The 64,522-nt window shown below is 38.9% G+C and overlaps 6 protein-coding genes across 6 annotated transcripts; all 6 read right to left on the bottom strand.

Annotated features, from left to right (window-relative positions):
- Positions 1-17,418: 17,418 nt before the first annotated feature.
- Positions 17,419-23,833, bottom strand: LOC110220824 (protocadherin alpha-13-like). Its single transcript, XM_021005010.2, has 2 exons — positions 21,309-23,833; positions 17,419-17,481 (listed from the first exon to the last, which is right to left on the bottom strand). The coding sequence occupies exons 1-2, from the start codon at positions 23,700-23,702 to the stop codon at positions 17,419-17,421; spliced, it is 2,457 nt and encodes an 818-aa protein (XP_020860669.1). The 5' UTR covers positions 23,703-23,833.
- Positions 23,834-28,972: 5,139 nt separating this feature from the next.
- LOC110220825 (protocadherin alpha-12-like) lies at positions 28,973-31,849 on the bottom strand. Its single transcript, XM_021005011.2, has one exon. It carries the CDS (start codon positions 31,726-31,728, stop codon positions 29,284-29,286), a length of 2,445 nt encoding a protein of 814 aa, XP_020860670.2. The 5' UTR covers positions 31,729-31,849; the 3' UTR covers positions 28,973-29,283.
- Positions 31,850-34,686: 2,837 nt separating this feature from the next.
- LOC110220826 (protocadherin alpha-11-like) lies at positions 34,687-37,577 on the bottom strand. The gene has a single exon (XM_021005012.2). The coding sequence runs from the start codon at positions 37,207-37,209 to the stop codon at positions 34,687-34,689; it is 2,523 nt and encodes an 840-aa protein (XP_020860671.2). The 5' UTR covers positions 37,210-37,577.
- Positions 37,578-39,748: 2,171 nt separating this feature from the next.
- On the bottom strand, positions 39,749-42,456 carry LOC110220811 (protocadherin alpha-3-like). The gene is made up of 2 exons (XM_078149195.1): positions 39,877-42,456; positions 39,749-39,769 (listed from the first exon to the last, which is right to left on the bottom strand). The coding sequence occupies exons 1-2, from the start codon at positions 42,301-42,303 to the stop codon at positions 39,749-39,751; spliced, it is 2,448 nt and encodes an 815-aa protein (XP_078005321.1). The 5' UTR covers positions 42,304-42,456.
- Positions 42,457-48,470: 6,014 nt separating this feature from the next.
- On the bottom strand, positions 48,471-51,044 carry LOC110220827 (protocadherin alpha-5-like). Its single transcript, XM_021005014.2, has one exon. The coding sequence runs from the start codon at positions 50,901-50,903 to the stop codon at positions 48,471-48,473; it is 2,433 nt and encodes an 810-aa protein (XP_020860673.2). The 5' UTR covers positions 50,904-51,044.
- A 7,781-nt stretch (positions 51,045-58,825) lies between these two features.
- On the bottom strand, positions 58,826-61,425 carry LOC144455712 (protocadherin alpha-3-like). Its single transcript, XM_078149194.1, has one exon. The coding sequence runs from the start codon at positions 61,229-61,231 to the stop codon at positions 58,826-58,828; it is 2,406 nt and encodes an 801-aa protein (XP_078005320.1). The 5' UTR covers positions 61,232-61,425.
- Positions 61,426-64,522: the final 3,097 nt, after the last annotated feature.

The following is a 64,522-nucleotide window of genomic DNA, read 5'->3' as shown; positions in this document are numbered from 1 at the left end:
AGGGAAATGGCAGGCAGGATCCCACACCCTGAAATTCTTTGGGGGAAGTCAAATTAGAATAACTGAGAAGAATTTTATACATCAAATTGCAGTGGCACAAAGAAAATAATTTCTACAATAAAGAAATGCAATAAGTAGATTTGAGAATTTATTCAGTCTGATCTCTCTCCTGACCTCCAGCCTCATATCTCCAACTGCATATTAAAAATTCCATACTGTAGATATCTTAGACTCAATATGTCTGGAACTAAACTCATTATCTTTTCACCCACACCATTCCCCCTTCCAAACTTCCTTATTATTGTCAAAGGCACCACCATCCTCCCAGGCCCTCAGGCTTGAGAAATAGACTTCTCACATCCTTGAATCCTCACTTTCTCTCACCACCAACCCCTATATCCAATCTGTTGCCAAGAGCTGTAGATTTTATATTCTTAACACCTCTCAAATATGACCCTTTCTCTCCTCTGATACTGCCTCCACCTTGGTGCAGGCACTTTATTGCATTGTTGATAGAGCTGTGCACCACTCCAATCATTCTGGAAAGCATGTTAGAACTATGCCCAAAAAGCTATTAAACCGTGCATAGCTATCCTTTGACCCAGCAGTATCACTAATAGGTCTACATCCCAAAGAAATCAAAGAGGAAAAGGACCCATAAGTACAAAAATATTTATAGCAACTCTCTTTAGGTGGCAAAGATTGGAAACTGAGCAAATGCCCAAAAACTGAAGAATGGCTGATGAACTGAGTGCACACTGAAACATATTTTCTTTCTTTTTTTTCTTTGAACATGGCTAATGTGGAGATTTGTTTTGCATGACTACACATAGTTGTAATGGCTTTTGTTTTTCTTGACTTTTCAATGATTAAAGAAGAGGAAGGAGGAAGGGAGAGAATTAAGGACTGAAAACAAAATAAAATTGAATTTTAAGAAATATTACAAAACTTTAGCAAAAGAGTGAACATCCCCCAAATAATGGCAAACACAAGATGCAGAAATCCAATTATACAACAGGAATTATTAGAGTAAAATCAATAAAGCAAAATCAGAAGAGAAGATGAGTTCACTCCATTCAAACAATTAATCTGGAAGACAGGGTTTGAAGATGGAAGGAAGGAAGGAATGAACGAACAAATGAATGAACGAAGGAACGAAGGAAGGAAAGGAGGGAGGGAGGGAGGAAAGAAGGAAGGAAGGAATTTATTAACTGTCAACTGTGGGCAAGGCACTGTGCTAGGCACACTACAAATATTATCTCCTTTGATCCTCACAACTCCCCTTGGAAGTAGATTCTATTGTTATCCCCATTTTACACTTGAGGAAACTGAAGCAGCAAGAAAGAATTGCTTAAGGTCACATAGTAAAGATTTGAGGTCAGATCTGAATTCAAACCCAGTTGATAGCAGGCCAAGCACTCTTTTCACTGTTCTATAAGAAAAACATGGTGGAACAAAAAGCTTAGACATCATGTTTCAGAAAAATCATAAAAGAAAATTGCCTGAGACTATTAGAATAAGAGGAGAAAGTATAAAATTATTGACTCCAAAGGATTCCACAACAAAGGAACCCAAGAAATATAGCATCTAAGCTATAGAATTCTAAAGTAAAAAGAAAAAGAAAATATTACACATGGCTTACAGAGACAGATCACATACCAAATAACTCCTGGTAGAATCACAGTGTCACTCATCAACAATAAATAAGAAAGGAAAAATTGAAATACTAAATACATATCCCAAAGCAAAGTGCCTTATACTCAAAGACAGCATCTTGCAAACCTGAGAATAATTCTACAGGAGGGAAAAATACCTTAGGTAGAACTGATTTTTCAATTTATTCCTTTTGCAAGAAAAAAAACAGCTGAGTATTCTTTGAAATTCAAAAACAGCAGACAAAAGAAACTTAAGAAAGGCAAACAAGCATGAATAATTTGAAGAAGCTGGATAATGATCTAATGCTTGCCCACAGAGAAGGGATCACAAAACTATTGGTTTTTGGAGTCTCACATAGTTTAAGGGTCATTGAAGATACAAAAAGAGAAAAGTTTTGGGCTTCAGTATTTGTTTAAAAAAATTATCCTGGATGGAAAAAAATGAAAAGATATTACATTTCTTAACTTTTGGGTGCCATAAGTGAAGTGTATTTCAAACAAAGAACTGGAGTAGGGAGAAGAGGAAATCTAACTAAGCAAACTCTGATTTAGGCCAGGCAAGAAAAGGTAAAAAAAATAAAATTTAAAAAAAAAATATATATATATATAGTAGTAGTCTAATAAAGTAAAGTGAGCAGGGGCTAGACCGGGATAGGGAGAATGAAGAGGTGAGGGAGCCAGAAGATAGGATGAAGAAGTTGATAGCCTCAAACAATTATTTAAGATCTGATTTTTAAAAGGAGGAGGAGGAGGAAGAGAAAAGAGGCAAAATTCAGTGACATCTGAGCTGGGTTGGGAAAGGAGGAGGAATAGAGGAGATTTAGGATCAAAGTATTTAAAACAATACAAATTGCAGGAGCCTGGTGTTGATTTCTTTCAAGAAGAAGAAGAGGACCAGAATGTAAATAAATGCATGGTAAAAAAAAAAAGCAAACTTAACAATCACAACTGTGAATGTTAAAAAAAAAAACCATGCCCATAAAATAGGAGTTGTCAAAATGGGTTAAAAATAACTAACAATTTGTTGTACACAAGAAATACACATAAGATAAAAATTATATACAAAGATTAAAAGATGGGTTAGAATGGAATAGAATAGAATGCCTTGGTTAAATCCAAAATATCAGAAATGGCAACTGTGATCTTAAACCAGGCAACCTCAAAAATAGGAAGTATCACCAGAGCTCTACAGGAAAATCTCATGCTTAAGGACATCATAAATAACAAATATTAACTATGTGTACCAAATTACAAAATATTTATGTACTTGCAAAAGAAACTAATGGGGGGTGGGCAAGGCAATTGGAGTTAAGTGACTTGCCCAGGGTCACACAGCTAGTAAGTGTCAAGTGTCTACTCTAAGACCAGATTTGAACTCAGGTCCTCCTGACTGCAGAGCCAGTGCTCTATCCACTGTGCCACCTAGCTGCCCTGAAACTAATTTTTAAAAGTAGATCATAAGGTAACTTATTTATTACATTATTGTTATAGGTGACTTGACTGCTTCTTTCAGACAAACAAATCTAATAGAAATACTATATGATCACAGATTTACAGTTGAAAGCTACCTTTGAGGGGCTAGTTTAACCCTCTGATTTTAGTTATGACAATACCAAAACACAAATAAGCTAAATGATCTATGCAAATTCACACAGGTAGTAAGTAGAAACATTGGAATTGGAAGCTGAGTACTCTGAATTCAAAGCCAACATCCTTCTACTCTACTAGCATGAATAAATAAGAAACAAATTAAAAATATGAATATAATATTAGAAAAATGAGATATGATTGGTTTTGGATGGTCACTGAATAGAAATCTTAAGGAGTATACCTATTTTTTGTGTCACATAGCACCTTTAGAAAAATTGTATACAAACAAGTAAATAAAGAACTGGATAAATACAAAATGACAGAAATACTAAATATATGTTTTACAGACCATATGACAATACAAATTGAAATCAATAAAGAAAATGTGAACAGAACACACAGACTTAAATGGAGATTAAATGATATCCTAAATTATGACTGGGTCAAAGAAAAACATATAGAAAAATAAATAATTATGTAGAAGAAAATTGTAATAGATCATATGACATTTATTAAATGCTATTAAAACAATTTTAAAGGAAAATATTTTTGAATACATATTAATGAAAAAAGAATGCCAATGAATCGAGCATATAATTTTTAAAATCTAAAAGAAAATAAGTGAATAGGGGGCAGCTAGGTGGCACAATGGATAGAGCACCAGCCCAGGAGGACCTGAGATCAAATCTGGCCTCAGACACATGATACTCACTAGCCGTGTGACCCTGGGCAAGTCACTTAACCCCTTTGCCTCACCAAAAAAAAATTTTTTTAAATAAATGAATAGTCTCCCAATAAGTACAGGAAGTGTTGCATGGTAGATATAGAACTGACCTTGGAACTAGGAAGATCTGAATTTAAGCTGCCTCTTACACACACTATCTGTGCAACATTTGGCAAGTCATTTAATCTATCAGTGCTCAAACTAACTCTCTAAGAGTACTGGTTGCAGAGAAGGTGTCAATCCAAATAGGGGGAGTTTTTTATGCTAATGAACTCATAAGTCCAGTCCCTATCACTAGTCTATCCTAAACAAGCATAAGTATAAATTTTGAAATAAAAAGATTTTCAAAATTGAAAAGGAAGAAGACTATTTAGCAAACAAAACCCGTGTTATCTTGTATAGTCACTTAATTTGTTTGGACTTCAATTTCCTCATATATAAAACTATAGGGTTAAACTAGATGACCTCAAAGAATCCTTCCAACCCTAAATCTATGATGCTCTATGTTTCTACTTGAGTTGTTTAAATCTGAAAAAGGCAATCTGAAAATTTTTTAAAACCCACTAAAATGTATAAACTCTTAGCTAATTGGATGAAAGAAAACGTTTAAAGAAAACTAAAATGTCAGCTTAAAAATGAGGATGAATTCAAAACAAAAAGGAGGAAAAAAGAAATAAAGAACATTATCAGAACCTGCTATACCTATTTAGACATAAGCAAAACTGAAAACAAATGAACTGCATAAATATTTACAAAAATTATGAAATATTAAAGTTGACAAAACAGGTAGCAAAGAACTTATATACCCCAATCACAGAGAAAGAAATCAAGAAAAATAAATAAATAAAATCCCAAATTGAAAAACCCTTAATAATGTGAATTTACAAGGAAGTTCTATCAAATGTTTAAGTGACAAATAACTGCTCTCTTCTACAAGCTGTTGTCAAAAACAGAGAAAGAAGAAAACTTATAGAATTCCTGATGTTAAACCAAAGTAGTCCACATATACAAACCAGTTAATAATGAAGCAGAGGAAGAAAAGGATAAATAAATATCATTAATTGATATTAATTCAAAATCTGATTCAAAATGTTGATTCAAGAATTAATTAAATTTTTTTTCTTGAATTAGCAAAAAGAATACAGTAACACATATTCAAAAATTACTCACTATTGTTAGGTAAAATTTATACTAGGAATTTATTGTTGATTGAACATCATGAAAACTGAAAACATAATCATTAATGACCAAATTATTAAAATTAATGGTTAAACAATATTCATCATTCCTTTATATTAAAAACTAAAAAGTATCAGAATAATACATTCTTGCTTGATATATAAAAAAATCTATCTTTGTCCAACCTGTGGCATTATCTTTAAAGGAAAAACATTGTAAACTTTCCTACTGAGAACTGGGTAAAGAAAAGATGCTTATTGTTTCCATTATTCAATGAATTAATGATAGAAATGCTAGATCAAGTAGATAACATGATGGCATGCTTAGCAAAATCCTCAATCAGTGAAGAATCTAATTGATAGCTATAGTAAAGCTGCTAAATACAAAATAAATCCACAAAGAAAATAGAAATAATTTCTATATAGTTCTAACAAAAAACTACAAATAAGAGAAATTCCATCCAACATAACTACAAAATTAATAAAAATACATGAGAATTAACCTTCAAAATATGTATGAAATTTATTGACTAGAACTACAAAACATTCAACAGAAATGAGGGGAAAATTTAAACAACTGGAGAGAGATTCACTATTCATAATTAGGCTGTGTCAATATAAGAAAAACAATAATGTCATCTAAATTAATTTACAGATTTAGTGCAATGCCAGCCATATTACTACAGGATGCTTTTTGGCACTAGTCAAAATAATAATAAAAATAATTTGGTGAATCAAAAAGTTGAGAATCTCAAAGGAAATAATGAAAAAATGTATGAATGGTGGACCATAACTTTACCAAACTTCAAATTTTATTATATAGGATCATTCATCAAAACTATTTTGTACTGAATAAAAAACATGAAAGTGGAAGAAAGTGGGAAGGCTGAATAAGGAAAAAATAGAAGCAAGTGAAAATAGTAATATGTTTGATAAACCCAAGAACAAATGTTACTAGGAGTCCCTTATGGGCAAAACAGCTGGAAAAACTGGAAAGCTGCTTGGTAGAAGTTAGAATTGGATAAAACATGGTATACCATATGCCATAATAGCCTCAAAATGGGTACATGATCTCAATATTAACAGATTATATAATAAAGAATTTAGACAACAACAACAACATAATGTATTTTTCACAAATATGGCTTTGAGATAGAATTGACCAAACAAAAGATAGAATCATAAAATAGAAAACAGATAATTTTAACTACATGAAATTTAAAAGATTTTGTATAATTGAATGACAAATAGCTGGATGCAGAAAATTTTTACATCAAATATCTTTGATAATATCTAACATTCAAAATATATAAAAATTAACACAAATAATTAACTTTGAGTAAATTTCCTGAAGAGATAAGTGGTCAAATAACATGGAAAATTGGTTTCAAAACAAGATTTTCAAATTATAAATAATTCCAGGGAAATATCACATTATTAGTAGTAAGAGAAATGTGTATTTACCAACTCTGAGATTTCATTTCACTCAAAAAAAATTGTCAGAGACGGGAACGGTTAGTGTTAGAGGGGTTGTGGGAAGACACTATTAGTGATACACTGTTGGCAGCACTGTGGAGGAATCCAACAATTCTGAATTTCCATTTAGAATTATTTTAGAAGGGACAAAACTATCCATGTGTAGCATTTGACCAAGTAACCCTTTTGCTAGCTCATATAACCCAAGGAATTCAAAGACAAGAACAAAGGTCCACAATATATCAAAATATTCACAGTATCAACATTTGCGACAGCACAGATACAACATTTTTTGCAGCCCTTTGAGGCAGCTAGGTGGAACAAGGCTCTATCGAGCACTAGGCCAGGGGTCAGGAAGACCTGAGTTCAATCAAACCTCAAATATGTTTACTAGCTGTGTATGTCAATTAATTTCTGCATGCTTCAATTTATTTAAGTTTAAAATAAGGGTAATAATAGCACCTACCTCTCAGGGTTGTGAATCTTAGATGAGATAATATTTGTATAGCACTTAGCACAGGCACACATAGTAAGTTTTTTTGTTTTTTTGTTTTTGTTTTTTTTGCACATAATAAGTTTTTAACAAATGTTTATTCTCTTCTTCCTCCCACCCCAGGAAACTAATACCAAAAATGGGTGACCATCAACTAGGGAATGGTTGAAAAAATTATGGTATATTAATGTAATAGAATATTATGGTGTAGTAGAAAGTGGAGATTACAAAGATTTCAGATTTGTATTAACTTGCATGGAGAAAAATAAGCAGAACCAAGGGAGCAATATGGAACATATCCTTTGACAAAGATACTTCACTATGGAACTACAGGGAGACATTATGGTGTTGTGAAAGAAGACTGACTCTGAAGCCAGAAGACTTGGGCTCAAATCCGGCCTCTAATGATTCCCATGTGACACCAGACAAGCCACTAAACCTTCCTGGGCTTTAATATCCTCATCTGTAAAATGATGGGACTGAACTAAATAACTGAAGTACCTTCCAAATGTAGTTCCATACTCTGATGCTAAGAACTATATTCCAAGATATTATTGGAAACAAAAAAGCATATGTGAGTACGAAAATGTTCATGGCAGCATTATCTGGAGACATAATGTATACCCAACAGTTAGGGAATGGTTAAATAAATTGCAATATATTAATATAATACAATATTATTTCATTGGAAGGTACTGTGAATATGAAGAATTCCAGAGAATCATATGGAACAATGCTCCAAATCACTATTAATAACATAAATGCAAATTAAACCAACTAAAGTTTTACTTCACACTCATTAAATTATCAAAGATAACAAAAGGGGAAAAAATGGTAAATATTGAAAGGGAAGACAAGTACACTAATGAACTATTGGTGGGGCTGTGAATTCAACCATTCCTGAAAACAATGTGAAATTAACCAGAAAAGTTACTAACCCGAACTCATTATTTGACCCAGAAATATCACTTTTAGGTATGTAGTGAGTGGTTGATGATTGGACTCCTGATTAATTAAGTCCTTCCATGTGCTTTTTTAAACTATTCAGCGTTGATCTTTATCAAAAATAGGCCTGTCTGATGGAGCCACATATGTACTCTGGCTCTTACCTGAAGGCCATGCAATACCTGATTGGTCCCTATGTGTGTCCATGACTAGAAGGTAGTTGCAGAGATGACGGGTGACAGACATTAAGAAATTCCTTTCTTGGTATTCTATAACAGAGATGGAAATTAGTCTACCTACTCTCTTTGGACCAGGCCTCTTTGGGCTACACCCAGTGCTTTCTCGACTCTAAACTTTTCCCTTACACTAACATCAATGATAGTTACAATCACATGGTAGTGGATTGCACACCTAGGGAAACCTGAATTCCTGTCAACCTTATCCTTTATGTTTTCTTCTCTGAGCACAAGTCAGCAACTAGTGATACAGAAATAGGCATTTCCAGGCTGGAAATGAGTCCAAGAGGTTAAGAGTTTCTGAGTCAGATATTAACTGTCCAGGTGGAAGTAATTTTAGTATCAGCATTACTTCTCAGAAGAGAAGATGACCACTTACAGAATCATCCAAAATTTGAAATACTAAAGAACCATGCCTGGTTCTCCCTCTGGCTAGGAGAGCCAGATTTTGTGATGATACAAAGCTGAAATGAATGGGAAAAAAAAGTGTGTATGTTTGTGTAATCTATTTAGTAGCCCCACAATAATTGTCTTTATCTCCTGGGAGAGTATAATAAATGTGATGGGTTATTGTTTTATCTCTCCATATTTGTGGATACATTTCAATGAGTGTTGTCCTGTACCTGATAACCTATTTTGTTCAGAGTACCTTTTCTAGAAGAGACTCAGTTATCAATATTCTGAGATGACTCTAGACATGAGTTATACTTAAGCATTGTTTTGGGGATTTTCTCTGATGTTCTACTCCTGGGTGAGTCTAATTGGCCAGAGAGAAACAAAAATTCTGAACCCTATGGCCCCCTAAGAATAAAACCAGCCTCTATGAATCCAGAGTAGGCCCCCTTTCTGGAAAGTGGCCCTCTGTACCATAGATAGGAAATACACTCCAAAGAGGTCAAATATACAGAGAAAGAAACCCTACATACATATACACAAATATATATAACAGCACTTTTTGAAGAAGCAAAGGGCTGGAAATAAAGTGGGTCCTCATCAATTTGGAAATGCCTGAATAAGTTGGAATACATGAATGAAATGGAATTTTACTGACCATAAAAATGATGAATAGAAAGAATTCAGAGAATTTGGAAGAGATGTAAACTAATGCAGAACAAAGTAGACAAAACTATGAGAAAAATTTGTTCTATGACTTCAGTGATGTAAATGAAGGACTGATGGTGAATTAATCAACAAGATTGTACTCAGCATCTACTACGTGTCAAGCACTGTGCTAGGTACTGAAAATACAAAAACAAAGAATGAAACAATCCATACATATTCTGAAGGAGCTTCTATTCTAAAGGGAAATAGAGCATGTCTCCTGCCTCAATCCAGAGAAATGTTAGAATATAAATGTAGAATGAGACAAGTATTATCAAGCTATGATGATTTGTTTTGTTTAACTGCACCTCTACATTACAAGGGATATTTCTACTGGGTGGTAGGGAATCATTGTGAAATGGCAATGATGCAAAAAGAGAATCAACAAAACTTTTAAAAGAATTCAAAGAAGCTACATACCAGTGAAGAAAACAGAATCAAATGAAAAATGTGCACAATCAATATAACAGTGTAAATAACACCAACATTGAGGAGCACTGAAACTCTAGTCAAGGACAATGATCAATGTTAGTGTCATACTATTGTAACTTGAGAATACATCCCTACTTTCAGATAACAATAAGCTGTTTTCAAAGAAGGTAATTTATAAACAGAAGGTTATTTGGGTATTTGTTGGTAGGTATCAATTGCGTCAAAATACATTGTATCTATCATTTCATTTAAGAAGAAAAAAAGGTGGAGAAAATTAAAGATCAGGTGACAAAAAATTAAAATTGGTATTATCCAATAAAAATAGTGCCAGAAGATATAATACTCAGAATAAGCTGACTTTGGCAAAGAATGACTGCAGGAAGGGTGAGGGGAATGACTTTTTCTATGTGGGGAAAAATAGAAAGATCGAAGTATGAATAGGACCACTTCTTGGGTTCTATTGGATTATAATAATGGATTATAGAAAGAAGACAAGGCTACTCAAATTTAATTTTGCTTCTGCTTTCACTTCCAAGGAGAATAATCTTTATACTTCAAAGGACAGTGAAAAAAGTGCTAACATGAATAAGAAAACCAAATAAATAGTGTACCTAGCTGCTTTTAATGAGTTCATATCACCAGGCCCAGAAGAACTGTATCCTGAGGTACTGAAAGAGCTAGTGCATGGGACTGTTAAGCCACAAAAAATGATCTTTGGGTTTTTTTCATTTAGCAAACACCTCCTTCCCCTAAAAAAGAGGCATTTCCACATACAAAGTATAGCATAAAATAAGATTGTATGTGAAACTGGACATTCCTATTGCATTGGGATTTTTAAAAAAGTAATAAATTCAACACATTACTTTCAGAGCTGTCCTACTTGTCTGTACTTCCTTACTGACTTCCTTCTCTTCTGTGTACTTTTTAAAAAATGTTTCATTGACTTTTTTTCTCTTCTTTTTTGGCATTACTACTTCTGGACTTTCTCCCTCTACCATCAAGTTTCCCTCTCCCAATTACAAAAAGAAAAAAAGAAATGTCTTATAAAAAAAAACAAGCATAGTTACACACACACACACACACACACATACACACACACACACACACTGAATGGCCATGTCAGAAAATGCATGTCTCTTTATACACCTTGAGTCCATCATCTTTGTGTGAACAAATAGGTACTATGCTTCATCATTGCCCTCTAAAACCATAGTTGGTTATTGCTAGAATTAGAATTTTTAAGTCTCTCAAGTTATTTTTCTTTAACTATGTTGCTGTTATTGTTTAAAATGTTCTGCTGCTTCTGTTCTCTTCACTCTTGATCAATTCATTTAAATCATCCTAGGACTCTTTGAAAACATCTTTCATTACTTCATGTGATACAATAATATTCTATTATAATTATATACCATAATTTGTTTAGCCATTCTGCAACTTATTGAAACTCCTTTAGCTTCCAGTTTTTTGCTTTCCTCTTTTTTTTCCTTTTTAATCTCCCCTTTAGTATCTACCCTCTCAAAGTAAAGTTTGGTTTCTTCTTGACCATTCGCTCTCTGGCATTATCTTTCCTTTTAGTTCTTCCTTCTCCTTCCTTTTTCCATGTTGAATTTGATATATTTCTGCGTGAAACTGTGTGTGGGTGTTTCCTGACAATGAGATTCATTTGATACCAGCAGTTTGTCCTACTCCTTCCCTCATATTTCTATAATCTTCTAGCACCCCAACTTTGAGGAAAAGTAACTTCTATACCCTTCTTCCCTCTGAACTATTCCCTTTACCTTTCCTTTTCTTCTGCCACTTAAAAAATCTAAAAAGAATTGATCCACATCAAGTCCCATCTTAATTTAATACCCATAAGGATCCTTGATGACACTAAGACTCTGAAATGATACTTGTTTCTTCCCTTTGTCCCATTAGAATGTTAGTTCTTCACTGTGATATCACACCTTCCAATTGTACAAATAATTTACTTTTGTAGGAATCTTTTGACTCAAGTTTGCATTCCAAAGTTCCTACTTAGCTCTTGACTTATTATCAGGAATAACTGAAAGTCCTCTATTCCAGTAAAGACCCATTTCCCCCCGTATACTCAGCATTACAGGATGTTATTCTTGGTTGCAAGCCTTTAGTCTTTTGGAATTTTTTTATTGCAAGTCCTCATCTTGTTTACGGTAGAAGTTAAAAGTTTTTCTTATTCTGATTGGGATTCTTCGGTACTTGAACACTTTCTGGCTGCTCGTATTATTTTTTCTTTGAGCAAGAAGCTCTGTGTTTTGACTAAGACATTCTGGGACTTCTTCTGCACTTTATTTCAGTAAGTGATTGGTGAATGCTTCCTATTTTCATATTGCCTTCAGTCATAATACATCTGGCAGTTTTTATTTAGAATTTCTTGAAATAGAATGCCTAGGCTTTTTTTTAATCAAGATTTTCAAAAACTCTGATAGTTCCAAAATTATCGCTCCTTGTCCTGTTTTCTAGGACGTTATTTTTGATAGCAGACATTACACATTTTCTTCTTCTTTTTTTTTAAATCCTTTGATTTTGTGCTTTTTCTTATTGTCTCATGGAGTCATTGATTTCTGTTTGGTCCATTCTAATTTCTTAGGGAGTCTGTTACTTTGGCAAGTTTTGCCACCTTCTCTTTTAAACTATTTGTTTTCCTTACAATTCTTTCATCTTGAGGCTGCATTTCACTTATTAGCTCATGCTTCATGTATTCTAGGTATCTATATAGTCTTTACATCATGTTCTCTCTAGATATACATTTCCTTCTGGAAAATTCATTTTTTATTTCTCTCTGCTTAAAGTTGTATAGTTTCTCTCATCTTCTAGGTTGAATTTTTGGATATCTCCAATAATAATTTTTATCTTCTTCTATTTACTCATCTCTCCATACTTAGTTCCTGAATTGGGGCTTTGTGTTATGGCCAGACTATGCCCTCGGACAGGATATTTCTTGGAATAATAGGCCCTGTTTGGCCTCAGCCTAGGTCCTTACACCTTCCAGAGTTTGTCCACAATAAGTGCTATGACCTCAGAATCCTGAGGCCTAGGGTGCTTTGGTCTAAATGTTGCTGGTACAGCAGCTGCTACGACCAGTCACTTCCAAGGTCCATGATGTGAGTTTTTTACCTCCCTGGGTGTTTCTTATGGGAGCCCTCCAACATTATTGCCTCTAGATATGGAGGCTTGCAAGCTACCAGTATCATCATCTTTTTCTGATCACAGTGTAAGATTTCTATCTCATTTTCCCATGCTGGCACTGCTTTTCTGGTGGGTCCTTTCTCTGATTTCCTGGAGATTCCTGGATGATTTTTGGTGCAGCTCCAGGATGGAAGAAGTCACTTACTCTTGCTTGTTTGTGGGATTTCTTTATCATTATTTGGTCTGGTGTTATTTTTTAAAGGGTTTTTTTTTCTGGAGTAGGTTTGTGGAAGCTGAGCTACATACCTCTAGTCAGACAACCATTGTGGAAGTTTTCTGAGAGTGAAATCTGAAGGAACAAGAAAAATAACAGAAATGCCACAAGCTTCAAGAAACATAAGATAATAGCTAATGGAGACAGTAGGAACTAGTGGGGAGGTTAAGGACATGGACAAGTTAGAAGACAACAAGGAAGAAACAAGAAGATAAGGAGAGATTAAAGATTATCTAGAGAGAAAAATTATACTGGTGGCCAAATAACACTGGAAGATGGAGAAGACTGAAAGGGAGATCAAGGCTGAATGTAGAAGGGTTGGCATTGGTAACAAAAATTGTCTCTATAGTGGAATATGAAGTAATGTAGAAAATGGTGAGGAATGATATCAGTGCAGAGAGGTTGTCTAATGAATTCTAAGTAGACAGCATTTGTTTTTCCAGTAAAGTATAAGTTGAAGGCCTCATCTGAGAAGGTCAGATAGGTATAATTGGAGATTTTAGGGAAAAACCAACAACTTTTGGAAGAGTTGTTGTGGAGAATAGAATAGAGAATTAATTAAGGAGGTGTAAAAGGATTTGCGCACTATGTGCCACAGTAGATGGAACTTCAGGCCTGCAGTCTGGAAGACCTGAATTCCAATCTGGTCAGTCACTTACTAGCTGTGACCCTGGGCAAATAACTTATCCTGTTAGCCTCTGCTTTTTCATCTGTAAAATGAGCTGGAGAAGGAAATGGCAAACCATTCCAGTGTCTTTGCCAAGAAAACTCCAAATGGGGTCACAAAGAATTAGATATTACTGAACAACAAACAAAAGCATTGCCTTGCTGCAGTAAGTGCCCAGTTGTGATTAGATAGCATCAATTTGTGGTAGACTGAGTTATCATTATTTAGTAGCTTTCTCTGGTTCCATTCAGTAGCCGATGAATAGATCCAGAGAAGGCAGATAGTGGGGCTAATGTAATTTTGGTGTGTGTTAATGTGAAGATGTGTTAATAGGATGAGAAAACAAGGGATTCAAGAGAAGAAGATAGTTAAGTTGCAGAAGTTTAGCTACTGAGGATGGGAAGATGTAGCAAGTGCAAGAATATGGCAGCAGAGAACAAACCAGTAGGATGAAAATCATACAGGGGGAAATAATGGGGACATTAGAGATGATGGGATAGGATGGGATTGAAGGTACTCACAGAAGGAGGCTGACCTTGGCATGGAGAAGATTCTCCTCTTCATCAAGAACTCAGTAATAACACAGCCTCTTCTCTTACCCAAGCATTTAAATGAAACTCATCTCTCCAAAGTTACCAATTATCTTATTGCCAGTTCGAATGGCATTTTCTTAATCCTCAACCTTCTTGATCTCTATATATAATTTATATTGTTCTAAATGCTCACATCCCCGTACTCTTCTCACTGATTTTTGTGACATTGCTTTTTCTTTGTTGTCCTGTCTTTTTGACTGCTTCTGCTCAGACTCCTTTGCCATATCTCCATCCATATCATGCCCCTTAACTATGGATATACTCAAAGATTCTTTTTTAGACTGTCTTCTCTATTCGCTCACCTGGTGACCTCATTATCTTCCATGAATTCAATGATAACTTTTGCATATGAGTTCCATAGCTGTATACTCAAACTTTCTAAGCTACAATACCTCACCACCAACTGCCTATTGGACATTTTAAACTGAATATTGCATAGACATCCCAAAATCAACGTGTCCAAAACAGAACTCATTATTTTCCTTTCTTTACCACCTGCCCACATACATTCATTTACTTTTCTTCTGTATTTTCCCATTACTCCCAATATCACCACAATCTTCCAGTCATGAAGGTTCAAAAATGTGGTTTTATCCTTTACTCTTCACTTTCACTTACCCTGCATATTCAATCTACCAAATCTTGTTTCTATCCCTACATGTTTCTTATGAGTCTATTTCTTCCCATTCATATAGCCACCATAGGTCAGTCCCTCATCACGGCTTTCCTGGAGTATTGCAATAGCCTCCTAACTAGTCTCTCTACCTCCAGTCTCTCTCTACTCTAAACATCCATTTTCTACATAGCTGCTAAAGTGATTTTCCTAAACTGCAATTTTGACAACTCATACACTTAGTCAATAGACTCCAGCATCTCTCTATTATTGTTGTTGTTTGTCCTTCATTTTGGAAGAACACCAATGACATCGCAGGGCAATGTCTTGACTTGTTCATAAATTGGATTTAAGTGAATCAGAGTTGCCCGAAGTTGTCAGCCTCACTCTCTCTTCCAGAGTCAACAAAGTTCAGCAGCAAGACTAAGGTCAGGATGACTGTCGATGGCCCAGGATGCATGCATGACCTTGGTGTCTTTGATGTCTAAGCACTCCACAGTCCCTGCTCTGAGCCACCTCAATGGCAGTTGGAACAAATTGTTCTCATCCACTCATTCCACTGGGGGTAAGTCTTCACATGCTTGGAGTAGACATCCCCCTAATTCACCAATGGAGTCTGAGGCCTGTTGATTACCCTCAACTTGGTTTAGCCCATCTTCCAAGATGGTTTTACCCAAGTGTGGCTACTTCACATGCTACAATTTCTTGGAGCTACACCTGAGAGTTGGGTGAATGGTGAGACACAAAAGGTGGTATATCTCTATTACCTTTGGGATCATTTATAAAGCTCTTGACAACTTAACCCCTTCCTGTCTTTCCACTCTTCTTACTCCTGTCCATGTACTCTACAATCCAATCTTTCTGGCCTACATGTTGTTCATCACACAACATTCCATGACAAGCACTGACTATCCCTTATAACTGGAATACTCTTCTCCTTCACTTCTATCTCTCAGATTCCCTGAATTCCTTCAGGACTTAGCTCACATGCCACCTTCTGCAGGAGTCCTTCCTCATCCCCCACAAATGCTACTGCCTTTCCCTCAAAGCTTAACTAGTATCTACTTGTGTGTGTGTGTGTGTGTGTGTGTGTATACATACATATATGTGTGTATATATAGTTACAGTTATACTTCTCTTCTGTCATTTAAATGTGTAAGCACCTTGAGTTCAAGAACTGTTTTCATTTCTTTTTTGTATCTCTAGCCTTTATCAGTGTTTGGCTTACAGAAAGAATAAAACCTCTATTAAATTCTTCTTTATTGACTAAATGATTGATTGTCTCCATGATTCTGTGAACCTGAAAACAATTCTGTGGGACATTATAGTTTGTATTATGTCCATTTTACAAACAAGGAAACTGAGTGGTTAAATAACCAACATCACACTACTTTGGTGAAGAGGAGCAGTCTTCTGACTTCACTTATAGGGATTCTTTCCCTACACACATAGACCTAACCATTTAGATGTGATTCTATTCTAGATCTTCAAGTATCTTGTTGACTTTAATTGGATATTCTTTCAGTTCTATCTGACTGGGCAAATTTGATCTTGGATAAACAGAATTCCATTTGTTCTTCTCAATAAGAAGGAAGTAAACAAATAATTTTATTTCCCTTACCAATTTCCTTATTTATCTGTTTAGTTAATTAAATATTGCCTCCTCTCATTGCCTAAAAGCTTAACAGATTGTCTCTCACATAAATTGCTGGTTGCTTGGCTGGAATGACATTGGTTGTAATGGCATGATGTAGACAGAAACACAGTCTTCCAAGTAGGAGAGTTTGAAAGGTATAATCTAGAATTGACTGAAATGGAGCCAGAAAAAGCCATGATAGTTTTAGAGATGCTAGTGACTACTTTGGGAGGAAGCCATATAAGTGGATATGTTGGTGATAAACAGAGTATAGTACAATTGAGGTACCTCAAATTACTGGACAGCTTTTCCACAATTTTTAATTAATATCTTTTTGAACTTTAATAATGTTTAGAGTTTAGCATATAAAATCATCATGTGAGAGAGAACAGGGAAATGGTCATCATATTATCATCTATATTTTACAAAGAAGGAAACTGATATGTCACAAGCTCAGTATACTTGTGACATGTCAAAGGTCACACAGCTAGAAAAAAGCAGAGATAAGCCTTAGACCCAGGTCTTCTGAAAACAAGGCCAGCATTGTTTTTCATTACACTATACTGTCTCTCAACATACAAAATGCAGGACATCACTTGTGAAAGCAATATTTTTATTTCAACCACAAAAGATATTTCAAGGCAAATGAAAAATATAATCATTTGATTTCTCCTTTTGTAAGGAGTATGACATTCCCTCGTACGTCCATAAAGGACTCCTTCTATGAAACAATTGTAAGATAAAGCAGAAGTTTCAAACACGTAGCCCAACAGCAGCACACACTCCTGAGTGTGGCACAAACCAGATTAAAATATAATAAAGACCTAACAAAATAAATATAAGCATGATAAAACATAGATAATGTTACTGTATGGTTTCCTAAGTCAGCATGTGCACACAGGGATCTTTATGTATGGTTTGGTGGCACCCATTTCTATTTGAGTTTGACACCGCTAATAGAGCATGTAAAAAGAAGGCAGAAAATTCCCCTTAGGCACAGGACCATGTTGAGGTGGAATCAGAGTTGGAAAGAGAATTGTTCTGTACCTCCACACTGTTGCTTATTTTATATTACTAATCTTTATTTTCTATTAGAAATACCTTCACCATATAAAATTTGAGACTTTTTATGCTGAAAATTAGCATATGGGAGGGATTTAGGCTCAACAGGTATGAAAATGTATTAGGTATCAACACAACTAACTAAGGAGGAGAGAAGGATTAAATCCTACACTGGAAAAGGAAGAAAATACTCATGTGGGCCTACACTAGATTTTGAGACCTTTAAGGGTAGGAAAAGTGTCCTTTTTTATCACTTTCTCTCCACAGCCTAGCAGAATAACCTGCAAGTAGTAGATACTTAATGTCTGTTGAATGAGAGTCAAACTGGTGAAAGTCATGAGTATTTGCTTTTAAAATGTCAAGAGAAGTATGTTGTTTCATCTTAGTACAGGTCATATAAATCATGCACAGATATTCCCTGCCCACTTCTGGGCCTACAACTTACTTAACTTAACATTTATGTGTGTCAGACATGATGAATTCTCTGGCTGTTTCCAGCTTTTTGGTGACCCAATTCTGAAAGGTTCTTGGTGTTTTTGTTTGGCATTAAAAGCTCCTCATAACCTGAGCCCTTTCTAATTTTCCAGAATGTTTACATCTTGCTCCCCTCTATGAACTCCACAATCCCACTACAATGGCCCACTTGCAGTTTCTCAAACAACACTCCATCTTCTGCCTGTTTCTTTGCCCTGACTAACCACATGCCTCGAATGCTTTTTCCTCACCTCAGCCTCTCTTCAAGAGATCTTTCCTGGTCCTCCTCCACCACCACTAGCCTCACCCCCAGATACTAATTAATACATTTCCATTTTAAATTATTTTCATCTACTCTGTCTATAGCTTCTACGTGCCTAATTATCTGTAGGGTGTTTCCCTCCCTCCTAGAATGTATGCTTCTTAGGGACAGGAATAATTGTTTGCCCCTGTCTTTGCATTCCCAAAATTTGTAATACGGCCTAGCACAAACTAAAAAGACATAAATGCATGCTGACTGTCTGACTGACAGATAAAGGAAACCCAGAGTGGTCCCTTACACTCTTCCTTGACCCGGGACAGCAGTAGGAGTGCAAGGTACTGCAGCAGCAGAAGAAGGCAGCTTCTGGCTTTGCCTCTTTCTTTCACCCTCCATATAGCACCATGTAATACAAGGCTTCCAATGAGAGGGACTTACAAATGGGGCTTACAGATGTGACCATCGTGGCAACTTCATCCATATGGTTTCACAGACCTACGCCTGAAACTGTGGCTGCCTTTTCTACTTTTGTGTTTGTTCACACACTGTGAACCGATTTGGAGATGAAAGTGCTCAGGCTTAGAGGTGACCTTGTGAGCATGAGAGGTCCAGAGGCCCTGAGTCCTTTTGAATGGAGCTCAATAGCTGCAAGAGGAAGAGTCCCCAACATCTCTTGGAGAAGACATACATCAGCACGGAAAATAATGGGAGTCTGATCCATTTGACCAAAAGACATGTAGTATCTTTTGTGAGAGTTGTTTAGATAGAGCATCTGAGAAAAAATGTAAAATATCTAATAAACAATCCCACAACTTCTTTGAGTTCAGACAGTTTTAAGTATAAACCAATAGGATAAATAAGAGTGGCTGGTTCTACTGCCTTTTTAGTTTGTCTTACTATCAATGTTTCCTTATTAGGAGCAGGCCTGATTCAGGCTGGAACCTATTAGTTCAGATTCAACATTAAGATTGGTCATATCATAGAAAAGAGATTCACCAATGATACTTCTCCCTTAGCTTAGGCAGCTACAGCCTTCCTCATCTCTGTATGGAAATGTTTAGTCAATAGGGTGTTCTGTGGTGTCTCACTATCTGAAGACATCCACCATGTTGGAAGGACTCTGACTTTATGAAAAGGCTTTTATTCTCTTAAATGACAAGGATGACACACCAATATGGCCAGAGGCTACCAGGAAGTTTCTAAAGGGAAGCTTGAGCTTTGGCTCCTAGGCAAATCAAATCCCAAGGATATCTTTGCCACTTTTCAAAGAATAATTAAACTAACTTATGTTGCAAAGCAAGGGAGGAAACCCTGATAGGTAGTGGTCCTAATACATTTGTGTTTTTGTCTCCTGCATTTTACCACTTCTTTTGTGTAGAGGGAATAAATAGCATTCTCATACTAATTCCTATTGTATGTTGATATCATTCTACTCCCTCCTTTTGGAGAAACTTTGCACATGAACCTAAACTTGAACTATAAGTAAATCATCCATGGAGCAACAAAATGGAAGTTTAAGTAGCCAAGCATGTCAGAAAAAGAAGCCTTGACCCACCCTCTCAGAGGCTAGACTCCTAATGAACAAATTCAGTCCATCCTCAACTTTTGGTCCACAGAAGAGTGAACACTAAGGAAGAGGAAGCAGAACCTTGGCCACAGAAGTGGTTTCTCAAAATTAGGGCACAACCAACATCAATAAATATCAGTTTTTACAACCATATCTGTGATACTAGCAAATCTTTATAACACATCAGCTGGGTAGAATGACCCACTCCAACTAAACCCTTTTAAGACTGATTTATGTATTAGAAGACACATTTTTATGGAATATATAGGGATGTTGTTTTCTTTGAGTTTGGTATGCTCCATGCTAGTAAGGAGAATGAAATGTACACATCTCACTAGAAGGGAAGAGAAATTGATTGAAACACAGTTCTTCATCTCAGCCTATTGACACCAAAGCCCTAAATAGACTCTAAATTATTATTATCAATAATAGCAACACAACACATTTTAACCAAATTAGTTTAGGGGTGTACAAAAAAATAATAGTTTGCCTAAGTCATCCACTTTCAACAACTCTTTGGCTATCTGAGGGAGATGGCATCTGACCACAATCTTAGTCTCTTGAAGTTTTAATAGCTTAAAACTGCACTAAGACATTTGGGTTAGTCTAAGTAATGTCTATTAAAATGAAATCACAGTAAGAATATAACATAATCATCATCTAGTATTGATTCTCCTTTTCTTTACAAAGTCTGATTTCATGTTTCATAAGACCTTGATATTTTCAGTGTGGATATTCCTTCCAAGAAAATAGATGGCATGCCTTCCTTACTTTAATGGAGTTTCATGAGTTTCTAAGGTGCTACAAGAGTTCATGTGGCAATAAATAATATTTGAAACTATTGCTTTGAGACTATTTGTTTTCAAATCGTGGACATATAGAATATCTATAAGCCTCTTTTTCCTCTCAGTCATCTAGACTATGTATAAAGTAGAACAATGTCTAGTAGGTCCCCCCAATTAACCACTAGCACATAGGCTGACACAAGAGATAGCAGTATGATGTCAGTGCAATAATCACTTTCAGATCTTGGTCAGAATAGTAACAGTACTTAAAGTTATAGAGTTTTGAGTCCTCAAAGATGGTAGATCTTCAAAACTAATATAGTGAAAATATATATTAAATTTAAAGAAAACAGAACCAAGGCAGAGGTCTTCCTATGAAAGGATTCTCCGTTAACACTCACCTTCCCCAACTGCTCCGCCCCATATTCCTGCTGCTCCCCGCTATGTGACTGACTGGGACACGGAGGGAGGTTGGGGCTGAAGGCCATAAGGTCGTTCTTGACTGTTCCTTCTCCAGAGTAAACCTGCCGCCGCTGCTGGGAATACCAGCAGCTCCCAGCCTCTTTCGAACACACCAGCGTAGGCTTGCCAGGCCCATACCCGCCCTGCGGGGGCGCAGAGCACCGCAGCGCCACATAGAGCAACACACTCAGCACCAACAAACTGGACACCGAGCAGATTGCTATAATCAGATACACGTTTACATCCACCAGCGCTGCCTCCTTTCTAATTCCTGCCTCGGCCACAGCTCCCGCAACCTCAGACAAAGCTTTAAGGGCCTGCCCGCTCTCCAACAGTGACACGCTCACCGTGGCGGTGGCAGACAGCGCAGGTTCCCCGTGGTCCTTTACTAGTACTAGCAGCATCTTCAAAGGCCCATCCGACTCCTCCAGAACTCTCGTCGTGCGGATCTCGCCGGTGTACAGCCCCACTCCGAAAGGGCTTCGCCCAACGCCCACCTCCGGCAGCAACTCATAAGACAGCCACGCATTGTAGCCTGAATCTGCATCCACAGCCCGGATCTTCGTCACCACGTGGCCCGGAGCCACTGACTGTGACACTAGCTTGGTCTCTGGGCCCCCGCTTGCCCCAGAACCCGCAAGAGGAGGTAGCACTTTTGGGGCATTGTCGTTCTCGTCTAGCACGAACACCTGCAAGCTCACGTTGCTGCCCAGAGGAGGGAAGCCTGCGTCCCGGGCGCTCACCTGGAACTGCAGCAGCTCCAGCTCTTCGTGGTCCAAGGGCTGCAAAGCGTACACTTTCCCGCTCTCCGAGTGCACAGACACGTAGCTCGACAGTGGACGCTCCCCAATCCGCCGCTCCACCAATGAGTAAGACACCAGCGCGTTCTCTTGTGCATCCGGATCAGAGGCTGACACCGTGAAGATGTGACAGCCTGGTGGGTTGTTTTCCTTCACGAACACAGTATACATAGGCTGCTCGAAAGTAGGTGCATTGTCGTTGACGTCGCCAATGCCCACAGACACGCTGGCCGTGGCCCACAGCGCTGGCGTCCCGCCGTCCTTCGCAGTCACCACTAGCTCGTAGGCCGGCACGCTCTCACGGTCCACTGAGCCCTCCAGTACCAACGAATAGTAATTCCTGAAGGTGGACACCAGCGTGAAGGGCCCGGGGGGTGACAGGGAGCAAGTCACCTGCCCATTGGCGCCTGAGTCACGGTCAGATACGCTAATGAGGGCGATGACTGTGCCCGGCGGGGAGTCCTCTCTGACAGGCAGTGAGAGCGAAGTCACAGATACCTCAGGAGAGTTATCGTTGGTGTCCAGAATTTCCACCAGAACCGTGCAATGACCAGCCATTGGAAGGTTCCCTTTGTCAATCGCCTCGACTCGAATTTCATATATATCATTCTTTTCAAAATCCAATTCTCCTTTTATTCTAATTTCTCCTGTATCTGGAACTATGTGAAAAGTTCGTCGCACTTCAGGAGGTACCGGGCTACGAAATGAGTATGAAATATGTCCATTAGTTCCATCATCAGCGTCAGAGGCATTGAGTTGGATCACCAATGTACCGTTTGCAGCATTCTCTAACATTCTCACTTTATAAACGGTCTGGTCAAATTGGGGGGCATTATCATTCACATCTAGCACTTTGATCAGCAGTTCAACACTACCAGTGAGCTCTGGCTTGCCCCGGTCAGTGGCAGTGAGTAATAAATGGTGTTGTTGAGTTTCCTCTCTGTCCAAAGATTTCCTTAGAATAAGTGATAATGAAGTCGTTTGTTCACTGTCGCTTTGTACGTCTAGAGAGAAATATTCACTGGGACTGAGCCTATAGGTCAAGGCCGCGTTTTCTCCTACGTCTGCATCAGATGCGCCATCTAGCGGGAAACGAGCGTCTGGAGGTCTCAATTCAGCAATATTTATTTCTTTTTTATTTTCTGGGAACATAGGTGGATTATCATTAATATCCTTGATCTCCACCTCCACATGGAAAACCTGCAGCGGCTTCTCCACAATCACCTCCAGGTGGATGCTACAAACTGGGCTGCGACCACATAGCTCCTCCCGGTCGATCCGAGAATTCACAAACAAAATGCCGTTCTGCACATTTACCTCCAGGTAGTCCCGGCGACCCTTGGACACCACCCGGAACAGCCTCGACACCAGCTCCCCGACCTCCAGACCCAGGTCCTGCGCGATGCGCCCCACGAACGTACCGTGTTTCGCTTCCTCCAGCACAGAGTAATGGACCTGGCCGCTCCCTATCTCCCAGGCTGTGAAGAGCAGAAGAGAAAACAGCAGATGCTGGGCTCTCTGCGGACTCCCCATTACACACACGTAAGATTATCAATATCTGAACTGGCTCTTCAGGGAAGCAAAAGGATAAATTCTTTGTTGCAAACTGTTTGGATTGAGCCAGTAATATGGCCTCTATCTGATTCCAGGAAAGATTTACAAGAGTTCCTCCGTGATCAGTCGGATTCAGGGAGAAGCTGCCGTTTTCTTTCTTCACCAAACCTTTTCAGTGAAGAGCGACACCATGTGCATGAATGTGTAACTAAAATAGTAGCGGATTCTCCAAATTCTCAGTTGATGTGGAATTTCCTTTATGTATCTGATATTTTCACCTTTAACTTCTGACCTCTACTCCTTTGAAGAAGCAATTTCATTTCTGGAGATGATAAATCCCCGTCTACGTCCTCTCGGTTGCTGTTCCATGGAACATTCTTGTACTACAAACATGAAGAGCTTGGCTTGCCCTATATACTTTTAAAAATGTTTCTGCATTTAGTGTTCCGAACGGTCTTACCAGGAAGTCCAGTGGGGCCAGCTACTCTGAACAATTGCTTCAGGAGAACTGAATTCATCCTGTCTAACTGTGTTCCAGTTACCGGTATAGTACTTGGAGGAGCGTCCCTTTCACATTTCATTAGGTCTTGTCAATAAAATAGCATTTCTTCCCTTCAGATTGAAGACAATGTATTCTCCGAGAAAGAAGAATGGTAAGTGACCCTTCGAATTTTCTTTATTTAAAATTGTGTTCAAATTTTTCCTGGGATTATAATCTTTCCCAGTGACTTTATTATCTATGCATAAAATGTATTTTAAAAAAGAAATATTCTAAAATTATAAAGAGTGTAATCACTTGGCTATCTGCAGTGAGGTGTGACAGACGTTGAGTAATCAGACAAATTACAAAGTCTTTGAGCTTCAATTTTCTTCTCTGTAAAATTGGAATAATAATACTTTTAGTACTTACCTCTCAAGGTTGTTGCAAGGATAGAATGAGATAATGGTTTGTTTCTTGAGCTGCTTTTATGAAAGCAGGTAGAGCTCTGGGCCTAGTCAGGAAGGCCTGAGTTCAAATTCCACCTCAGACACTTAGTAGCTGTGAGACCCTGGGCAAAGTGACTTAATCTGTTTACCTCAGTTTCCTCATCCATAAAATATGGATAATAATAGCCCCTACCTTTCAGAGTTATTGTGAGAATAAAATGAGATTTTTCAAGTTCTTTACAAACCTTGAAGTACTATATAAAGTCTAGCTATCATCATCATCATGACTATTATCCTCAGCTGTTCTTCTACTTCCAGGAAACCTTTTGTAGACATTCCAAATGGTAGGATCCAATAAATGGTATTAAGGAAAATTATAGTGTGTTTTGGACCCACTACCTTACAAGGTTTATTCTATGTAAATTATCTAATTAAACTATCTCCTTTTTAATACAAATCAAATCTCAGTGCTTAAATATTTTCAAACTCATTCCAGTTCACTTGGCTGTCATCATGATTATGAGTAAAAAGGACATCCCCAAATTAAATTCTGAACATTGAATAGTCTCATTCAGAAAAGAATATATAATCTGGACATTTAAGCCTAATTGTGTCATTCCTTCAAGAAAAGTGACTTATAACAAGGAGGTCTCATCTGTCATTACATATTTTTGTAGGTGGTGAGAAACCACAGCAATACACCCACATACACTTGGCATTTGCCTGCTTAAGTAGCCAGATTCCATTTTATATGTAAGTATTAGGAATGCACAACTCTCCCCAGGGAAGATGAATCAAGATCATTGGTAAAGCAGTTGTGGATCTTCTATCATTTAACTTTTGTACCTGCAGAACATCCCTAGAAAGGAAGTTTCAAAATTTTGATGAACTCATCTTCACTCTTCTAGGAACTGCCATTCTTCCTTTGCCCTACACATACTGCTGCTGGATAGCATTCATCACAATTCCACTTTGCAAATATTTATTAATTACATGCTATATAGTCCTTTTCCCCCTACCAGCAGTTTTACTCTTGCACCATATTTATTTGTTCCATACTTATTTTGTACCAGTAGACTTAAAGTTCCTTAAAGACAAGCAACTTGTTTTTTCATCTCAGCATGAATACTGAACCAGTCCTTTTGAATTACTGACAGATCTAAAGGAAGATCCCCAGCACATTGAGTAAAACCTTATTGGTGAGTTATGAAGACACAAGGACAATAGAGCAGTAGAAAGAGTATTGTATTTGGATTCAGAGGACCTATGTTGTTAATCTGGCTCTACTATTTACTATCTGAGGGACCTTGGGAAAATCTGTCAACCCTCTGGGTCACAATTGTTTTATTTGTAAAAAATAATAATAATAGATGAATTGAAGTAGATGACTGCTAAGGACAATTCCAGTCTTTTCTATAATCTTAGAGAAGATCTATGTTGAAAGTTGCAATATAGGACTCATATCCATTAGGACACAGATCCACTAAAACACCCGATTATTCTCATTGCCTACATTGGGCACATGATAGACATTGAATTTAATTAAACTGATACTTAAGACTAGTATACAAAGAGCTATGGTGTGAAATAGAATGTGGCAAACAAAAGTAATGCAAAGTAGTAGGAGAGATCTGAAAATCCCAAAGAAGTATTTCAAAGAGAACCATCTCTACTTTGTTCCCAAAAGAGGAAACAACTAGCAACTTCTACCTGCAAAAAGAAAAAGTCCAGAGCAATATATATGGGATGATGCTTTTGCCGATGTGTGAAATATATTTTCTCCCAGGAACAATTCCAACCCTTTTTAAAGGAATATTAATACTTTCGGAACTCTAGGTTTGCAATGAATAAAATACAATCATTAATGTAACTATACCAAAGGATCCCTCTGATTTGAGAAAATTTGTATTATTCTCCAGAGGCTTAACTGTTCACTGGGCATTTGCTTCAAGATCTCATAAACATCAAAATGGAATCTGATTTACAAATTTTAGAACCTAGAGAATGTTGGGTCAAACATACTTAATGGAGGAAGATGGGGAGATGTGGAAAGGAAAAAAAGATGGTTTTCCCCTTACATCCTGCTCTTTCTTCTGTTCTTGTCCATCAAAGACTCCCCCAAAAAAGAGCACTGTTCCAAGTTAATGAGAGACAGGGGAGGAAAGTGGCCTAGTGAGGTTCTGGTCCAATTTTAGTCCAATTGCAATGACTTCCAGGCCCAGAAGCCACACTACAGAACCCCTTAGCTCTACAAGAGATTACAGCTAGGTTCATCTCTAAAGTTCTGCCCCTCTCCTGACAGTTGTAAAGCCTGAGAATGGATGCTGCAATAGACTACCCTACCTCCAGACAAAATAGTCAGTGGGAAGTAAAAAAAAATAAGAAAGATACTTCCAAAGAGAATGCTGTTCTAAATCAGAAAAGCAGAAACTGAACTCCAGAATGATTAATAATCTTATGTGCACAGTCTCTTTATCTCCATCCATTACAGTCAGTCCTTAGCATTGCTCAACATCCTTGTCCAAAATGTCTTGCTCAAAATGATGATATAAAATGAAGAAACAAGTTTGGTGCCTAATTCATAGCACTTTTACTCCAAGTTTTTCATAAAAAATAGAAGCAATTTGGCATTTCTTCTTCACAAGCACGAGGGGTAGAATTATTTCTTCCATCATATTCTAATTATTTATGTTCTGTATTTTATAGTCCTGGTTAGAATCCCTAGAATAAGTTATATACAATTTTAACTTACTCTTTACTTGTTATTTTTCAAATAGTAAAGTCATCTCTGAAACTCAGCTTTCTGGAGTTTAGGCAATTTTCAAGATATAGCCAGAGTATTCAATAAGAAATGGTGGTCCCTATGTCCGTAGTCTGAAATGACCACAGCAGTCTTTAGTGCACTGAATCAGAATAGCATAGCTGGATTTTCTTCTGGCATTGGGTACTGGATATACAAAAGTTATTCAAATTCCTCCCCTTTACCACCCCCCACCCTCAAAGCATCAGCTACCAAAAATTCTCATTAACTTCTTAAAAGAAAATCTCAAATGTCAGTGATCTTTTTTATCTTTCTTTTTGGTTTTTTTTAAAATAATTTAGAATGAACATTAAATATCACCACAACCAGTTAAACTTGCTTTGCAACTATTTATATTTCAGTTTATCAGTTTTTACTCACATGATGTCTCAAATTTTCTATCACTCCCTCCAAGTTTCTATCAACATACATGCATTCAGCCAACCTTTTAAAGAAAATTGTTATCTAAATATTCCCTAAGCAATTTTAATTGAATATGCCTCGTATGAAGACAGAGAAAGGGAATGGATGGAATGCTAGGCTTGGAGTCAAAATGTGGGTTCGAATCATGTCTCTTATATTTACTTGTTATTTGACTCTGGATGAGTCACTTACCCTGTATGTATTTCAGAAAACGTTCTAGAACTTACAAATATAAGTCACAGACGGGGCTGTGGTTTACCTTAGTAAAGATTCCCAACACGCTAGGCAAATGGCAGCTCCCTCAAGTATTCACTTTCCTATTACTAAATGAATTTAGTCACTGATAGAGGCATTTCAAGATTCTCCTGTTTTCCTACATCTTCCTGAATTTTAAAGCATTTTGTCTTCATATCTTAGATAATATTATAGGAATTATTTCCTTCTAAATGTATGCATGGGGCTAATTTATTGGATCCTCTCTTTGATATTCTAAAATTTCATTATTTTATTCACTTTATATAGGATGAGAATTCTCCTTATGAATTAGATGCTTAGGGAGGCACATTCTCTAAAATTTTGGGGGTACCATTTAATGGCCAGTGGTAGGGGTGTATACATGATAGCTTGTACTGGATATCCTGAAAGGCTGATGATCCGAACTAAGAGCCTAATTTCCTCCTAGGGTATGATTTAGGGATTGGGCATAATCTAATATATCATAGCCCAGAGGTACAGTAATGTTTCCAATTTTATCTTTTGTATTCATCTAGTCAGTGCTTTATTAATTGAATTCCTACAATAGGCCAATGGTCTGTGATGTCATGATGTTGAGATTCTTTCTCTAGATATCATTTGTTAATCTATTCGTTTGCCTATTCTGTGTGACTTTTGTCTATGCCCTTCAATAAACTGGAGGTAGAAGCCCCACCCAACCTGCTGAGGGCCTTCCTCTGTTTCTCTTGAATCATAAATGGAAAAATATTAGTATCAATTACCTTATGTAATACCTAGGGACATACAGTTGCCTGCATTGGTGAGTATATACTGGGATCTTAACGTCTCTAAAATATCACTGAGGGCACAATAGGAGTCATCAACCAAAAAAAACCCCTTTATAGCTTAAAAAAAATACATGTTTCTTCAAAATCATTTGAACCTATGACTAACCAACTGAGAAATGCCACATTTGAGAACACAGAGATACAGAGAGTACAAATTAATACAAAATAAAAAGCAAAGATTAAATGTAAAGCTAGAAGTTTAAAAGCCTTCATCATTTTAGGTGTTCTAATGATAGGTTTGGACCTGGAAGTTCATCGAATATAAAGACCTTGTTCAACCATTATGGACCCGTTACCTCTATTTAAGAATGGAATATATTCGAAGTTAATCATCAGCATAAAAAAAAACCTAATCCCAAATTTTAAATTTTGATTTAAAAAATACACAATTGAACAAGTAACTCACAATTAGACAGGGATTCTGACTCTCCTCATTTGCCTGGGGAAGGTTAGGGCTGAAGGCCATGAGATCAGTTTTGGCCGAGGCCTCTCCAGAGCAAACTTTCTGCCGTCGCTGCTGGGAATAAGACCAGCTCTCCACCTCACTAGAGCATGCCAGTGTGGGCTTCCCAGGTCCGTATACACCCTGTGGGGGTGCCGGACGCCGAAGAGCAACATACAGCAGCAGGCTCAGCACCAACAAACTAGACACCGAGCAGATAGCTATGATCAAATACACATTCACATCGACCAGGGCTGCCTCCTTTCTAACCCGTGCCTCAGATGCCGGCCCAGCAGCTGCTGCTGCTGCAGCATTGAAAGACAAGGCCTTCACTAACAGTCCATTCTCCACAAGGGAAATGCTGACTGTGGCTGTCGCAGACAAGGCAGGCTTTCCATGGTCCTTTACTAAGACAAGTAGCACCTTCCGAGGGCCATCTGACTCCTCCAGAGTTCGGGTCGTGCTGATCTCTCCAGTGTACAGACCCACGCGGAAAGGGCTGTGCCCAGTGACCACCTCCGGAAGCAGCTCATAAGACAGCCAGGCATTATAGCCAGAATCCGCATCCACAGCCCGGATCTTCGCCACTACATGTCCCACAGCCGCCGACTGTGACACCAGCTCGGTCACTGGGCTATCGCCAGAGTGAGGTGGCAGCACAGTCGGCGCGTTGTCGTTCTCGTCGAGCACGAACACCTGCAGACTCACGTTGCTACTCAAAGGAGGGAAGCCAGAATCCCGGGCGCTCACCTGAAACTGCAGCAGCTCAAGCTCCTCGTGGTCTAGGGGCTGCAAAGCGTACACTTTCCCGCTCTCTGAGTGCACAGACACGTAACTCGACAGCGGACGCTCTCCAACCCGCCGCTCCACCAGCGAGTAAGACACCAGCGCGTTCTCCTGCGCATCTGGATCTGATGCGGTAACTGTGAAGATGTGATGCCCTGGGGGGTTGTTCTCTTTCACAAACACGGTGTACACAGGCTGCTCGAAGGAAGGTGCATTGTCGTTTACATCTCCGATGCCCACAGACACTCTGGCTGTGGCCCAAAACACTGGCGTCCCCCCATCCCTCGCAGTCACCACCAGCTCATAAGCCGGCACACTCTCACGGTCTACAGAACTGTCCAGCACCAGCGAGTAGTAATTCCTGAAAGTGGACACCAGCGTGAAGGGCCCGGGGGGCGACAGCGAGCAAGTCACCTGCCCATTGGCGCCAGAATCTCTGTCGGACACACTAATGAGGGCGATGACTGTGCCTGGTGGGGTATTCTCTAGGACTGGCAGTGACAGGGAGGTCACGGACACCTCAGGGGCATTATCATTGATGTCCACGACTTCCAACAAGATTGTGCAATGACCAACCATGGGAGGAGCTCCTCTGTCAGTGGCTGTTACCTGTATTTCATAGACACTATTGTCTTCGAAATCGAGTTCCCCATGAATTAGGATGTCTCCAGTAACTGAGTTCATAATAAATACACATTTTTCACTTTCTGGTGAAATCCTTTTTATTGCATAAGAAATCTCTCCATTGATTCCTTTGTCGGCATCTGAAGCGTTAAGTTTAATCATTAGTGTCCCATTTGGTGAGTTTTCAAAGAGTTTAACTTTATATTCAGATTTATCAAATTTAGGAGGGTTATCATTCACATCCAAGACCGTAATAAGTAGCTCAACTGTTCCGGTGAGCTCAGGCTTTCCCCCATCAGTGGCTGTCAGTAACAAACTGATTTCTGGAGTTTCCTCCCTGTCCAACAAGTTATGTAATACTAGTTCAGGCACTATTCTTTTGTCATTTTTAGTTATCATTTCCAGAGTAAGATAATCATTGTGACTAAGCTGGTACTTCAGGAGAGAGTTTGCACCAATATCCGCATCCGACGCGCCCTCTAGTGGAAAATGCGAGTCTAGGAGTCTAGATTCTGAAATAAACACGTTTTGTTGTTTTTCCGGGAACACAGGCGGGTTGTCATTAATATCCTTGATCTCCACCTCTACGTGGAAAACCTGCAGCGGCTTCTCCACAATCACCTCCAGGTGGATGCTACACACAGGGCTGCGACCGCACAGCTCCTCCCGGTCGATCCGCGAATTCACAAACAAAATGCCGTTCTGCACATTTACCTCCAGGTAGTCCCTGCGGCCCTTGGACACCACCCGGAACAGCCTCGTCACCAGCTCCTCGACCTCCAGACCTAGGTCCTGAGCGATGCGCCCCACGAACGTACCGTGTTTCGCTTCCTCCTGCACCGAGTAATGGATCTGCCCGCTCCCCACCTCCCAGGCTGTGTGGAGCAGAAGCGAGAACAGCAGCTGCCGCGCTCCCAGACCGCCCCTTTGGGAAATCCCCATAGCCCACGCTGCTGGATTATTAGCGGAGTAAGCAGAACAATTGCTTGGAGTCTGCTTATCCAAAATTTATCTGTTTCCGTAAATATGTTGTCATTAAACTATCAAGCATCCTCCACCAAAATGGCTCCTGTCCTCCTATGACTGGTAGCAGTATACAAGAATGGAGTAGGATTTTTCGTTTCCCTCACCTTTTGGGTGGACAGCGACACCATGTGCCCATTTCTGTAAGTTTTTTTAAAAGAATTATTTTCTTTTTTTGGTGGGGTTTATGCTTTTCACCTTAATATCTATGTCTCACTACTTTTATCTTTCCTTCTAAACAATTTAAATATAGATTCCATTCAGTCATAGCATTTTCTTAATTCAAGTGAAATATAAATTTTATTTTCTCTGTCTAAATGCTCTGTTAACTTCTTTCGCTTGAAATTCATTGATAACTTTCAAAGTACCAATCAATTACTAACAAATTCAAAATACCTTAAGGCAGAGTGGCACAAGCGGAGAAGATTGCTTTGGAACTGTTGCACTGCTGGTGCTGCCTATTTGACCTTGAGCAGGTCACTCAGTGGAATGACTTCATATGTAAAATGAGAGTTTTAGATTAGATGACCTTGAAGGTCCCTTCCACCTCCAAATCTATTATTACAAGATTTTAATGTGAATTATTGTACAAAAATAGGGAAGAAAATTCAATAGTTGATTTGTTATTGAAGACTATTGACAATGACTTCTGGATAAAAATGATTCAATATTATCCTCAGTTTAAAAATATTTTATTAAACGAGAACCTAGCAGTTCATTTAATTTTTTTTAAAAAATTTTACTGAAACCCAGAAATCTTTTTTCCTAGATATAAAATTGATAAACATTCCCTTGCTGTCATGTAGACAGTGAATCCACTTGTATTCTTTGTTACTTAGATATGTCAACTTGATATGAAAGTGTTCCCTTTGTTCAAAGTTGATTTCTCCAACAGATTTATTTACTGGAAGCTGAGATTCAGTGGGAGTAGTGTGTCTTCAAACACATTGTCTTAGGCTGAAGTCTTAAAATATCTCTTTGTTTAAGGTTTTGAAATGCAATATCACAGTAAATCCTTTCTTTGGAGTTTCTGTTGATTGTCAAATGGCCACCTTAGAGGACAATTTAACAGTCAGGTACTTATTAACCATTAATAAAGTCACTGAAGGTGCTAAGCAGTTATTCCATGCAGCCTGGTTATGTGCTTCCTATATACTTTCTTCAGAGGAGACCTAGGCTTAGGATGACAAAGCAAAGATCGTTCCAAAAACCTTCCTTGCTTTGCCTTCTTCAAGATCACTCTCAAAGGAAAAGAAAGAACAAAATAGCATCTGCAACTGAGAGGAGAAAAGGAAATCATGCAGAATTCTCCACTTCAATTACTTTCGGTTATTTTACACCTGTAAGCAGGTAATTCATGGGTTCTGTATTTTGATAAGAGATCTTAAAAGAAATTATGAATGAAACTTTTATCAAACTGAAAATTATTTTCAAAGATGTATTTATTTCCTATTTGAGTCTATGTAACTCCAGGCAGTAATCTAGTTATGATGTAAATTCTGAACAACAACAAAAAATCTCCTTAAGATCAAGTAACTAGAAATTCAGGTGAAATATAAACTGTTTGACAGTTTATTTTTTAAAAAAAATAAACTACTATCAGAAGTTATTAAATTCTGAATAAAATGTCAAAGTTGAGAAAATTGTTTCTTTTTAACATATATTTTAGTGTAAATAAAGTTTTACTGTACTTCCTTTTTCAATCAAAAAAATTAAATTGCAATCTTCATGGCTAAGACAATGTCATAGAAATAGATGCTTTACACAGACATCATCTATGACCAAGAAATCATTACACTGTAAAACAAACTCAAGCACCAAAAGGAAATGCCAAGTTTATGAAGTAAAGCTCAAATCACTAAACTTTAAGGAGTGAAAAGCAAGCAGGAAGATTTGAATGGCATACATGGGCTGTGAATATAACTATCAAGAGTGGCACTAAATAAGATTCTAACTTTTAAATGATTCAAAAATGAGTACTTTTAAGTTATCCAAACTTTTCAAGTGTGATTGGCTATACAAAGTAGAATAAAAGCACATACAAATCCTTAACATTATCCTTTTAAGGTCACAAGGAACTCTTTCTTTCTCCAATAAAAATGGCATCCATTCATCCAAATGAACATTTCTAGACTGTCTCACTGGAAACTACAGACTTAATATTATTCCCCTAATTTGCCAAAGTTTCTCGTGTTTTAATACTAATTTGGTAATGACAGGCACTGGAGTATCATCCTCAAAAAAAAAAATGACTACAGCAACCCAGCATTCGGTTATTAAATGTCAATTGCTATGATGAAATGATTTCAATATCTTCAAAAATCGTATACTTTTTCCAGGAAAAAAAATGGTACTAGGGTTTCCAGGTACCAAAACAACACAGTGCTTTATGAAAATTCCTTTCAGCTACTCCATCATTACAAATAGTTTAGATTGAGACTGCACATGGACACTAAACTAGATCCAGCTTTGAAAACGAGGAAGACATTGGACTGGATTCCACTGAGGAAATTACATGACATTTTCAAAAATAGCAAGCATTCCCTTAAAAAAATGCCATTTTTAAAAAAGAATATTCTTCTAGTGATGCCATATGGCTGCAAATCATGGAACACCACAATCTCCAAAGAATCAAAATTACAAAAGACACAACGGGCAATGGAGAGAGAGACACCTGGTAGGTACAAGTAGGCTGCAGTATTTTATGAGCAATAATATGAATGCCAGAAATGGCATAAAATATATCATGCAAGTAAAGTATGATCAGAAAAGGTGATATGAATATGAAGTAGAGTTTCCAAGTTCTGCACAAGAACCCATAGAATGCTTACCCTAGAAAAGGGGCTATAGCAGTTCAGTAGATTCTTTAAGGAACATTTATGTGAAGATATGTACATGAATGACACAGGATGAGAAGAACAAGGAGAACAAGAAGAACAAGAAGGAGGAGGAGGAGGAATTTAAAACTATAAAAGTCAATCTGCTATAATCTTGCTGGAATATAAGACTCACCTTGCCCAAAGGATCCTTCTTGGCCTCCTGCTGTTCTCTATCTGAGGATACTGGACATGGAGGAAGGTTGGGGCTGAAGGCCATGAGGTCATTCTTGACCGTTCCTTCTCCAGAGCAAACCTGCCTCCGCTGCTGGGAATACGACCAGCTCCCAGCCTCTTTAGAACACACTAGAGTGGGCTTCCCAGGCCCGTAGATGCCGTGCGAGGGTGTAGAGCAGCGCAGAGCCACATATAGCAGCAGGCTCAGCACCAACAAACTGGACACAGAACAGATGGCTATGATCAAATACACGTTCACATTCACCAGGGCTGTTCCCTTAACAATGGACGAAGCTGGTGGCTGCTTGGCCAGTCCGGAAGACGTCTGAAGGGCCTGACCATTCTCCAAAAGTGACACACTCACCGTAGCTGTGGCAGACAGCATGGGCTCCCCGTGGTCCTTTACTAGTACTAGCAGCATCTGTCTCCGCCCATCTGACTCCTCCAGGGCCCGCGTTGTGCTGATCTCTCCAGTGTACAGACCCACACGAAAAGGGCTGCGCCCAGCGCCCACCTCCGGCAGCAGCTCATAAGACAGCCAGGCATTATAGCCAGAATCCGCATCCACAGCCCGGATCTTCGCCACTACATGTCCCACAGCCACCGACTGTGACACCAGCTCGGTCACTGGGCTAACGCCTGCGTGAGGGGGCAGCACAACCGGTGCGTTGTCGTTCTCGTCAAGCACGAACACCTGCAGACTCACGTTGCTGCCCAGAGGAGGGAAGCCCGCGTCTCTGGCACTCACCTGGAACTGCAGAAGCTCAAGCTCCTCGTGGTCTAGGGGCTGCAAAGCGTACACTTTCCCGCTCTCTGAGTGCACAGACACGTAACTCGACAGAGGACGCTCTCCAACCCGCCGCTCCACCAGCGAGTAAGACACCAGAGCGTTCTCCTGCGCATCTGGATCTGTTGCGGTCACTGTGAAAATATGATGCCCGGGTGGGTTGTTCTCTTTCACGAACACGGTGTACACAGGCTGCTCGAAGGTAGGCGCATTGTCATTTACGTCGCCAATGCCCACAGAAATTCTGGCGGTGGCCCGCAGAGCTGGAGTCCCCCCATCCCTCGCAGTCACCACTAGTTGATAGGCTGGCACGCTCTCGCGGTCCACTGTGCCATCCAGCACTAAAGAATAGTAATTTCTGAAGGTGGACACCAGTGTGAAGGGTCCCGGGGGAGACAGCGAGCAAGTCACCTGCCCGTTGGCTCCTGAATCACGGTCAGACACGCTGATGAGGGCGATGACTGTGCCTGATGGGGCATCCTCACGAACTGGCAATGATAGTGACGTCACGGCCACCTCTGGAGTGTTGTCGTTGATGTCCAGAACCTCCACCAAAACCCTGCAATGACCCACCATAGGAGGGTTTCCCTTATCAGTCGCCTCTACGTGGAGTTCATAGAATTTATTTTCCTCAAAATCCAAGTTTCCATTTATCCAAATTTCTCCTGTATCTTCATCTAATCTGAACAAGTCATTTCTCTTGGGTTTTATCGCACGCAATGAGTATTGTAAAACTTTATTTATTCCTTCATCCCGATCTGTGGCATTGACCTTTACTATAAATGTGCCGTTTGCAACATTTTCCAATAATTTCACCTTGTACTCTGACTGATCAAACTCAGGATCATTATCATTGACATCTAACACCGAGATCTTTAGTTGGACTGTGCCGGTGAGCTCAGGTTTGCCCCCGTCAGTGGCGGTCAGTAACAGATTAATCTCAGAAGTATCTTCTCTATCCAAAGATTTTCTTAATAAAAGTGACAAAGCTTTGCTTTGCTCACTACTCGTTTGCATTTCCAAAATAAAATATTCATTAGGGCTGAGTCCGTAGGTCAAGAGAGAGTTCACTCCGATATCTGCATCTGACGCGCCCTCTAGCGGAAATCGGGAGTCTGGCTGTTTAGATTCAAAAATGAACAGCCTTTGTTCTGTAGCAGGAAACATAGGCGCATTATCATTAATATCCTTGATCTCCACCTCCACATGGAAAACCTGCAGCGGCTTCTCCACAATCACCTCCAGGTGGATGCTACAAACAGGGCTGCGACCACACAGCTCCTCCCGGTCGATCCGCGAATTCACAAATAAAATGCCATTCTGCGCATTTACTTCCAAGTAGTCCCTGCGGCCCTTGGACACCACCCGGAACAGCCTCGACACCAGCTCCCCGACCTCCAGACCCAGGTCCTGAGCGATTCGCCCCACGAACGTACCGTGTTTCGCTTCTTCCGGCACCGAGTAATGGACCTGGCCGCTCCCTACCTCCCAGGACGTGTGGAGCAGAAATGAGAGCAGAAGCTGCTGGAATTTCAGACCGCCTCGCTCGGAAAATCCCATTGTAAACACGAAATGTATCTAATTCTCTCCTCCGTGATTTGCAGTTTATAATGAAACAAGATTCTTTGAGAGAGAAATCCAGTGTCTGCTAGTTTCCTGTGGTATGGGTTTAAAAACATGGATGCTGGCGAAGTCTGGATGCAGTATCTTTAAAACTGGGAGAAGAGCAGTGATTTCATGCCTTTAGGATTTGTTTTATTTGAGCCGACAGCGTCACCATGTGGTGATTTGGGTAAGTCTATTGAGTCACATCATTATGTATTTTTTCTAGCTTTTTATATCTCCGTATCGTCTTGAACCTCTCAGTTCCTCTTTCTTTGAATGTTTTGATTTTATTCATTAGTAGGATATTTCTGAATTGTGGTACGATGGCTAGGACAGAGTAATAGTCCTTTCACATTGCTTTTTAATGAAAATCGAGTATGTATTTAAATGGATTACTTTCTTCTGGCAATTATATACTTATTATTAAGATTCTCTTATTTTCTTTTGGAAAAAAAAAGTCTCAGAAATTCTCTTCCACATTCTTTTTTAAAAAGAACTTGCTAGATCGTAAGCTTTAGGAGACCTGTGACTTTGTCTTTTTTATATTTTCAACGCCTCCACCTTCCCAACAACACAGCAACACATAGTAAGCATCAATAAATATTTGTTGGATTTAAAAAAAAAAAAAAACAAAGCCTTAGTCGAACAGGTCAGTTTGACCCCTACCCTTTGACTAATTTTGCAAGATTGTAGCCATATGTATCATCTTAAAAGAAAGCTTGAGACCAACTTCCTCTAATTTTGCAAGATTGTAGCTATATTTATTATCTTGAATGGAATCACAATGAACCCAAATCAGTTGTATTTAATGTGCCAGACATATTAACTGTTAGCAAAGCTAGTTAATATTACCATGTTAAGAAGAACCCAAATCTATCAGAAGTTTCAGAGCTTTCCTAAACATGAAAGAAATATTTCATTTGTTCCACTTTTAAATTAAGCTTCCTTGGGTCAAATCAAACAAAAAAAGTCCAAAATTTTAAAATACCCAATCCTATTGTGAAAATGAAGTAATTATTTTTCTGAATGAAGTCTATGTAACCTCTAGTCAAGTGGAGTTATTGAAGTGATTTCACTGATGCTGGACATTACCCAGTGTGGGGATGTCCTCCACCTTATGATTCACATCAGCATTTCATATGTTATTTATAAACTTATAGAGTCACCCAAGAGCACACAGTGATGATACAGCCCAATGTATATCAGAGATATTGAATGAATTCATGTCTTCCAGACTCCATAGTTGGCTGTCTAGTTATTACCACATTACATAATGCTAAATAGAATAATAGTCCATAAAAAAGATATCTGAAGATTTTGATGTTTCAGTGAATATTTGACTGAAGAATGAATGAGGGTTTCTTCCATCTTGCTGGAAGTACTGGAAAGGAACTGTGAGTGCCTAAAGAGCAGAGACTTTTTTTTTTTGCCTTTCTTGGTACACTTAGCTCTTAGCACAATGCCTGGCATAATAAGTAGACACTTAATAAATGCTAGCTTACTGACTGGCTTCTAGATAACAGTAATGTTGTAGAGTTTCTAATTATAAATAACAAACAGTAGCTAGAGGATAGGAGTTCTTTTAACAGTCACAAAACATACTACCTATAACAACAGCATTCATTTGTAGAGCACTTCAAGGTTTGCAAAAGTCTTTATATGAGTTGTTTTCTTTGCTATATACTTATCCTCAAAAGAGTGTTATTATTCCAAAATATGTGTCACCATACGCTTGCGCGCGCGCGCACATGCACACACACACACACACACACACACACACACAATGTTTTTATTTTAAGGAATGATAGACTCATTGTATTCAGTATAAATATTTTGTAATTACTTCTTACTAGCTAGATTTTTGAGCCTTCTTATGAAATTGAACTGAGAAATTTGATGGTGACTAGCATAGTTAAAGGACTGGAGATGATTTGATGGAATTGGGAATGCTTATCCTGAAGGAGCTGTTTATGGCGGACAGTATAAATGATATTTAAAGAGTGCATGTGGAAACCAAATGAGACTTGTGCTTAATTTCAGATAGCAAGCCTGAGAGTAATAAGTGGAAATTGCAGAAAATAAGTGGAAACTTCCTAATAATTAGAGTTATCCAGAAATGAAATGGATTGTCTTGAAATGTACTGAAACATCCTTTCCCCTCACATTAAGCTAAATAGCCACTTCTCAGGGATATCATAGAAAGGGTTTTTGTCTTCCTGCACATTGGATTACATAGTCTGTGAGGCCCTGTCCAAATAAAATTTTGTAAAATGAAGTACATGTTTAAGGGATTCACATTACCATTCAGGTTACAAATATGTTCAAGGAGCTACTGAAATTGAGGGTGGAGGAGTGGAAAGCCAGGGGGAATGTACAAATTGTGTTGAAAATACATTGACAACATTCTGGGACCATAACAAATGTGAAATAAAGACAAATTTAAATTATGATAAATTTCATATAATTAACAATACCAACTAAATCTAAAATCCAACTATTTAAGCTCTACAAAAACCTAAAACAAAATAGGGAGAAGAAGAAAAATTAAAAATACAGGGGAAAATAAAGGTACACATGATCCAAGCTACTCTTATGACAGATAAAATATTTCAAATAACTCACCTGGTCAGAGGAATTTGCAGTTGCTTCCTTCTGTTCCCCTTTATTCACAAAGCCAGGACAAGGAGGAAAGTTGGGGCTAAAAGCCATAAGATCGTTCTTGGCCGCCCCTTCTCCGGAAAAACCTTTCTGTCTCCGCTGCTGGGAATGTGACCAGCTCTCCATCCCACTAGAGCACACCAGCCTAGGTTTTCCATTCCAGTACTCACCCCTTTGGGGTGCTGCGCACCGCAGCGATACGTATAGCAGCAGGCTGAGCACTAACAGGCTGGATACCGAACAGATAGCAATAATCAGATATACGTTCACATCTACCAGAACTGTCTCCTTCCCGGAGCCTGCAGAAGCAGCAGACCTGGACGCTCCAGAAAAGGTCTTCGGAGATAATCCACTTTCCACTATCGACAACATTACAGTAGCTGTGACAGACAACATAGGTTCACCGTGGTCTTTCACCAGAACCAGCAATGTCTGCTTTCTTGGGTCCGACTCCTCCAGATCTCGAGTGGTGCTGATTTCGCCAGTGTACAGACCCACGCGGAAAGGGCTGCGCCCAACGCCCTTCTTGGGCAAGAGCTCATAAGACAGCCATGCATTGTAGCCTGAATCTGCATCCACAGCGCGGATCTTCGCCACCACATGACCCACAGCCACGGACTGTGATATCACTTCGTTCACTGGGCCCCTACCTGCTCCAGAACCCGCATAAGAAGGCAGTACCGCTGGTGTGTTGTCGTTCTCGTCCAGCACGAACACCTGCAGGCTCACGTTGCTGCCCAGAGGAGGGAAGCCTGCGTCGCGAGCGCTTACTTGAAACTGCAGCAGCTCCAGCTCCTCGTGGTCCAGGGGCTGTAAGGCGTACACTTTCCCACTCTCCGAGTGCACAGACACGTAACTAGACAGCGGACGCTCCCCTACTCGCCGCTCTACCAAGGAATAAGACACAAGCGCGTTCTCTTGCGCATCCGGGTCTGAGGCAGATACTGTGAAGATGTGACAGCCCGGCGGATTGTTCTCCTTCACAAACACTGTGTACATCGGCTGCTCAAAGGCAGGCGCGTTGTCGTTCACGTCGCCAATGCCCACCGACAACCTGGCAGTGGTCCACAGCGCTGGCGTCCCGCCATCCCGAGCAGTTACCGCTAGCTCATAGGCCGGCACGCTTTCGCGGTCTATAGGACCTTCCAAAACGAGAGAGTAGTAATTCTTGAAGGTGGATACCAACGAGAACGGTGTCTGGGGAAACAAAGAGCAAGTCACCTGTCCATTGGCTCCTGAGTCCCTGTCGGACACGCTGATGAGAGCAATGACTGTGCCTGGAGGGGCGTCTTCTCTTACTGGCAGCGACAACGATTTCACCAGCACTTCAGGGGTATTATCATTGGTGTCCAGAATTTCCACCATGACCTTGCAATGACCAGCCAACTGGGGAGTCCCCTTGTCAGTAGCTTCTACCTGAATTTTATATAATTTGATTTCCTCGAAATCAACATGTCCCTTTACTTTTATAACTCCACTGATTGGGTCTATATGAAACTTGGCCTCTACATCTGGAGAAATATCACTTGTGAATGAGTAAGTAATTTGACTGTTTGATCCTTCATCTGAATCTGTAGCATTTAGTTGAATTACTGGCGCTCCATTAGATGTATTTTCCAGTAGTTTCACTTTATAGACTGTTTTGCCGAATTCGGGGGCATTATCATTAACATCCAGCACCGTGATCAGCAGCTGAACTGTTCCAGTAAGCTCTGGTTTGCCCCCATCAGTGACTGTAAGCAATAAGTGAAGTTTGGGAGTTTCTTCTCGGTCTAGTTGTTTTTTTAATACAAGTTTAATTTCCTCCTCGTTTTTTATATCGAGAGTGAAATACTCATTCGGACTGAGCCTGTAAGTCAAGAGAGCGTTCGCTCCGATATCTGCATCTGACGCGCCCTCTAGCGGAAACTGAGACTCAACTAACCTCGATTCTGCAATACTCAGATTCTTTTGTCTTACAGAGAACACCGGAGGGTTGTCATTAATGTCCTTGATCTCCACCTCCACATGGAAAACCTGCAGTGGTTTCTCCACGATCACCTCCAGGTGGATACTACAAACAGGGCTGCGACCGCACAGCTCCTCACGGTCGATCCGTGAATTCACAAACAAAATGCCATTCTGCGCATTTACCTCCAGATAGTCCCTGGAGCCCTTGGACACCACCTGGAACAGCCGAGACACCAGCTCCCCTACCTCTAGACCTAGATCCTGAGCAATTCGCCCCACGAACGTACCGTGTTTCGCTTCTTCCGGCACCGAGTAATGGATCTGGCCGCTTCCCACCTTCCAGGCTGTGTGGAGAATGAAAGAAAGGAGCAGCTGCCGGGTTCCCAGGCCTTTTCTCTCGCTGAACACCATTGCAAATATTTGGAGAAATATTCCAATCATTGAATCACGGAATAAAAATAATTGTTGTCTTCTTCTACTGCTTGTTTAAATTGGATTCTGATGCATCCGCCATGATTGGGCATCATCCACTAACAAACCCCAGAGCATTTCAAGGGCCAGGGAGAAAAAGAACTCGCCTTTGTGCTTGCTTGGATAACATCTCGTGGCAGACAGCGACATCATGTGGGCGAAAGAGTAAGTAAGAAGTTGTCCTTAACTAATTCTCTGAATTTTTATTTTCTACAATTCATTCTTCATGGCAACATAGAACCACACTTCGGGGTAAGAAATGTATTCCTGGCTGCTTTCTTCATATCAATATTTCAATTGTCTGTTGTTTTATGAGTAAGTGTACACCTTACACTGGTGCAGATGGAAACTCTTCTATTACCTTGTATGTGACATTTAAGAATTGCTGCGGCACAAAAGTTCATTACTCTGAGGCCAATGATTATGAGCTCTGGAAATTTAACTAGGTTTGCTCCTAGGACAATAGCCATTTGGTCTACTCCCAGGATTATAATAGAAACGGTTCCATTATATAATAGGACCTGCCAGACCTTGATCTTTTCAGGCATGACCACTGAGAAACAAGAGTCTATCCATACCACTGTAAGCCATTGTATTTTTATGCTTTCTTTGAAAAGTAGTATGAACCAGATTTAAATAGTAAGAGCTTATTTCATTATGCAAAGATGTTATCAATTTAAATTATGAATATGGAAAATTGATATGGCTATGGAAAATTAGAACAACAGAAAGAAAAAAATTGATTTTAAGGGGAAAAGTAATGGGCTTGAGAGTCAGAAGACTTGTTTTGGAATCCTAGTTCTGCTCTTTCTGTGTGAGATGACATAAATCACTTAATCTCTCCAAACCTCAGGTTCTTCACATGTAAAATGGAGATGATAGCTACCTCAATTTGTCACAAATTCATTGTGAGGATTAAAAGAAGTAATAGATATAAAGTATTTTGTATATCCTAAAGTAATAAATGTTAGTTATTAGTTGTAATTATTATTGGCAAATATTCTACCTCCAATTTATTCCTGCCCTCTTCTTTGAAACACAATATCTTTGTTTAAAAATAGATTAGCAGGTGTTAAAGAAAGGTGGTAGACATCAAGAGAACCCAGAGAAGGTTTCTTTTAAGCATAATCAAAATAACTTTAAGGTCACTAGAAGGAAAAAGAACAATTTTAAGCATCACTGTGTCCATAAAAAAACTTCCCAATTTTTCTATTTGAAGAAACCTTTAAAACCTATCACTACATATGACAAAATATCATCCTTTGTAAAAAAATATATATAGGTTTCACATTTATTATTAAATGTCATTTCCTAGAACACTCAATCTATATTCTTTATGTTGTCTTTCCATAACAAATCTGGATCTGATAATTCAAGAAACAACTGAAGAAATCAGCAGCTATAGACATATTTCAATTTTCTCACCTATACAGGAAAAACCTTTCTAAGAGTAATTTACACATGAATCAAAGGTTTCAGTAGTGTATATATATAATTAGGAAGGCTTTCACAGATGATTTTGTCCAGTAAACCACATCTTCACAGGTTCATAGAGAATATAAAATCTATCTTTGTTTATTGTTTTTCTTTAATTGACTTCAAAGAGTAAAATACAACCTTTAAGGATCTTATCCAAGGAGTTGTTTTCATTTTGTATGTCCAGATCATACAAGATTCAATGATGGATATAATCATAGTGATGATTTTGTTCAATCAATCCCTAATTAACAAACTTAATCACAGAACATTCTAGACTGTCAAAGATCATCACCATAAAATCATGGAAGATGCCCTGGTCAGAGTTCAAATGGAAAGGAAATTCCCTGCAGATAGAGAGCCATTCAAATGCTTCTATTTGTGGGTGACATTTTGCTGAATACATCAAACCCAAGAATACTGCAGAACCTCAACTATGAGACCCACAGTTCCTCAAAAAAGATCTGCCTAGCAATCCATATGGGAAAAAAAATAAATGGATTAAAAATATCTATTACCCATACTCTAGCATGCAATTGAATAGACAATCCATTGTGTTCATTTAGCAGTTTAATCATCTTGGACAGATTCTGCAAACAGACAAATTGAATGCAAGATTGAATAGATTGTTGTAAGCAGACTGGATTTCCATTTCAGAAAGCATTATGCTTTTCTTGATTACAACTAGTTCGTGACACAACATCCATCTTTTTAACACAAATATACTCCTGAAAGTTCCACTGGATTAAGAATGAGGGGGAGACACCACATTCTCCAAATAATCAAAAATTTCAGGTTACCCAAAAGAGCAATGGAGAGATGCATGGTGGGTCTAAGTAAGCTAAAGGGTATTATCAAGGATGACTTCAGTACAATAAAATACAAAAGGTATGCCATCCAAGAAAGAAGTGACCAAAAAGGACTAGTTATGTAGCAAGAATGGGAAATAATCGAAGGATTGCTTGAGTACTATGTTGTTTTATAGAAAATGTTGGATGCCTCTCAATGCATTGGTAAGATCCTCTTTGAGAGAATAAAGACCCCCCCAAAAAAAAAACATAGGTGGGTTACAAGATAGACCATTTTACTAAGTACCTACAGGGTCAAGATTACAGGTCCACTGAGGAAACCAAATGCAAATATATTAAGGTATCAATCTTCATTACCTTTCTTAATATTTCATAGAAAAACTGTTGCTTTAACCTGAAACGTTCTCATTCACCTATTTCTGCCTGTCTAAGTACCATTAATTCTTCCAGGTACAGCTCAAAGTCCATCTACTCAAAGAATTCTTTTCTGCAAAGAACTTGTCTCTTTTTCCTCTGAATTCATAGGATCATAGTGCCATATATATTTAGAGCTGAAAGGGGTCTTAGAATCTATCTAGACCTGTTCCTATAGCATGTTGCACCTATTTCCTGCCACTTATGAATTTTCTTTTATTATAGTTATTTGTATAAGTGTCACCTATAGATCAGAGAGGAACTGAAGTATAGCAGCTTTATTTCACCTGCTTGACTATAACCTTCTTGAAGACAGATATTTTGGTTTCAGTACTTTTTGTATACCTATTGGTGTGTAGCTTTTATTCATAGTAGACACTCAAGCAGTTTTTAAAGAAATTCTGAATGGATTATAGGGGTTCTGATTACTCATTATATGAGAAGAATATAATATTACTCATATTATATGAGGTTTTAGGTACTTAGATATGTTTATCTGTGAAAATGTTTCACTTTCACTGAATTTAGGACTACAGCTTCTTCCAGTAAAACTCCTATCTTCAAAATAAATCTTACACATGTTTCTTTGTTCTAAGATATGTTTTATGTTCTGTGCTACGTTCTAAGCATAAGGATCCCCATACAGAGGTGATTCTGATCCCTTTTTAGAGATGAGCCCTTGAGGAATATTTCCTAGCTCATGAAATAAGCTGATTTCTCACTCTAACAAAATCTGGATACTTGGCAGTTTCCTCAGCTAACGGTGTCATCCTGTAGGTTTACTTAAGTTTACTAGGTCCTCAAAATGGTTTTTTATAGACAAAGTGCCAACTAAATAATATCTTTGTCTGTAATTTTCAGTAACTCACTGAAGCTATTTTCCCATTTCTGAGTCTTTTTTCCAGTTAATAAATGACGGGCAGCCAGGCTAATGGGAATACTCTAATAGTCAATATCTTCCCTTTAAATACACCCCAAAAGCCTAGAATATCTTATGTTAACACAAATATAGAAGGACCTCACAATTGGTTCTTCCAGCAAGGTTTAAGTCTTTATTTTCTCTTTTCATCAGTTTCTTACTTCTTTCATTCATTCTGGAGAATGAGAAAATGTGTTACCCTAAAGGAAATAGGATTAATTGCCCCATCTCTATGACCTATATTTATCTTTTAAAATTACATTGCTCATATAATATTCGCTGAATGCAGAAAGAAATTAAAGGCTCTGAATTTCAAATACCTGAGTTTTATGGGGGTTTTTTCTAAATTAGCAAGTGTTTCTAAACTCAATGCAATGTACAGAATTTACAGTGTACACTACAACATGCACGAAATGCACAATGTACAGAGTCCCTTTCTGATAATCATAGACACTCAGTGACATCATCTTTCACTGTAGGAGATAACTTGAGGAATTAAAGGAGTTTAGGGAACATATAAAGATACAAATACAAAAGGAGGTAGTAATTATGGAAACAGAACATCAAAACATTTATTAAGTGTGCACCTAGTGCACAGCTTCCTCACAACAAATATGTATACACGAAACAAGAGCCAACTGCCACCACTTCCACTACCATCTATCTCAATGTGATAAAGATAAAGGTTGAATTAATTTTGAAAGGTGAGATTTAGTATTCAGCTTAAGTAATGTTGTTCAGTCATTTTCAGTCATGTCCAACTCTCCATGACCCCATTTGGGGTTTTCTTGGCAAAGATACTGGAATGGTTTTCCATTTGCTTCTCCAAGCTTAAGTAATATCAATTTTTAAATATTTGAAATCAGTCTAAATGATGTTCCATCCTCCCAAAGACACTAGTGATATTTCCCTATATGGCATTTTTATGTAGTTAACCATCCATTTATACATTTTTATTTGTGAATGTTGATATCAGTGCAGGGAAAGTGGATTTTAGAGACACTAAATATCCATTTATTATTAAACAAGAGACCTGGAAATTGTTTACGTGATGAAACAAAAAGATTTAAGAACTTTAGTGGAATGGGCAACTTTCATTTCAATAGTGATTTCAGTCCACTTATTTCTCCAGAATGTCATCATCTCTAAATAAGAAACAGCCCTTGTCTTTTACTTCTCATACAAATTCAATTTAGAAAAAAAAAACTAAGAAGAAAATTTTATAATGATAGCACCCGAACCAAGGATCCAAGAACAAAATGAGGTGGGAGGAAATGAGTCACTAAACAAAAAAATATATATAATGGAAGTAGTGAATAACTTAAAAAGAAATTATGGAGGGAGGATACTTGGGATTACTTTGATGATGTAAGGATCATAAGACATCAATAAAAGCTTATTTAAAAGAATTAGATGACAAGTCAAACCAAAATTTTTGCCCAAAGTTTAATGTAGGGAAAAGAAAGCCATGTGTGATAGACCATGTTGGAAATGTGATGCTATAGACACAATATCTCTCCTAAAACTGGGGTGGGGGGGAGAAGATGAAGAACCCATTCCTGCATTATGGGTAGATACATCATTGCCAGGACACAATTCAATAAACTAGTGTTTGCATAAGTACATTTTTAGCTCTATTTCACAGAAAGAAGACTGTTTGTTATTAAATTAGACAAATACTTATTAAACAACTACTATCTACAGAGCATGGTACTGGATGCTGGGAGATGTGCAAAGTCTAGGCAATACATAGTTCCTGCCCTCACTGCACGTATATTATAGGAGGGGCCCATCTGTAATATGAAAAAAAAAGTAACCTATGACAAGTTTATCAGAAAGTTACAAATGTAAGTGCTATGGGGTGTCCCTGAGAAAATGTAATGTGCAATATTTCAGAAGAAAACACAATGAAGGAGAGGCTATTTGAGTTAGGCATTAAAAAATGGATGGGAATTCAATAGTTGAAAAGATAGAGAGAAAAGTTCCAATTTTGTGGAATATCCAGAAAACTAGCTTAGAGTATGTGGAGGAACTTAATTTTTTAAAATGGAAAGCTAGGATTTTGCATTACTGTAGAGGTTCTTAAATGCCCAGCAGAATTTAAAACTAGACTCCATAGGCAATAGGGAATCACAGCTGATTTCTGATCATAAATCCACCGTAAATCCAATCAGTCAAGGCAGCTACATTGGCAGAAATGCACTAGTCTTATTTACTGTTACTCTCAGAGTTATTATTCTTGTTAAATGAGAGATTTTTAACCACAAATGACAAATGTTTAAAAAAATTTAATTGCTAAAAAGAAAGGCTAAACTTTATCAAGACTATTTGATTGAAATAGTACTAAACAAGCTTTCTATATTGGGGTTTCCAGGGGAAGAGTGGAAGCTGGAAAGGCCATGTAACTATACAGTTGTTGTAAGATTGTAAGATCAAATGAGATAACATTTGTAAAACACCTGGCACATCGTAGGTATTGTATAAACGTTAACTATATTGGAGAAATTTTTAAATTACAATTAAATAGTTGCTAAGAGATAGGAATTTGGACTCACCTTCCCGGGATGCTCCATCACAACTTCCTGGGTTTGACCTCCTTCCCTAGAACCAGGAGGCTGGGGGAGATTGGGGCTGAAGGCCATGAGATCATTCTTGGTCACCCCATCCCAGGAACACACCTTCTGCCGCCGCTGCTGAGAACAAGACAAGCTCCCCACCTCGCTGGAACATACCAGCATGGGCTTCCCAGGACCACACACACCCTTCGGGGGCGCGGAGCATCGCAGAGCCACATAAAGCAGCAGACTCAGCACCAATAAACTAGACACCGAGCAGATGGCGATGATCAGATAAATATTCACATCCATCAGCGCTGTTTCCTTTTCCATACCAGACTTTCCCAGGCCACCAGAAGCACTAGATGAAGTTTTGAATGCCTGCCCGTTCTCCACCAGTGACAGACTAACAGTTGCTGTGGCTGACAACACAGGTTTCCCGTGGTCTTTCACTAATACCAGTAGGGTCTGCCTCGATGCATCCGAATCCTCTAGGGCCCGCGTGGTGCTAATCTCGCCAGTGTACAGCCCCACGCGAAAAGGGCTGCGCCCAAAGCCTATCTCTGGCAACAGCTCATAAGAGAGCCAGGCATTGTACCCTGAATCCGCATCCACAGCTCGGATCTTCGCCACTACGTGGCCTACGGCCACAGACTGTGACACCAGCTCTGTCACTGAGCTAATGCCAGCATGAGGCGGCAGTACGGCCGGGGCGTTGTCGTTTTCATCGAGAATAAACACCTGCAGGCTCACGTTGCTGCCCAGAGGAGGGAAGCCTGCGTCCCGGGCGCTCACCTGGAACTGCAGCAGCTCCAGCTCCTCGTGGTCCAAGGGCTGCAAGGCGTACACTTTCCCGCTCTCCGAGTGCACAGACACGTAGCTCGAGAGCGGACGCTCTCCCACTCGCCGTTCCACTAGCGAGTAAGACACCAGCGCGTTCTCCTGAGCATCTGGATCTGATGCAGACACAGTAAAGATGTGACAGCCTGGTGGGTTGTTCTCCTTCACAAACACAGTATACACGGGTTGCTCGAAGGAAGGTGAGTTGTCGTTTACGTCGCCAATGCCCACAGACACACTGGCCGTGGCCCAGAGCGCTGGCGTCCCGCCGTCCCTCGCAGTCACCACTAGCTCATAGGTCTGTACGCTCTCACGGTCAACAGGACTACCAAGCACAAGAGAGTAGTAATTTCTGAAGGTAGACACCAGAGTAAAGGGCCCGGGGGGTGACAGGGAGCAAGTCACTTGCCCGTTGGCGCCTGAGTCTCTGTCAAAAACACTGATGAGGGCAATGACTGTACCGGGGGGGGCGTCCTCCGGGACTGGCAGAGACAAGGAAGTCACAGACACCTGGGGAGCGTTATCATTAATGTCTAGTAACTTTACCAAAACTTTGCAATGGCCTGTTAGCGGAAAAGAACTTCTATCAACAGCCTCAACCTTGATTTCATATAAATTACATTCTTCATAATCCAGATTTCCGTTTACTCTTATTTCTCCTGTATTACTATCGATGCTGAATTTCGATCTTACATCGGCTAGAACAAGACTTCCAAAGTGATATTGTATCTCTTTATTTACTCCTTCATCTGCATCAGAGGCGTTCAGTCTGATCACTAGCGTCCCATTAGGAATATTTTCGTGTAATCTAACATTGTAGATGGATTTATCGAATGCTGGGGCATTATCGTTTGCGTCCAGCACAGTGATCAGCAGCTGTGCTGTTCCAGTTAGTTCTGGTTTTCCTTGATCTGTGGCCGTCAATAATAAATTGTGTTCAGGAGTTTCTTCTCTGTCTAAAGATTTCTTCAAAACTAACTCTACGGATTTAGTCTCTTCCTCATTTGTATGTATATCCAAAGCAAAATATTCATTCCCAGACAGCTTGTATAACAATTCTGCGTTACCTCCGATATCAGCATCAGACGCGCCCTCTAGTGGGAATCTAGAATCAGCAGTCCTGGATTCTAAAATGAATAATTTTTGTTGCTTAACCAAGAACACAGGCGGGTTGTCATTAATGTCCTTGATTTCCACCTCCACATGGAAAACCTGCAGCGGTTTCTCCACGATCACCTCCAGATGGATGCTACAAACAGGACTGCGGCCGCACAGCTCCTCACGGTCGATCCGAGAATTCACAAACAAAATGCCATTTTGCGCATTTACCTCCAGATAGTCTCTGCTGCCCTTGGACACCACCCGGAACAGCCTCGACACTAGCTCCCCGACCTCCAGACCCAAATCCTGCGCGATTCGCCCCACAAACATACCGTGTTTCGCTTCTTCCGGCACCGAGTAATGGACCTGGCCGCTCCCCACCTCCCAGGCTGTGTGGAGAAGAATCAAGAACAGCAGATGCTGGGCTCCCAGGCCGCCTCCCCAAGAAAAGGCCATAGCAAAACCTTTCTCTCTCGACTCATAAATCACTGGTTCATGATTCACAACTTCAAGAATTCCTTCGAAAAACTACCTTATCCTCTTTAAATCCAATCTTCTTAGCTTGTTCTCTTCCTTGTTCTCTTCCTTGAATGTTGCCGTTCGTTCTGAATCAGCCATTGAATGAGCGTCTTTCTATTCCAATGAAAAACACGGTTCATCCTTTGTTAGAAAATCCACTTTGTGGAGGACAGCGACATCATGTGGCTCAATATGTAAGTATAATCGCGATTAATGTAGATGATTGTTGTATTTCTTTCATTCACTTCTTTTAGTTCCATTACCACCATTTACTTTATGCTCCTTTGTTCACTTCAAGAACCCTTTCAAGGTCTCATATTTTGTTTACAGAAGTCTACTTAGACTCCAAATATGGTCTTGTCTTGTAAATTGTTCTTCCAAGCACATTGTTGTTTTAAATGTAAATCTCAGGAAAAAATATATAATTACGTAGCTTTCATTTAATTGTACTTCCAAGTTTCCAAACTACAGATACAAAATTAATGAAACTGTTTTTCCTGCAGAGATTCCTTCAATTATCATTATTGTTGGATATGCATTTCACGGAATCAAGTTCTATTAGTCCTTATTCTTCCAGGGCTTAGCAGTATGTGACATTTATAGTAGGCTCTTAGGACATAAATACTAGTTGATTGACTTTTTTTTCAGTCACACTGCACATTTCCATTTGTATGTAAAATATCCTTTTATGATTAAAAAAGAAAGCTCAAGGTTTCAAGATATTACTGTAAATTTGAAGATCTGTAGACTAAGCCTCCATTTGTCTACATATTGTCTTCCTTCATTGATCATTAAAGAAACTACCACTGACCTCTGCAAATTGTTATTTAGTAGTTTTGTTCCCCTCCCATGTCCTTCATTATTCCTCTATTCAAGATAGAAAGTGATGTTCCCATGACATACTGTTAGGCAGCATTACTAAATTCAAAAGAATGTTTCATTTCCTGCTTTCTGTCCCTTCCATGAGGAAAGACAGCTTCATTCTCTTACTAAGCAGACAGAAACGGTAACTGAGAAATAATTTAACCTGTTCTTGTTAGAATTACTTTCATCTTTGCCAAAAATCCATCCACTCCTTATATACAAAAAGTTCATCCCTATCCACTAATTTACTCAATATCAATGTTATCATCTCCAAGGGAAAAACAATTCTTTACGTGCCCTCAGTGCTTGTAGGTCCAGATATTCCAAAGCTGAAACCACTTATTCAGGCTTGAACTATTGAAATGGAGAAAATCTAAGATTGCCTTTTTCCAAAAGATAAGTACATTTTACCCTGTACTTAAAAATGACCTTTGGTTCTATCTCTAATTAAGGTTACATAATTCTCTTGTATGTTTGATAACTACAAAGGGTCCTAACATTAACCACGAATCCAAACAAAATGTGATCATGTGGCAAACCTTACAACACCATAGAAATGTGAATTATTATTATTGTGTTGGTGGTGTTATATATCTGTGCAGGACTAGTCAATTATAACTGAATTGGTTTTTAATCATTAACTAATTAAATCTAGATCAACAATATTTGTAAGTAAAAGGCAGGCAGAAAATCCACACGCAAATGAACAGTCCCGTAATGGAAAATATTCATGACTTCAGAGGCTCAAACTCATACTTCTAGATTATTTTCTTGGAAGAAGTTGGAGTAGCTATGTGTTACAATGGATAGAGCATCATGTAGCTCTAAAATCTGACCTCAGACATTTATTCACTGTGTGACCCATGGCAAGTCATTTAATCTGTTTGCCTTAGTTTTCTCATCTATAAAATGGGGATATTAATAGCACTTCCTTCCTAGAGTTGTTGTGATGATAAAGTGAAATATATGTAAAGTGCTTAACATAGAGTCTGGCACATAGTAGGTACACTATAAATGTTAGCTATTATTATTATTATTAAGTCTCCACTGAAAGTTGGCCCCATTGTTGGCTTGAAGGATTTCTTCCTATAAGAAGCATAGATAAGAGGTAAGATAAATATCAACCTAAATTACTGATAGAAGCAGTCACTAACTCTAGTTCTACTAGAAGTACTTTGATTACCCATCTTCCAAGTAACGAATCCTGAAAAGAATCAAATTTAGAACTGAAAAAGGACTTCAGGGGTCATTTAGTCCTCCTATTACAGATGGGAAAACTGAGCCTCACAGAAGAACAGGTATTTTTATATTATTACATTAGAGTCTAATAGGCAGTATTCAGGACAGAAAACTTTTTAAGGAATATAAATTGAAAATATATTAAACATGAATATGGAAACGATATGCTGAAGAGTATACAAAATAGAATGGGTTGTCAAATTGTTTTCTATCCAAAAATATGTAATATATACATTGCCTTAGTGACCTCAGGAACTACATGTCTCTATACTTAATGAAAGCAAGTGTTTACTGCAGTTTGAAGGGAAAACTACTTTACTAACACAAAAGTGGAGCAAGATATTTGAATAGAAGTTTTGCCTTCATCATTTCATATTCCCTTTCCTGTACTTTTTTCTCCCCTACTCATTTTAAGTATCAGTTTCACTCTGGATCTCAGTGCTCTGATGCTGCCTACTGATCTGATAAAGCCAATTCATACTATAATTGATGTTACAATATTAACAGTGCTGACTTAAAGTTACTGTATTTACAAACATTTACATTTTCTAAGATTTCCAGAGTAGGCAATGCTCAATACAAACATATGAATTGCGACTTGACTAATTTATTTATTGTATATATCCAAGCAGAAGTTGAATTTTGAAGCAGAGCGCTTCTAAATACTCCTCATGTTGCACTACCTAACCAACTTCATGCTTGACCTGTGTCCAAAGCCAGAGTGGAGGAAGTAATTCTCCAAAGGTAATAACAAGTAGGTTAGGGATATTGCAGTCTTGGACCAAGATAGGTCAGATGGAACAGAATGAGATCTAAGAGATGTGAAAGGTTGTGGTGAGTAGCCTCATGATCTCAGAAAACATTGGAGTCTGACTTTAAAGATAATGAAGAAGAAAGGCTAAAAATAAGTTTGTTTTGGTTTTTGCAGATCCCAAAATGTCCTCACTCAAATGTTTTGAGGTTTGAGGACTTTTTTATTTGCTTGTTTACCAAAGTTAAATAGAGTTGCCTCAAATTATACTTTCTCTTTGTTTTTCTATAGGCTACTCTGATTTTTGTTTTACTGGGTTTTAATCAAACTGCCTCAGAAAGTGTTTTGAACTTATCTACAGCATGTTATAACATAATTGAAGGAGAAGGAATATGGGTGCCAAGTAATTGAACTACAAAAGAATTCAATAAAATTTGAAATAAGCTAGAATCAAGGGGAGGCTCATAAATAACAAAGAGAATTTAAGATGCTCATACATACATACAATTTCATGCTCACACATAGTAAAGAAATACTGTAATCTGTACCGTGAATTTTATGGCTGAAAGTGTAGTGTACTGTAGAAGATTGTCTGTGAAATCATCTCTTCCCTTTTCAAGATTTACTTCTATGTACCTTTAGTAGGTCTACATTGTTTTTCTCAAAATTCAACTCTCTCCTTTCATTGGAGAGGTAGGGAACTATACATGTGATGTGATGTTGCATATACTATCAGACACTTTTAGTCTGGATTAGTTTTGCTCAATTGCTTTTTTTCCTTTTATTTTAATATGCATTACAATGAATGGTTCATTCAGGAGGGGAAGGAAAGATATGTTTAGAAATAAAAGTGTTGCAAAAATAACAGGCATAGTTTAAAACTTCTATTAAAAAAAGACACTAAAAGTAAGAAGGCAGGTAAATGGAGCAGCAATAATTCATGTCTTCTTGATTGTTTGGGGATGATGGGGATGGATTGGAAAGAAGAATATTATTTGTGATATTTTTCATGGTTTTTTTATTCTCTCTTTTCTAAGATATCTTGAAATTCAGTTCCTTAATGCTGTCAAAAAATATGTCACTTCCAGCATCAGTTCTTTCTGTGTGTACTTTTTCTGTTCCATGAATTCTCTAGGAACTGATCTTCTTAATGACCCCAACTATGTGTATAAAATGCTTTACATAGATTGTCTAATTTGGTCAGAACAACCTTGTAAGATGGATTTTCTCAGAGCATACTGAGTCCAAATTTAGGAGGTCCACTGCCATTGATAAAGAAAAGATATTGTTATGGAAATGCTAATTTTTGGGGGGTGCTGAATGGGAAACCCCTAATCAAGTGAGTTTCCCCAACTTACTTGAGGAAATTATGGTATATAAGGAGTACCTGCCAGAAATGAAGCTCTATTAAAGATCTTTAAGTGGTTTCATTATGGCTTGTAAAGAGTACGAAACCTTGAGTGATTTCACATGCTCAGTGATCCATTTGCAGATTAGAAAGGATATGAACCTGGGAGTGGCCCATTCTCATCTTGGTAAAAGATTTACTCCTCCATTTGCCGGAATTTTAGGGCAATTAGCCATTGTTTGTCTAGAAGATGGGCCACACCTCAGGTGACCTTAAATACAAAAAGCAAATGCTCAGAAGGAATTCCTCTCTGTCACTTAAGACCAGAGGAATTCAGGCAGTGAAGTTAGTCATCTCTGACAACCAAAAAGAGAGCTAGATATGAAGAAAACAACCAGCTCTTTAGAGGAAATTACTCTTTTCCTTTGCTCTTACTTCTTTTCCATGAGGAAGCATAGGAAAGGGATTTTTCTCTCCTCCCTGTCCTCAAGGTGTTTCACAACAGAGCAACTTGTCCAGTAGAACTCTGCCCAACAGAGAATTAGGTCTAGAGAGATCAGATAGAGGGTCAAGTTGCACTACAGAAAAGAGTAGGCCCAGGGAGCTCACCTGAGTGACCTGCCCAGGAGAAATAATACACCAATATAGAGCAATATGAGGATACAATGAAAAGACATAGGATTCCAAGGCCTATAAATGTTAGAAGTTTAAGGTGCTTTAGTAAAAAATGGTCCCTATATGTGTGCCTCCCTACCAGCATACCCAGTGTTTTTGCCCTCATTTCCCTCTGGCACTGTGTCTGAGAGAGAGTTTGCCCCAAGTTTATGGGGAGGAGGGTTCATTACTATTGTTCATGCTATCATGATTATTAAAGGTAAACTGACAAAGGACTGTGAGCTATATTTATAGGAGTGTGTTTCTATAAAATTCTTTGAACCTGGAGAAGTCGGTCCCTCAAGGCACCCAACCTGTGAGTTGTTTAGGTGATCCAGAAGAGGTGCTATACTAACAAATATGCTCTACTTTTACATAATATTTGATATCCAGATTCCAGTTTCATCTATAAATATGCTTGGTATGATACAGCTTAGTTGCTTCTCAGCCAAGTTTTTGAAAAGTCCATTTTATCTCCCATTGTTTTGTGAGGCAATGCTGCAGTAATCATCCATCTTAATGGGCTGCAAATTAGTTTCAATTTTAAATCAATGCTTTCCATGATTGGCAACACTACTTGATAATGACATTCTGTTCTTTCGATTACATGGCTAATGGATTCCATGGACCTCCATGTTGTAATGACTGCTTTACATCAATTAAATTTCTCTAATGGTGATAGTAACTATCTATATTTTTATCAATTTATCAGGTTTCAGAATCAAAGTTCATTTGAATAGGTCAGATAGCCGCTTTTTTCACTGCACAGGATATCTTTTCCCTTATCTTTATCCCTTCTCACATGAAATAGCTTGTTATAATAGTGAACATAAAATTGCTTTGGAAATGACTTCAACAGTAATCAGTAATCCTGTTTGTTAAAATATAATCCTATCTCTGACATGTGAAAGTTGAGTTACCCTAAGCAAGTCATTTAACCTTTCAGTGCCCTAAGTAGATTACACAGAAATTGTAGATCTGCATATCTGAAGGAAGGTTCCCTTCTCCAATGAAATCACAGGTCTGGAGTAAAGCAAATGGATAACCAATTTCAGTTTTTGGAAGATTTCCAAGGATTGCTCATTTTCTTCTCACAGAGAATCTTCATAACAGTTTACAAAATGTTGGCCTTTTTTATTTCTTAACCTTGAAATACTTATTCCAAATATCTCTCTCTGTCTCTCTCTTTCTCTCTCTCTCTCTCTCTCTCTCTCTCTCTCTCTCTCTCTCTCTTGCTTTCTCTCTCTTTCTCAGAACTTCCTGTCCCTCTCATCTCCTTCTCTCTTCTTCTTTTCTCCCACTCTTTCTTTCTTTTTCTCCCTCTCTCTCTCTTTGACTCTGTCTCTGTCTCTGTCTTTCTCTATGTCTCTGTGTGTCTCTCCCAGAAAGATTTATCAAGCTCTCAATGAAATTTTTCTACTTCTTTATGTTCTACAATAAATGTTGGTGCATAAACTTCACTGTGATCTTTTTCGTTTCCTTGTTATGAGCACAGCAAGGCAAGATGACCAAACATCTCATGAAGTTAAGGAAAACTGAGTGAAGTCTTCGGTTAACAGATCATCTATCCAAGAAAAGGTTAAGAAAAAAATCAGGAAAATTTCTTGAGGATTTGTGACCTCAGATGTCTGGCATACATTCCTTTAGTCAAACAACTACTCTAAAGTCAGAGGAAGATGACAATAACCACATGCAGAAAAGCATAAGTGATAGAGTGGTATTGATAGGTTAGTTTATGATAACTGAATTGCTTTGTTTTACTAAGAAGAATAAAGCATTGTTTCTTCTAAGATTTTAAAGAAACTCCTCTTCAGAAACTAATGAGTTCTTGCACAAATAAAGAATGCTAACAAAGCTACTTTCATTTGTTCAGCAAGAAATTCCACAAGCGAAAATAATTTTATCAGGGCAGCTAAGTGGTGCAGTGGATAGAGCACAGGCCCTGGAGTCAGGAAGACCTGAGTTCAAATATGGCCTTAGACACACACTCACTAGCTGTGTAACTCTGGGCAAGTCACTTTACCCCAATTGCTTCACCAAAAAAAAAATAATAATTTTATCCTCTGACATGAGATCCTCCTTTAGAATTGAACAAGAGAATTTAGTGTTTTTGTTCCCAAGAAGGCTTGTGAAACATCTCAGTTACTGTGGGTTTTCATCAGATAGTTCACCAGAATTAATTCTAGAGAAAGGAATTCTGAAATCATCAGATGCAGATATAGGATCACTTACAATAAATTTAATGAACAAGTTTTAAAATACTTTTGCCTCACAGAGCAGAGTGGTTATTACTAGGAGCTAAACTTCTGCCAACTACTGAGCAATTCATAAATATAAAGAAATTCAAAGGTCACATCTGGTAACAAATAACCAACATAGGAGATTTCCCAAGGAAATCCTATTTCAGGAACCACTGCTTGTGAAGTAAAAATATGAGTGGCTAGGTAGAGTGCTCTGATAGGAAAATGCTTAATGATTGACTTAATGATGACTTTTTAAAAATATATTTTCCTTTTAAAAGATATACACCAAAGAATGACTTTCCCTGTCAAAATTATAAAAGCCATTAAAATTTTCAATGAGGAACCTAAAAAAATGCATTAGAAAAATTACTCAAGAGAATTATGTATAGCAAAGATTTGATTATTAAAATTTAAACTGACTTATTTTTCTGTACTATATTATTCATTACTGTATGGGAAGCAGTTTGACATATTAAAAATTGTGAGGAAAGGAGATAATATATGTAAAGCACTTAGCAAAACTTAGCTATTATGCATTGTAAGCAAATGCAAATAAGAATATCACCAATGTTCCAAAATACCAATCAGGTAAAACAAAGAGGAATTAGCTGTTTAATCTCCCAGGCAAAGTTTTCAGAAATAACAAGTATAATTTAAGGAGTGGGGGTGGGGGGGATAACCAAATGAAGAATACATGCTAAAAGACATAAATAAAATTTTGAGAGAAATAGCTCCTATGATCAAATATAAAGTTGAATAATCAGTAAGAAATTCTAGGACCCACCTTGGTAGAATGATCCTGCACCACTGCCTGCTGCTCAGCACTGTCTGCTGGGCCAGAACAAGGAGGGAGATTGGGGCTGAAGGCCATAAGGTCACTTTTGGCACCACCCTCTCCAGAGCAAACTTTCTGACGCTGCTGCTGGGAATAGGACCAGCTTCCAACCTCGCTGGAGCACACCAGCGTGGGCTTCCCAGGCCCACAAACACCCTGTTGGGGTGCCGAACACCGTAGTGCAATGTACAGCAGCAGACTCAGCACCAACAGGCTGGACACTGAGCAGATGGCAATTATTAGATAAACATTCACATCCAACGCCATTGCTTCCTTCCCTGCGCTAGCCACTGACCTGTGCACACCAGAGGAAGCCTTGAGCGCCTGCCCGCTCTCCGCAACAGATATACTCAGAGTGGCAGTGGCTGATAGAGGGGGCTCTCCGTGGTCTTTTACCAGCACCAGCAGTATCTGCCTCAGCCCATCAGCCTCCTCCAGAGCCCGAGTAGTGCTGATCTCCCCGGTGTACAGACCCACTCGGAAAGGGCTTCGCCGCACGCCCACCTCTGGCAGCTGCTCATAAGAGAGCCACGCGTTGTAGCCTGAATCCGCATCCACAGCCCGGATCTTCGCCACCACATGGCCGACAGGCACTGACTGTGACACCAGCTCGGTCACTGGACTAACACCAGCGTGAGGCGGCAGCACAACCGGCGCGTTGTCGTTCTCGTCCAGCACGAACACCTGCAGGCTCACGTTGCTGCCCAGAGGAGGGAAGCCCGCATCGCGAGCGCTCACTTGAAACTGCAGCAGCTCGAGCTCCTCGTGGTCCAGGGGCTGCAAGGCATACACTTTCCCGCTCTCCGAGTGCACAGACACGTAGCTCGACAGCGGACGCTCTCCCACTCGCCGTTCCACTAGCGAATATGACACCAAAGCGTTCTCTTGCGCATCTAGGTCCGAGGCGGACACTGTGAAAATGTGACAGCCCGGAGGGTTGTTCTCCTTCACGAACACTGTGTACACAGGCTGCTCGAAGGCAGGTGCATTGTCGTTCACGTCGGCAATGGCCACGGACACGTTGGCTGTGGCCCAAAGAGCTGGCGACCCGCCATCCCTCGCAGTTACCACTAACTCGTAAGCCGGCACTCTCTCACGGTCTACAGAACCCTCTAGTACCAACGAGTAGTAATTTCTGAAGGTGGACATCAGCGTGAATGGCCCTGGCGGTGACAGAGAGCAAGTCACCTGCCCGTTGGCGCCAGAGTCTCGGTCAGACACGCTGATGAGAGCTATGACTGTGCCTGACGGAGTGTCTTCTGGGACCGGGAGCGACAGCGACTTCACTGACACTTCGGGAACATTATCATTGGTGTCCATTACTTCGACCAAGATCGTGCAGTGACCGACCATCTTGGGAATTCCCTTATCGGTCGCCTCTACCTGGATTTGATATGATTTACTTTCTTCAAAGTCTATTTGTCCGATCACTCTGATATCTCCATCCATGGGATCTATTGCAAACTTGGACAGTACATTTGGGGGGGCGTCACTCTCAAATGAGTAAGTAATTTGACTGTTTGCTCCTTCGTCCATATCTGAGGCAGTTACTTTTATTACCACTGTCCCGTTTAACGAATTTTCTGCAAATCTAACTTTATAGACTTTTTTGTCAAATTTAGGGGCGTTATCGTTCACATCTAACACTGTGATCTGCAGCTGAACCGTTCCAGTAAGCTCTGGTTTGCCTCCGTCAGTGGCTGTAAGCAGTAAGTGAAGTTCGGGAGTTTCTTCTCTGTCTAGAAGTTTCTTTAATACTAGTCCGAGAGGTTTAATTTGTTCTTCATTGTTTTGTATATCAAGAGTGAAAAAGTCATTGGGGCTTAGCCTGTAAGTGAGAACAGCATTCACTCCAATATCTGCATCCGATGCGCCCTCTAGTGGAAACCTAGAGTCTAGTGGGCTGGATTCAGAAATAAACATATTCTTTTGTGATACGAAGAACACAGGCTGGTTGTCATTAATGTCCTTGATTTCCACCTCCACATGGAAAACCTGCAGCGGTTTCTCCACAATCACCTCCAGATGGATGCTACAAACAGGGCTGCGGCCACACAGCTCCTCCCGGTTGATCCGCGAATTCACAAACAAAATGCCATTCTGCACATTTACCTCCAGGTAGTCCCTGCGGTCGGGAGATACCATCCGGAACAGCCTGGACACCAACTCCCCGACTTCCAGACCCAAATCCTGCGCGATACGACCCACGAACGTACCGTGTTTCGCTTCCTCCGTCACGGAGTAATGGACCTGGCCGCTCCCCACCCCGCAGGCTGAGTAGAGGAGAAGACAATGCAAAAGCCTCAGGCCTCCTCGCTCGGAAAATCCCATTGCAAATCCTTTCTTCTAAAATTATGTCACCTATTTATGACTCGAAATGGACATCATCTTTGGGAATACTCTGTGAATCTTTAAATCCAATTTCTTTCGTTTCTGGACCCTTTCGTTTTCTCTGAAGCAGCTAGTGAGTGAGCTTCTTTCTACACTGGGGAGAAAGTGGTTTTCCCTTTGTTTAAAAACCTACTTTGCGGTGTGTGGCGACATCATGTGGCTCAATTTGTAAGTACTATCGCGATTAGTTTGCTAGAGGCTTTATTTCTTCAGTCTTCTTAGGTTTTCTATTTTTTTCATTGTCTTCAAAATATGCTGTTGTTTATTTTGTATGTCTACTAGAACTCTCGAAACTATCGTTTCATCTTACAATGTTATTTTCATATAAAATCCAAAACAATATTATAATTTCCTTCTCGTGTATATCATCATCTATAAAGTTTCATAACATACACACAAGGTAATAGATATTTTTTCTACCTGAATCCTGGAAAATAATTATTATTGTATTGTCAGGTTCTATTTTTTGTATTGTATCAGGTTCTATTAGTTTTTATATTCATTTCTTTTGCTATCAAATTTTAGCCATTTGAATGGAAAATGTCCTTCCTTGACATACCAGTTAGATTTCACCACTACTTCCTTAAACCCAGGCCTTCCTGGTTCCACAGCCAACTTTCTCTTCATTAAGCTGTATTGCCCCCCACTGGCTCTAGGAAGTTGTTAAAATGTCCTTTCTCCCCTATATTATCTCTGTTAGGTTTGAAAAAAAACTTATTCCTTTTCTATAAATGCTTTACAATGTTACTAAGAAATCATAGCTCAAATGGAAAACTTTTCCCCATGGTTATACTTCACATGAGAAATAAGAGTCTCATTTTCCCTAAGGTGAATGAACTTAGAGATTATACTTCAATTCATTTTTCTTCTACATCTTCAAACAAACAAACAAACAAAAAGCCCATCACTTCAATTTGAAACATATATAAAATCTTATTTAATGCCAGTTGAGCAATAACATCTCTTAAAAGGTGTCTTGTCTAACAGTGCTTATGGAACAAAATTTTTACACCAGAATTTCTCTAGTTCTCAGCTACTTAAGCTGAGAAAATTTGAGATTGCCCTCTTCCCCACTTCCCCTGGACGTGTGGTTTCATTTGTTTACAGAATTCCTTATAAGTAAATCCCATCTGCCAAAGAAGATTAGCACTTGCTCTGCAGCTTATACTCTTACAGTTCTGAGAAGCACAGAGAAATTAAATTATTTGCCCTGTATCACACAAATTGTATGTGTCAAGGGCAGGACTTGAATCCAGGCCTTCTTGACTCTGAGGCCAACTGCTTTCCATAATGTAGAAATAAAATTCTTTAAGCTATATTAAAAGGAAATATAAAAGTCAAAATACTATCTAGCCAGAAATAGTAAATATAATCACTCCTCAAGAGAAGAGACCTCTATCTTCCTATCTCTGCATAGAATAGAGGATGAAACTCATTACGATTTGAAGAAAAAGTCACATTACTAAGAGAGGCAAATGAAGTCACCCTCATAAGCAAAATTCTGAAATGAATGAAACTCCTCTTTAGCACCTACAAGATCCCACTTTTTGCCTTCCTCCATGGACCCTCAGAGTACTGGTACTGCCTTACAATCTTCCAAAATATATATAACAAAAACCATAACTGACATTCATATCATTCTTCATTATTTAAACAGCACTTTTTGCCATTGTAAGATAATAGGTTTAGAACTATACCGGACTTTGAAGGCTACAAATACCTTTTTTTTTTTTTACAAATGAGGAAACTGAAGCCCAAACAAAATGACTTGTCTGAGGTCCCACAGGAAGGTGACAGATCTGGTTTTCAAAAGCAGGTCCTCTAATTCCAAAGCCAGCATTTGTTACCCTCTTACAGAATTCATCCCTACCTTAGTTTAGTCTCATAATAATCCTGGGGGGTAAGAAGTACAAATAGAATTTTTCCATGGTATACATAAGAGAGATTAAGTAATTTACATAAGATCACAGAACTAGTAATTTCACAAGGTTCTACTCAAATCTAATTCCTTATGAAATACTCTTTCCTCCAAAACATATCAGTGATTTGCTGTACCCTTAGCCAGCTTCCTTTAATAGCAAACTCCTTGGCTAAACAGAAGATACATAGTCCCAGTGCCTTGAGCCTGTTCAATGATGTACATCTATTTTAAACATAAATGATCTTCATTTATATTTTTAAAAGTACTTTCAATGCTTCTTTTTAAAAATGTAAATACTTCTAAGTAAGGTAACACCTCTCCATGATGGCAGTTCAAATTTGGCATTTTTGGTATGTAATGAACCAACAGACATATATGAGTGGCTTCTCCAGGCAAGGCCTGTACTGGTGGTGTGGAAACTGATTTTAATGGTATCAGATGGATGTGTTGTCTGACTCAAGTGAACTGCCAAGCCTGTGAAAGAGATTTGGGGCTCTGGACAGGATGCATGTAGCTACAAATTTCTCTGCTGAAAGTATGTTAATTCTCAACTCCTGCTTCTTTGATATCTACTGCTGAGTCCTAACATAATGGCTATCTGAATCTGGGTCAGTTATCAATTTCTTTTACTTATTATTCGATATAATTACATTAGGTCTAATGTTCCCAGATAAAAGCATTCAGTTCTGTAATCTGCTACATCATAGCCTGCCACAGTTACAGAGTATTCAATTTTTTTCTCTATTCAGTTTTAAATGAAACTTTCTGTACAAATGTTAAAGCATTTGCACTACTTTTGGTCACATAAGATGCTCTACAGAGTAGAGGCTAAATAAATCCTCATTGAACTTAACCAAAATGTTACTTTTACCATCATTTCTACTTTTTTTAATGGACAGTATAATTTCCGTCTTAATCATCACAAATGTACCATTAAGTTTTACACTTAATTTCATTACAATCTGACTCATCTTCATCTCAACTATTTGTGATTCTGATTTCTTGTCCAGTCTATCCTTTTTATCCTTAACAAGAAGCATGAAATAAGCAAGGATCTCTTTCTTATTATGAGATATGTTCTAGAAGTGGAGGCTGAGAATTTGTGCTAAGCTCCTCGTGCTGAAGCCTCATCTGCTCTGCAAATTTTACTGGCTTGTTTCAAATATGCCAAAGTATTCACCTGCATCTGGAACAAATCTACCTCAGGGATGTCTGTTTGATATTCAGGAAAATCTCCCCAATCTTCACTAGTCTTCCTCTGCCTTTTATTTTGGATAAGCTGCATGAAATTTTCCCTGAAGACTTGTGAC

Source organism: Phascolarctos cinereus, unplaced genomic scaffold (genome assembly GCF_003287225.1).
Source record: "Phascolarctos cinereus isolate Bilbo 61053 unplaced genomic scaffold, phaCin_HiC Scaffold_2;HRSCAF=192, whole genome shotgun sequence".
Classification (NCBI taxonomy): Eukaryota; Metazoa; Chordata; class Mammalia; order Diprotodontia; family Phascolarctidae; genus Phascolarctos; species Phascolarctos cinereus.
Note: the sequence above shows the minus strand (reverse complement) of the source record. Positions and strands in the feature narration are given on the sequence as shown.

Bases quoted from the DNA above. Each gene is read 5' to 3' on its own strand.
- LOC110220824 (XM_021005010.2), bottom strand. From the start codon at position 23,702: ATGGGGAGTCCGCAGAGAGCCCAGCATCTGCTGTTTTCTCTTCTGCTC. The intron at 17,482-21,308 runs GTGAGTGTTAAC...ATTGTTTCATAG, and splicing joins GGGCGGAGCAGTTGGGGAAG to AAGGAGTCCTTTATGGACGT.
- LOC110220825 (XM_021005011.2), bottom strand. From the start codon at position 31,728: ATGGGGATTTCCCAAAGGGGCGGTCTGGGAGCGCGGCAGCTGCTGTTC.
- LOC110220826 (XM_021005012.2), bottom strand. From the start codon at position 37,209: ATGGGATTTTCCGAGCGAGGCGGTCTGAAATTCCAGCAGCTTCTGCTC.
- LOC110220811 (XM_078149195.1), bottom strand. From the start codon at position 42,303: ATGATTGGAATATTTCTCCAAATATTTGCAATGGTGTTCAGCGAGAGA. The intron at 39,770-39,876 runs GTGAGTTATTTG...ATTTTGTTTTAG, and splicing joins CTGCAAATTCCTCTGACCAG to GTTTTTGTAGAGCTTAAATA.
- LOC110220827 (XM_021005014.2), bottom strand. From the start codon at position 50,903: ATGGCCTTTTCTTGGGGAGGCGGCCTGGGAGCCCAGCATCTGCTGTTC.
- LOC144455712 (XM_078149194.1), bottom strand. From the start codon at position 61,231: ATGGGATTTTCCGAGCGAGGAGGCCTGAGGCTTTTGCATTGTCTTCTC.